The sequence below is a fragment of the Glycine soja genome, chromosome 5, assembly GCF_004193775.1.
Source record: "Glycine soja cultivar W05 chromosome 5, ASM419377v2, whole genome shotgun sequence".
In the NCBI taxonomy this organism is placed as follows: Eukaryota; Viridiplantae; Streptophyta; class Magnoliopsida; order Fabales; family Fabaceae; genus Glycine; species Glycine soja.
In genome coordinates, this window is record NC_041006.1 from 35,182,532 (window position 1) to 35,254,620 (window position 72,089).

General features: G+C 31.4%; 6 protein-coding genes across 7 annotated transcripts; 4 read left to right on the top strand and 2 right to left on the bottom strand.

Annotated features, from left to right (window-relative positions):
• Positions 1–1,097: 1,097 nt before the first annotated feature.
• On the top strand, positions 1,098–3,023 carry LOC114412759 (NAD(P)H-quinone oxidoreductase subunit L, chloroplastic). Its single transcript, XM_028376787.1, has 5 exons — positions 1,098–1,314; positions 1,415–1,507; positions 2,078–2,185; positions 2,274–2,368; positions 2,665–3,023. The coding sequence occupies exons 1-5, from the start codon at positions 1,177–1,179 to the stop codon at positions 2,816–2,818; spliced, it is 588 nt and encodes a 195-aa protein (XP_028232588.1). The 5' UTR covers positions 1,098–1,176; the 3' UTR covers positions 2,819–3,023.
• A 498-nt stretch (positions 3,024–3,521) lies between these two features.
• On the bottom strand, positions 3,522–8,902 carry LOC114412758. Its single transcript, XM_028376786.1, has 10 exons — positions 8,277–8,902; positions 8,023–8,160; positions 7,177–7,365; positions 5,787–5,924; positions 5,540–5,658; positions 5,328–5,460; positions 5,107–5,236; positions 4,931–5,010; positions 4,277–4,411; positions 3,522–4,124 (listed from the first exon to the last, which is right to left on the bottom strand). The coding sequence occupies exons 1-10, from the start codon at positions 8,775–8,777 to the stop codon at positions 3,894–3,896; spliced, it is 1,794 nt and encodes a 597-aa protein (XP_028232587.1). The 5' UTR covers positions 8,778–8,902; the 3' UTR covers positions 3,522–3,893.
• An 8,544-nt stretch (positions 8,903–17,446) lies between these two features.
• LOC114411344 (agamous-like MADS-box protein AGL82) lies at positions 17,447–18,388 on the top strand. The gene has a single exon (XM_028375051.1). It carries the CDS (start codon positions 17,447–17,449, stop codon positions 18,386–18,388), a length of 942 nt encoding a protein of 313 aa, XP_028230852.1.
• Positions 18,389–22,103: 3,715 nt separating this feature from the next.
• On the top strand, positions 22,104–23,874 carry LOC114411345. Its single transcript, XM_028375052.1, has 2 exons — positions 22,104–22,572; positions 23,255–23,874. The coding sequence occupies exons 1-2, from the start codon at positions 22,104–22,106 to the stop codon at positions 23,872–23,874; spliced, it is 1,089 nt and encodes a 362-aa protein (XP_028230853.1).
• Positions 23,875–40,237: 16,363 nt separating this feature from the next.
• LOC114412760 (putative ubiquitin-conjugating enzyme E2 38) lies at positions 40,238–45,984 on the top strand. Of its 2 annotated transcripts, XM_028376789.1 has the most exons (7): positions 40,238–40,402; positions 41,688–42,191; positions 42,303–42,366; positions 42,661–42,800; positions 42,880–43,191; positions 44,207–44,287; positions 45,280–45,405. In XM_028376789.1, the coding sequence occupies exons 1-6, from the start codon at positions 40,346–40,348 to the stop codon at positions 44,249–44,251; spliced, it is 1,122 nt and encodes a 373-aa protein (XP_028232590.1). In that variant the 5' UTR covers positions 40,238–40,345; the 3' UTR covers positions 44,252–44,287; positions 45,280–45,405. The 2 variants fall into 2 exon arrangements, with proteins under 2 accessions (XP_028232590.1, XP_028232589.1); XM_028376788.1 differs by lacking the exon at positions 44,207–44,287 and having other exon boundaries at positions 45,280–45,984.
• A 3,698-nt stretch (positions 45,985–49,682) lies between these two features.
• LOC114412761 lies at positions 49,683–58,636 on the bottom strand. Its single transcript, XM_028376790.1, has 4 exons — positions 58,463–58,636; positions 55,302–55,395; positions 50,798–50,858; positions 49,683–49,981 (listed from the first exon to the last, which is right to left on the bottom strand). The coding sequence occupies exons 2-4, from the start codon at positions 55,384–55,386 to the stop codon at positions 49,969–49,971; spliced, it is 159 nt and encodes a 52-aa protein (XP_028232591.1). The 5' UTR covers positions 55,387–55,395; positions 58,463–58,636; the 3' UTR covers positions 49,683–49,968.
• Between the last annotated feature and the right edge of the window lie 13,453 nt (positions 58,637–72,089).

Sequence of the window (72,089 nt, forward strand, 5' to 3'; positions counted from 1 at the left end):
AATCATATAAATGGGGTTGAATCTTTTTTTTCATCTTTTATAATTATTCAAATGTCTAACTTTTTAATAAATAATAATTTAAAAAATTATTGTTTTTACACATAAAATTAAAATTAATTTTTATATTAAATGATAATAATCTTAATTGTTATAATAATAATAACAAACAAATAATTAATTTTTTTATCTCTTCTTTGATAGATCCTATCGTACCATATCAATTTAAAAAACTTTTAACAAATTTTACCACAACAATTTAACTCTTTAAGAAATTAAAATAGGTCCAATAATAGTGAACTAAGTTATGAACAATTCCTAAATTTAGGAAACAACCTAACAGCTACCGCTAAAGATACTCTCGATAAAATATAAAGTTATTTACACGTCGTATGAGTCAATATACTCAATAATATACTATAACTAAGATTCATTGGTATAATCTGACTCTTTCAAGAACTGTAGCATCACCTCAAATTTAAAATGATTGAGGAAAGTTGTGACGTCCTCCATTTATAAGGCAACAATGCTTCTTCAACTTTGAAAATGCCTAAAATGGGAAGGGCGTCACGTTTGGAAAACTTTGTTGATGAAATATTAATATTTTTTCATTTCATGAAAAGAAAAATGTATCATGTGGATGAGAATTGAACTATAAGATGTTCACGATTCTTTGAAGGAGAAATTAAAGCCATATTAATTTTCTCTCCGTTGGAACTTCTGATTCCCACACTCTACTTCTATCTTTTAAAACCCAGTGATTGAATTCTTGCCAGCCTTCTCACATTAAAACCGTAGTCTCAATGTACCAACAAGAATTACAATTTTTTAATTCACAAATATTAAAAAAATAAACAAATTAATGTATAAAAAATATTAGAAGTAAAAATCCATGTTCTATTTTAGTTCAACTGTTCTGTAGTTTTATTTTTGTTGCCAAACTCAGTACATTTATGTTGACCACAAATTATAAAAAAGTTGGGAGAATTTGTGTTACCCTCATCAAAACTTTGAATGGACAAGAAAAAGTGGAGGTGGATGAGTCTTATGTCCACGTGTCATCTCAATCAACATTTAATTTTGTCATTTTTTTTTCCTCTGAAGACTATTCACTCGTTGCCATGAAACTGAAGTGAGAAAAAGGATAAGGAGCCAAACTGTGAGAGCTCTAAACCAAAAATGAGCTTCACATTCAACCTCCATGTTCCCAAAGCTCTGCCTCCTCTTCCCTCTTCATCACGTGGAACAACTTCTCTCTTCTTTTCTTCCAAGCACAAATCATACCACAACAACACTAGTCCTAGCCAATCACTACGTGTACTTTTCTTTTCTTTTGCCAACTTATTCTCTAGTAATTCTAGTTTACCTCATTTCATTGAAAAACTTGTCTAACTTGAACTCATGAGTTCAATTGCAGATAACATGCAGCAGCCAGAAATCAAATCATGATGATGATGGCAGCCTAAAGTATACAAGTTTGGCACTGCAAATAGGAGTACTCTTGGCCTTGGTGAGATTCGTGTACATAGAAATTCAGTTTTTTTGTTACCCTTCCAGCAAACAAGTAACCTAAGCTCCTAAAAGATCCTAGTTAAATAGTAACCAATCAATAGATAGCTTTTATTGAAAATTATGATAAGAGTGTATTGGTGGTGACTTTAAATTACACTTTTCTAAGAACAAAGGGGTTTGGTTCAGTTGAGTAATGTGCGTATGTTATTATAAATTTCCTTAATACTTGTCTTTGATTTTATGGGTAAAAAAAAAACTTACACTTCTAAAAAGGATCATGCTAATTAATGTCTTAAAGAATCGATAAGTAGAAAGTCTTAAGTTGAGATTGTATTGGAAATTGCAGTGAAATGTACTGTTACACTTTTCAATGAAGTAAAAAATAAAAAAACACTTTTGATTCTTTAATCAGTATCATTGAATTTGATTAGCATTATGCTTTCAAAAAACAACTTTATAAAGTTTCCTTAAACAGGTATCTTTGAGCACAGGTTACAGTGGTTGGCATTATTCTTCATTGTTTTTGTTTTTTTTTACATACAAAAGTTGAGTGTGGCTATTTGAACAGGCTGAGCAGCCAGTATTGGCTGTGACTGGAGAGAATAACCGGCCAGAACTCCTCTGGGTTTTGACACAATGGGGGGTTGTTCTCTTTGGATATTTCCTTGTCGTGCCAGTAAGTTATTTTCTTTCACAACTTTTGAAGTTTGCTCTTATGTACTTAACAAGATGTGGCTGAGCATAACATAGTGAGTGAATTGCAGCCAATAATCATGTACTGGCTTTGGAAAAGATGGTACAGAAGAAACTTGCTGGAGATGTATTTACAATTCATGTGTGTCTTCATTTTCTTCCCAGGGTGAGCAACTCTTCCTCTAAAAGCAAAATATATGTATTGTTGTTGTCTAACTTTGTCAAGAGACTACTCATTCAAAATTTTGCATGACTACAGTGTAAATCCTCTGAGTTCAGGTTTCAATTAGGAACATTTTTCATGTTATAATATAAGGATAAAGCGACTAGTATAATTGTGCGCAGTGATAACAAATCTACAAATTAAGTTGGTTGCATGACTTTTGAAATTATTGGTTTCAAGAATTGGCAGCATATTTCTAAAAGCTAGCACACTAATGTGTGAAATGTGATTTCTTGCAGGGTTATTCTTTGGGCACCATTTTTAAACTTCAGGAAATTCCCACGGGACCCTTCCTTGCAGTACCCTTGGTCTGTACCTGAAGATCCTTCAAAAATTAGAAGTTCATACGCAAAGTACCCATATGCCGAACCTGAAGATTATGATAATCTATGAGATCAAGACCAAAACACAACAAATCAGATGTTCTATAAATGTGCGGTTCCCCAAAACTACATTGTTGTGAATGTAGGGTTATACCTGTTTTTCTGCTTTTGATTACAAAATGAATATATTGAGTGGGATTCAGTTGCAAAATTTACAGGTAACCCTTCAAAATGGCACTTTCTATGTGGAATAATATGGTTTGAAATCCGTAAAATAATTCAACAATTTTGTTCACTAACCTAATAAAACTGATCTTGATGTATAATATCAAGTTATTCAAATTAATGAGCGAGGCGCTGAGGTTGAAATTAATGGGCATTAATGTAATGTAACAAGTTTAACAAAAAATTCATTGAATCGAGATAAGTAGTTATGATATCGATCATGCATTGCAAACTTCAGAAAATTTGATCAAAATACGTGGTTTGACAATTATAAAAAAGTGTCTCTGAAATAGAAAAAGATTGTACTTGGCATCATCATGCTACTGTGTCGAGAACCTTAAAATGCAAGAAGCGCTTATTCACTCGAAATTATCCACTTCTCCCTTTCTCACACTAAAAAAATAACACATTCTTGATTTTATATCGATCATCTGATAAGCTCAATAATGTTCAATTAAAGGAAAAACAAAGCATCGAGACCAGGGAAAAGGCAACAGAAAAGGGCACAATCATCCACCCATGATAACAGAGCAAAAGGTAGAGAAAAATTTCGCAATGTACCACCAAAATTCCTTTGATTAAAAACTAACTTCAGGATACAGCTGTTACCTCATTGGCATTTTGCCAGCATAAGTTAATGTAAAGGCATAGTAACTAAAATTAAAACTCAACAGAAACAAGAACAACAAATAGATTATAAAATGGTCAAACTAAAGTAAACCTCAAAGCATTGTTGACCTCAACTACTCTCTGTCATCCGAACAGGATTTGAACTACGTGTACAATCTCCGCATTAAGCACTTTATTATGAGGCTATTGGTTTACTGTACCCATTGTGATTTGTGAATGAGATGGGCTGAAAAGAAAATTGCCGTTTGGAAGCAACCAACTGCGGTAATGCGGAATATTCTCCAGAGTACTCAGTGCTGAACGTTGAAAAGTTCAGAGAGCTTCTTAAAATCCAAAGATTCCAAATTGGGGGACAAGGAAACAGCAGCACCCACAGCCAAAGCAAGAACTGTAAAGGTTAAACAAGTCATGCACCCATGGCTTCGCGAAACTCTTCCTAAGATTATCTTGCAATATTTATCGGCGTCCTTGAAGTGTGCATGACGAGCAGCATCAGTCTCAGAGTCCAATACTTTCTCATTCTGCAGTAAAAAAAAGTTAATCCATTATTTACTTCAAACATTCTGTTACTTCAGTACAATAAAACACAATTCAACCAGTCCATCCTGGGAGGTTGGAGAGCAATCCCAGATGCAATAAACTGAAAGTCTAGCACTTTTGCCTGTAAAACTACCTTTTGCTTCAAGTTCTTTATGGTATCCCTCAGTGGATCATGAGGAGACAATTTTGTTGATAACTCCTTCCAATCATCAGAAAGCTTCTCCAGAACTGAAACACTTGCTTCAATGTTGTCCTGATAAACTTTTTCCTGTCCATATACAATAAGGAATAAGACCAAATAAGTAAAATCTAGTTTTATGATTGTGTTAGGTAATAAGCCCAATGGGCTGGTTTGTTAGTTGAGGGAGTTAAGAGTTTGAGTGTTGGTAAGAATTCTATCAGAATTTGGCAGAGATAGGCGGCAATATAGAGATAGGCAGAGATGATTGGAGGTTTTGTTGGATTTAGTTAGAGATAGGTTTGGGGGAGAAATCTCACACTGATTGGCTCTAGAAATCCTGAGGAACAATTTGAATTTATTCTTTCTCCTCCTAACACGGGTTCATCACTTATCCAGGGCCATATGGGAGATCTCATATCATCGACAAAATCCTATCTTTTATTTGATTCTTTCTCAAATACTCAGAACCATCATCTATCAAATTGTCATATATATTTAAAAAATGCAAAGAAATTTTTTCATTAAACAAATTTTCTTGCTCTATCCAAAAAAATCAATCAGTTGCATAAACTCGAAAAGGTAAGCTTCTAGACAAAAAATACTCACCCATTGCTTGTAGCATTCAGTGTTTTGACTCAAACACCAAATAAAAATACCAGCTGCTTCTTTTGATAACTCAGGATTATCTGAAAATATAGTATGTTTCAGAATACCCTCAAACATTTATTTCATCAAATAAGAAAAGAAGCACAACTGTAATAAAAAAAATCAGGTTTGCATACTTTCTCCAGCTGCTTTGATAGCAAAACTGAATATCTGCAGTGCAACTTGTTTCATTGCTTTACTTCCAGCAGAACCTCCAAGAGCCACCTCTTTCAGAGTGGGATATATGGCCTCAAATCTTTCAGTAGCCTATACAAAAGCAACATATTGACATAAATTTTGAAGATTCAGAGCTATGATACTCTAAAATACAAACATACAAAACCAGCCGAACATATACCTTTACTCTAGTTGAAGATGGAGGGAAAGTAACCCGGACCAAAATTTCAAACGCGGAAGAAGGAATTAATCGTTCCCCTTTTCTCACAGCACTGTTTACTAAAACAGGTCGGGCTTTGGGGGTAGACAAAATTCTGACAGCAAATCACAGAAAACACAATGGTGATGACAATAGCAATAATGAGATAAAAGAAAGTAGCTATATTTACATACTTTTCCACTAGCTGCAAAACCAAATCCCTGGATTGGGGGTTACCACTTTTGCCAATAACTATGGGTAGGAGATTCCGTGCCCAAGCATACAAACCTACTGAGAGATCTCCTACAGCAGCCTACTCAGAAAATATTAAGCATTAATAAAATGAAGGGAAAAAGAAATGCTACACAGAAAAAGTCAAGCAACTTATTTTTTGGGGATTTCTTATAAGATCTCTTAGTTATTTTGGCTTTTACCCCTCACCTGAGCTATCATCCATACAATGACTGGAAGCTTATCTAGCCCTTGATACTTTGTACTCTCCCTCAATGTGGGCAATACAGATATAAGAGCATCAGGCTTCCGACGCAATACCATTGCTAAAACAACGAACATTGCAACCTGCAGTTGTGAACAAAATGTCAGTCTACAGCAGAAAAGATAAAAAACGACAAGTATATCTGCATTTGGATACCTATAAATAGTCATGTAAAGGTTGAATGTGATTTACAAACCAAAATTACAAAAAGAAATTTCAAGTCAAATTTAACAATAAAAAAATCACAAAAACAAACTAATAAAATCAGAAGATACACAAGCTACAATGAACAAACATAACCTAATGGAGATTCAAATGGAAGAATTTTTTTTCTTTTTTTCCATTTTCAGGTGCATTTAATTTCTAGAGAGAAAAAAAAAAACACAAGTACTGAATAATGAAAGCTAACTCATTTTTCCATTCATGGCACAACCAAAAATGGCAACGGAAATCTAAAAACATGGATATTTGACCTCCTAAGTAATTGAATGCCCACTCCCCAAAAGAAAAAAAAGGAAAAAGGAAATTTGATGCATGTGTGTGTGTGTGAGAGAGAGGAGGGATTAACTTACACCAAGAGTAACTCTTTGGGAGTTACTCCTCATCCTCACCATTCATTTTCTGATGTTTGTCAGTCATGCATGGAGGGCACCTGTGAATTTACTGCTTATCTCAAGAGCACGTACTTGTGTTATCTATCTTGACATTGACTATTCATTCGTATTGAGTGTACAGATCAAAGAAGATCAAAATGGACAAATAAAAAATAGAACTAAAAATAAAATTTAGCAACACTGCCTCCTACATGTTCTTAATTTATGGCAACCCCAGTCATTGGAACAATTAAAGCAGAGATAATCATGTCAAAACTAACAACTTATCACAAACATATTAATTAATATATCAAAGCGCACTAAGGCATATAATATAGAATTTCAAAGTCATGCATTGCAGTCATGCACTGATCAAGCATCCCTATTGCATTCGTTTAAAAGAGAATATTTGGAAAGGAAGGTATCCTTTGCTAATTAATCATGCTTTGGGACAAGATTGTTTAATTGACATCTCTTAGCTGTTCAGCACATGGGTTCTTCAAGAGAGTCCCCTTGATGGATTTGCAGAGTGAACAGCTATTCTCTATTTGTATTTTCTTTTTAGCTTAGCTTTGGTTCAATTTGGTGAGTGGCCTTGCTATTAGTTTTCAAGAGTGTTTCGTTTTCCTTCTTCTCTCTAACAAATCTTATCTTCTAATACAAGTTATTTCTGTTATCCAATAATAATCAGAAGGGGGAAAAACACTAGTTCTTGACAGAGAAGAGTATATAGTATAAGTACCTGAGATTTTGAGGACACTTGTTGCACGGCCTTTTTGGAACCCTTGGCCACATTTTGCTGGCTACCCAAGTCAGCAAGAATGCTATCTAAAGACCAAATCAGAAAGGTACTAAGTGCCTCAGGAGAACGTTGGTTAATCCAGTCCATTGATGTTTTATATACAGCATCAGATATGTGAGAAAGTGGTGTCTAGCAAAAAGGAAATTCATTAATAAACATCACAGGTGAAGATTAGAAACTAGAACAAGATTCTAATAAATACCAAAGATAGAATATGAATCAAATACTCTTCAAAATCAATTTATCCATAAAACAACAAGAACAAGACACAGACAGTACTATGATTCTGAAGCTGATGAATGGATCAATAACAAGACACAGTACTATTTATCATGGTAGAAAAAGACAACAGGTTTAGGGAAAGTCTTCTTTAACTAACCGTATTAAATTACCAATTTTAAAATAGAGAATACAGTAAATGGTATCATCACGTAAACCAATATCACAACAGATTTAGTAAAGCATCAATATGCATCTCAATTAAATTTCACTTCACCAAAGACACTAACGGCTTCTATACCGCAAATGTACTTATCAGACTTGAATAATTTAAATGCAAATAAGTAAATGATTTGCTGCTATGAAACTTTTGAAATAATTTCTTTACGAGCTATTAATTAGAGAATAATGTGACTGAACTTCACAAAAATGTAATGTGGTGGCAACCCATCTTTGAATTGAAGAACTAATGTGGCGACATAAACATCTTGGGAGGATCAAATTGAAAATCTTTTTCTAATATTTACAATGAAGAACAAAAAAAAAAACAAGATATTCGAGACTCACATCGGTGATCTTAGCCACAGTTGACTCCCTGAACAATTTCACCCAGGGAAACTGAGATGCGGTCACAGCAGAAAAAGCACGCCCAAAGTAATCAGTGAATCGCATCATCAATATATCCTGCTGCTCCTCGAACGATCCCTGTTGTGAAAACAAACAAATCAAACGAATCGCATCACATCATCTTCTTGATCCAAGTAGATCAAACCAAAAAACACAAAACCTAAACATGCACGATTCAATTCACAATGCCCTACCGATATCTCCACGAGGAAAGCGCCCAGATCAGCGGCGTCGATCTTCGCCGCCGCCTCCGCCACCGTCACCTTAGGCTTCTTCGGCTTCTTCTGCTTCACCTTCTTCGCCTCCTCGGCCTTCCCGTTCTCCGCAGAACGGTCCACATTCTCGTCATCGTAGTCGTATTCGTCGTCGTCGTGGTGCCGCTGCTTCGATCTGAGCGGCGCGTCTTCGTCGTCGTACGCGGCATCGGCCAGCTTCTTCGCCTCCACAATTTTCCGGCGCCGGTCCTCCGACTGCAGCTCGAGCGACCGGAAAACGCCATCGTTGCCGGACAGCGTGCCGTTCGGAACGAGCTTGTTGGAATTCGCACGGGAATCGGCGCTGTTGGCGGCGTTAACGGTCTTCTTCTTCTGCTTCTTAGCGTAGGTCACCTTCTGCCAACCGTGGTCGGCGCCGTGAGAGACGCCGTTGGATTCGGCGTGTGCAGATTCATTGGCTGCTGCGTGCTTTTCCTCCATTGCCGTGACGTGATTTTCTTCGATGTCTCTTCCGAGGGGAAAATTGCGAAGGGGAAACGAGAGAAAGTGATGGAAAGTGAAAGGAAAATGGTAGAAGGAGGAGAGGAAGAAGAAATTCGAAAAGGGGAATTTTCGATTTTTCAAAGAGTTGACTTCCTGAAATTGACCTCGTTCTCGCCCCGGAATTACGGAAATGCCATGGGGTAGTTCTGGGTTGAAAGAAGCACGTGTTTTGTCGAATAGGCTCTTAACACGTGTATAGTCCCATTCGTACACACGACGTGTATCGTTCCATTATTACGAGTTAAGAGGATATCTTAAAATACCTTATCTCAAATCCAAATATTGATATATTTTCTTATAAAAAAAATATATTGACATATTTTTAAATTGGAGTTGTTTATGGAAAAACCACAAAATATTAAATGTGTTTTATTATTAAATATTTTTAAAAAGTGAAAAAAAAGCATTTTTAAAAGTAAATGTTTAATATTAATCCTAAAATACATCCATCATCAGATCGACCATCACCTTATCTCAAATCTCAAATATTTACATATTTTTAAATCAGATTTTTTTATGGAAAAAACACAAAATATTACGTTCAATTATCAAAAAATTCAACACAAAAAAACATTTTCAGAAAATAAATGTTTACTACTTTTGATTTAATAAAAATTTTCTTTGAAATATTTTTTTATCATGTATAATAATTTATTTTAATTTTTTGGTTTACTGAATGCATTCTCTTTCTGAAAAAAAAAATCTTATTCAAGACACTAATTGAGTTCTATATGGGCATCTCTCCTAAGTCCCAAAAAAGAAGATTCAAACCTTAAATAACTAAAAAAAAGAAAATGTCCATATGTGTTTCACTTTTTGTCCTTTTAAATTTTTTTCTGTTCCTATTATATTATTTTTATTTGATTATGGTTTGTTCGTCAAATCTAACAAAAAAAATTATAAGGACAAAAACAAAAATAAAAAATGAGAAATTATAAAAACTAGAAATTGAGAGGAAAAAAAATAAAAATAACCAAAAATTAAAGGGTCAATACAAACAACCTTATATTATAATGATTAAACTGTTATTCAAGCAAAAATTATAAAATTAAACCTCCAAACGCTACAAATAGAAAAACAGGATGAAGATGCTCATGTACAACGTTTAGACATGTTAGGGTTTGAGTTGGGCGATGATGTGCATGGTGCTGCTAATTAAGGTGTTGATGTTGTGCGGGGTGTTGATGTGTTAGGTGTAGTGTAGTGTGCTGGTACGATATGCCGGTTGGTTATGTGAAAGTGTTACATTGTTATGAAAACTTTTTAAGTTTGGAGTTCATTTTCTATGAATATTATTTTGACGAGAAAAAATTACTAATAAGGTGAAAAAAGTATAAAGGGTTAAGTCTTTTCATTAAAAAGGTGTCATTTCGATAAATGAACTTTAATGTTATTATGTGTACTCAAAAGATGTTATTTCTAGGAAGTAGGGGTGGATAAACGGACCCAAGTCTATGGATTGGCCTACAGAATCAACGGTCCGCGCGGGTTATGAACCTATTTTTTTAAACGGTCCATGATTATGTTATATTTTTGGGCCCGTCCCGCTTAACCCGCAGACTATGCGGGTTTGGCCCGCAGATTTCACGGGTTGCCCGCAGCCCGTATTAGATTTGTTTTGTGTGACTCTGACCCAATTATATTACATTTGATTTTCTCTTTTTTACTTTAAACTTTTCTTTTAAAATAATAGATAAAGAAATATATATTAGATAAAAATAAAAGATTTAAATTAAAAGATGATAAAGATAAAAAAGATAAGATAAGAAAAATAAAAGATTAATATAAAAAAAGATAAGTAATAAATAATAAAAATCTTCCTTTTTGATATTTTTTCAATCTTTTTCTCTTTTAATCTATACTTTTCATATCTGCAAGTCATAAATAATAAAAATTTTAATTCTTATCATTTAAGTTAAAAATAATTGTTAAATAAATATTTTTAAAGATATTTCAATATATTTTTATTATAAAAAAGATAAGTGATAAAAAAATCTTCCTTTTTGATATTTTTTCCATCTTTTTCTCTTTTAATCTATCATTTTCATATCTCCAAGTCATAAATAATAACAATATCAATTTTTATCATTTAAGCCAAAAATAATTGTTAAATAAATATTTTTAAATATATTTCAATATATTTTTATTATAAAAAATAGCTCATATCATATTTAGTAGTTATCATTGTAGCATACTAAGAACACTTTTTCTCCTCACGGTTTTTCTCCAGCACATAGTCACGCACACTCGCATGTCATACGACTATTTCCCTTACAAAGAAGACAAAACGCGACTAACACTCACGCAGTCACGCGACACACCACAGCGGCACAGCCTCGGCCCACCACCGCGCCACCACGCAAAGTACGTCTCTTCTTTCTCTAGAATTTGTTTTTATCCTATTTTTGTTGGGGTTGATTCATTGTTGTTAAACTCTTAAATTCTATGCCTCTTTTCTCAATTCTGTCGCAGAGATACTTTTGTTTTCACAAACTTACTACACCCATCACACTTCACTTGTCTATTATTATATGATAAAATCATGGGGTAAGGGAATGAACCACGAAACTCTTGATCTACAAGTTATAAACATGATTAATTGAGTTTTTGTATGATTTATTTATTTTATTGATGTAATTGACTAATTATTGAGATTTTATTTACATTTGTATTGAACTTAATTTGATTATATTATATTTTTATTAAAATTGAAATTCTTTTAAAGTTAGGCCCGTGGGCCGGCCCGTTTGACCCGCGGGGTCCGTGGGACGATGGCAGACCAATTTATTTGGTCCGTGTAAGAAGCGGGGGCGGATTGGCCCGGTCCGTTGCCAATGCGGACTTATGCGGGCGGGCCTTACGTGGGGCGGGCCGGCCCGCTTACCCACCCCTACTAGGAAGATAATTTTGATAATATTGTGATACATGTAAAAAAAAATGTTGAAACGAAAGGATAAATCCATATTCAAAAGAAAAAGTTGTAACAGTTCGTTCTCAAAGAAACACAAGATGAGTAGTTAGTATTAGAAGCCTATAAATAAAATTTCTAACAATCATTTTCGATGGATTGAATCACTACTACTTAAATTTTCATACATAGTTCACAAGAAATGGTTATTGATTTAAATGTTGTTCTGAATGTATTCATTCAACTTTTAATAAAATTTGTTTTCTTTTACCTTTTTTCATCTCTCTCAATCCTTAGTTTCTTTTCAATTCTCATTTTTTCTTAAAATATTTACTTTTATTAATATTCATTTTTTCTCTAAATTATACTTTTATCCAATCTCCATTATTTATTATTATCAAGATTATTACTATAACTGTTATAACATGTATTACTGAATTTATCATTAACATTATTATTAAAAATATTTTTCTATCGAAATTATCATAAATTAAATTATTATCAAAATTATTTTTACAAAAATTGTTACAATGGATATTACTGTTGGAATAATTATTACTATCTTCATTAATACTTAGACAATTATTTTAAGTTAAAAATCATAGTTGTTTGTTTGATTAAAAAAAACTTATCGAAAATTAATTCTATATCACACAGTTAAAAACATTAATTTATTAATATAATTATTAGTGAAAATTATTACTTCACAGATATAAATTCTTTGCGAAAACTATTACAATTTTTTTTTATTAGTGGTGGTGTTATTGTTTAGGGGACCTTTATCTCGCCTAACTAGGCTAATATTGATAGCATTAAAGACGGATATGCTTGTGAATTAACAGGGAGCGACGATTCTAATTATGAAACACATAGGTAAAATATGAAAGGTTGAGGAAATATGTTTATGAAAGGATTTTGAATTTAAGTTAGTATTTTTTATGCATAAAAATAGAAGATAATATTAAGAATTTATAAAACGCTCACAATGTTCAATCAACTTATATCGGTAATTCACTTTGATTCTCTATTAATCAATAGCCATGGGTAATTAAGTGAAGAATTAAGTTTGGGTTATTAGAGAATCTAACAACTTGAATAAATCATGCCAGAATGTGAGGAATTTAAATATTTTATAATTAAGAATAATTTAAAAGAATTAATTGATATTATATCAATAAGTTATTTCTATTTTATTTTTTTTATTTTTCCCTTGTTTTCATCTTCAATTTTCATCATTGATAAATTTTGTCTTTAATCTTTACCGTTGATGTCTAATTTTTATCTTTCTATAATCATCTAAAGATCAATTTTTGATACTGAAATGGAAAAATGATGGTGTTACCAATTTGTTAAGAGAGATAATATTTCGCCATTCATATAAAAAAAAGATCATGCTTCTATGGAGAGATACATCATGTTTCTTAGTTTAACAAAAAAAATCACGTTCTTTATTTCCTAAAACATCTTTGAATAAAATATGAATTTTTGATGTGTTTATGATTATGATTGTGTTTTATAAAAAGTATTTTTTAATGAGATTTTAATTTAATTACTATCATATATAATCAATCTTATTTATTTTTCACATTAATTAAAGCGTGGACAACTAATTCGAGTATGGAGATTGAATTACTAAACAAAGAAAGACACGAAGTTACTACCCACACAAATATAAGAATTTATTTAAAGTACAAGTAAAAAAATAGGTACTGTAGTACCTTACCCACAACTCTACACATTTGCCATTCTTAATTTATGTTCTCAATTTCATATATTGATATCATGAAAATAAAATAAATCTTAAAAAATTCTCAATTTAAATTTACTATAAATATGAATTAAAATTTACATTAGTGTTTTCTAGTAATTTAAATCAAAATATATAATTGTATTATCAATTAACATGTCTAAATCATGTTTGATTACTGTAATTAGATATGCCATAATTAAACAAATTATATTATTCGTTATTTTCATTACTTTGTAATCTATTACCATAAATTATAAAAAAATTTAATAAAATCAAAATTTATGTAAGATTTACTAGTTTAATTCTCATTTATTTAGAATATATACTCATAGTAATACTCTTAATTATTATAGATGTTTTAAGAATTAAAAATAAAATAAAATATTTCATCAAAATTAAAGTGAAAAGAGGAATGGATACGGAGTTATCAGGTGAAATATGCATATGTGGTGAAATTTGCTTTTATAACAATAATAATATAATTAATAAGAAAATTATTTCATAAAAACTAATAGATTTAGATATATTTTTAATTCTTTAAATTCAAGGAAAGTTTGTATAACTGTATTTGATCTCTCAAATTAAAAATTGATGTTTTTAGTCCTTCTAATATGAAAAAAGTTTATTTCAGTTCCGTTAAGGATTTTGCTTAGGATTATAAGTCACTTACATGACAACCTATTTTGATTTTACATTTTTATTATCGAACACCCTACTACATGTATATTTTTTTTGCTCAAAGTATTCATTCTGACGGTATTTGGGCAGAGGGCACTTGGACATAGGACAAACATTTTTTTTAATCAAATTATAGGATTAAAAATAAATCAATTTTAATTTTGGAGGATAAAAAATGAAAGAAAATGATTATATCTCTAGTTTCTTTTTTTAAAAAAATATACAAGAGGACTAAAATATCTAAAAAATTGTTAAGATGGTATAACTCAATTAATTGAACAAGATATATATAAGGTATTGTAAATTTATGACACTATTTTTTATTGATATGAATAAAAAAAATATCCTCTAAAAAGTACAAAATATATATGAGTTGAATCAGCTCTCAAAGAACTGTAAATCCAAGAAGAGGCAAATTCAAAAACTTGATAGCAACTGCAAAGTAGCAACCAACTAGCAAAGGAAATCTTGATTTGATGTTCCATCGCTGATTAGAGACGGAATCGAGAAGGCTTGTTATTTCCTAATCAACAAATTTTTCATAGTGTTCTTGAAAACATAATTCCATGTATATCGTCTGCATTCTCATGCACATCATGAATCTCTTAGACAAGTTAAAAGCAAGAATGGATTCTAGCTACTACAACTACCCGTCAAAAGCATGATCCTATCTCGAGTTTTTAATATAATAAGAGATTGTTGGATCAAACCTGTCGTCAAACTTTAATTTTTGCACACAAAAAAATCAAAATTGTTTCTTTCCATAATTCCATCAACTACACAAAGTCATTTAAGTTTTGGTTGTGACAGTGTTGGGTTGAAGATAGAACAATAGAAGGGTCCAATAATCATCATTTTAATTATTATAATTATGTATCTTTAAGAATTAAAAAATAAAATAAGATATTTCAGCATATATTTCATTGAAAAAGGAATCGATATGGTGTTGTCACATGAAATTTGCATATGTGGCGAAATCTTATTTAATAATATATAAACAATGATTAATATAATTATTTTAAAATGTTAATTCCATAAAATTTAATAAATTTGATGATCGTATTATATAAAATCAAAATATAAATAAGACTTAATAGTTTATTTGGCTGATTTAATTTGAATATATGCTTGTATTAATCTTAATTAACTTATGGGTTATGTTAGGAATCGTTTTAAATCTGCATATGGCAAAAGAGAGTGCTGGTGAAAGTTCAAGGAGCATGGGAAGCATTGCGGGAACAAGTGCTTGTCTCAGAGGTCAGCCATCCATATGCATTAGCTGCAGAATACTCTCCATTGCGAGAATGACACCAAACCCATATCCATTTATCAGAATATTGTTACCTTGGTAACAATTTAATAAAATTAACTTTGTTCAAAAACAAAACAAAAAGGGAATCATTTTAAATCTTCTTACAAATCTTCCTACATACTAAATAAAGAAAGCCTTAATTGTTTATAAAATTTTAAGATATTAAATATTTTTAATTTTTTATTTGTCCCTTTTTCATTAAATACTAAAAAAAAATTAACAAAATTTGTAGAAAAATATGTCCGAAGAATTCTATAATGGGCTAGATTTTTCGAATTAATTAAGGATAATCTAAGTCACATTAAAGAAAGATAAAAAGGAAACAATCCCAGGAATATATCATCACAAATTAGGGCAATTTCAGCACTAATTATGATCTGTAGGAGGCGAAGGAAATCAGATGGCGGAAGAGCCAAGAAAAGATTCATATAAATTAGAACAACATCCACCATAAAATGTCATCGCACAAAACGGGAAAACGAAGGTCAGGGAATAAAGCCAAAGAGGTGCGTTCCCTTTTGAAGTAAACACTAGTTTTATATTTTTATAATAGTGATAGTGATATGTTGATGAATTAATGTCATTTGTTGTTGTATGTGGTTTTGGTTTCATTGGACCCTTCGTCCATTGTTGTATCACCCTACAGAGCATGAATGACTGACTGTGTTGTTGATAATATTAATGAAATATAACTAACACTAAGCAGATCTCTCGGTCCTAGTCAAGAAACACTTTTGATATTATTTTTTTTTGCAAAAATATAATGTGCTAATGAGATGTTTATATCTTCTTGATGTCTAAAAATCAAGAGTCTTTTTTTTTTTTTGGAATGGATACACAAGTATGTTTGTTTTCATCTTTCTTCATTTTTTGATTTTTGGATAAAACATGATTTTTTTTGGACAAGACATTTGTTTTTGGTGAATTTTTGGATAAGACATTAAGTTTAATATAATATACCTTTTTTATTATATATTAATGTTATGTTAGTTTTAGTTTATTAAATTTATGTCTTTTATCCGCATTTTAGTTTCTTTAGGGGTTAAGTAATAAGAAATTAACTTGAAATTTATATTGGTTTGCATATATAGATGAAACGTAAAGATGTTAAGGAGCAAGGAAGTCCAGCAAATGTATGTGTAGAAAAATCTGTTTTTTTTTTTTTTTAAAAGCAAAACAAAGATCAAGAATAATATAAATATTATATACAAAAAAAAAAAAATGATGCAAAGCATGTTTTTAGAGCAGTGTCGTTATCATGGACCCCGTGAATGTCAGTCTCTAGTCTAATGTTATAATAATTAGTGAGTTTAAATTGAAGAAACAAATTCTATGTGCTGTAAAGAATATCAGTTTGTATCTTGATCTAGAATCAAATCAAAGTTTGGATCTTAATCTAATATTTGTAATTTTCTGTGGTAACAGATCATCACTGTAATTGATATATAGAATCTATTGGATCAATCATCCAATCATAGAAAGTTATTCTCTAACCAGCTACCTCTGTGACCTCCTTCACACATACTTGCCAAATCCCTCCACCAAAGGGATCCTTTACTAATTGATTCTCCCTCAAACACCCTTTGATTTCACCATATCTAGCTTCCCTTCTCTCTCCAAACTCTCCAATTGTTATAAATAGTGGTAGAGGCAAGGGGTTTGACTGGGAGTAGTAATGGTGACTCCCAATTTTTTAAAAAACTATGTTTAAATTATTATAAAAATAACTTTATGGTGCCTCTAAAATATATAAAAAAATATATTGAAAAATGATGTATAAACATCACTATGTTAGTTGACACTTTTAGCGAGATAAAAAAAACTAATTAATTAGAGAAGATAATACAATAGATATAATACGCTTATTTTGAATAAAAATTCTGGTGCCTATCTAAATTTGTCTAGATTTATGCACTGAATGTTGCCAATTGTTGTATATACTATATACCATGCAGAAAATGGGTCGTGGAAGAATACCTATGGAACTCATCCAGAAGGAGAAAGCCCGTAAGAAAACTTTTGACAAGAGAAAGAAAGGATTATTGAAGAAAGCCTATGAAATTTCCACTCTTTGTGCGGTTGATGTTGGCATAGTTATCTATGCTCCCAAGTTTCTCAATGAACCCGAAACATGGCCCCAAGACCAAGATTCAAGAGAGGTCAAACGTATCATTCAAAAATATCAAAACACCACTAGTGACAGGTATTCTAAGATGTATAATGTGCAAGAGTATTTTAACGATAGAATGAAAAAGATTGAAGGTGAGATTTCCAAAGTGCACAAAGAGAAGATCAAGCTCATGTACCCAACTTGGGATGACTCTTACAATACTCTTGGAGAGGAACAATTGCGGATGTTTGTTAGCATTTTGGATGTTAAACTTGATGCTTGTAATCAAAGGATGAATATGTTAAAGCGGGATTCAAAGGGAAAAAGAATAACTAAATCAGACAAAACTCAGACACTTACTCCCTGCATGACCTCAAATTTCATGTCTCAAACACAACAACTTTTTCCATCTAGTGATAACAACCAAGTAGCATTTTACCCATGTCAGCTTAGCCAAAGTTCTCAACCTTCCATGTTCCATTTTGGTCAAAGTTGCATGCAATTCATGGAAAAAAATGCAATGGTGGATTGGGCTAATCAAGTTGGTGTCGGTGCTTGTGATCCTAAAATGGGTGTATTAAAGGAGGATGGATCTGACAAAAATCAAAACTCCTCACCATGCTACAACGGAAATATGCAAACTCTTCCTTCTCAATTGCAGTACGATGCAACTTTTCAGACCCTACCAAATCAACTAGAACAACCATCAGGGGTTGAACTTAATGGTTTTTACGATTCAAATATGCTTCAATTATCTCAATTTTTTAACTACATGCATGGAAGGAAGTAGGGTCGTCCCATTACTTCAAACATATATGCTTTTTTATTGGATTGTCAGTTAAGGTTTTAATTTTCTTAGGTTTCAAGCATTGCCTATGTTTAATTTAAAGACTTGTTGAATTTCTTTTCTTGATTATGGATTTGAACATTATTTAGACATACAATGGTCTTCACAACTTGGCAAATAACCTGTTATTGTTATGTAGCACCTGCATGTTAATAGCTTGTGTTCAACATGTGTTGCACAATGACACGTGTACGACACTCACATAATCACATAACTTTGAATAAAAGAATAATTTTTTCTGATGACTCGTTCAAGACAAAGGTTCAGATACGACACTAAAATCGTTGTTTTTATTTTTTCTGGTGAATAAATTTTTTTAATTACCATTTTTTCGATTTGTGCGTGTATCTAGGGGTGGATAAGCGGGCCGATCCGTCCCACGTAAAGTCCGCCCGTATAAGCCTGCATTGGCAGCGGACCGAGCCAGTCCATCCCGCTTCTTATATGGACCAAATAAATTGGTCCGTCCCCGTCCCGCGGGTCAAACGGATCGGTCCGCGAGTCTAATTTTAAAAGAATTTCAAATTTAATAAAAATATAATACAATCAAATTAAGTTCAATACAGATGTAAATAAAATCTCAATAATTAGTTAATTAATCAATAAAATAATATCTTAACAAAAGAAAATTCAAGCAATAAATCTAAAATATGAAATTTAAACATCTCTAACAACAAATGATTTCATATTTGAAGTAGTTTGAGCTTTCTCTATCTCGACATTTAAGAGTACAATAACAATGAATCCGCCCCAACAAAAATAGGATAAAAGAGAGAAGAGATGAAATTTGCGTGTTGGCGCGGTGGTGGGCCGAGGCTGTGTCGCTGTGGTGTGTCGTGTGACTGCGTGAGTGTGAGTCGCGTTTGTTTTTTGTCTGCTACAACTACAATGATAACTGCTAAATATGATGTGAGTTATTTTTTATAATAAAAATATATTCAAATATCTTTAAAAATATTTATTTAACAATTATTTTTAGCTTAAATGATAAGAATTGATATTTTTATTATTTATGGCTTGTAAATATGAAAATGATAGATTCAAAGAAAAAAGATTGAGAAAATATTAAAAAAAATAAGATTTTTAGCATGTTATCACTTATATTTTTTTATCTTAATCTTTTATTTCTGTTATCTTTTATTTTTTTCATCTTATCCTTTTTTATCTTTATCATCTTTTAATTTAAATCTTTTATTTTTATCTTTAAATATTTATCTTATCTAATATATTTCTTTATCTGTTATTTTAAAAGAAAAGTTTAAAGTGAAAAAGAAAAAATCAAACATAATATAATTGGATCAGGGTCACACAAATCAAACGGGTGCGAGCAACCCGCGGATCCTGCGGGCCAAACCCGCATAATCCGCGGATTAAGCGGGACGGACCCAAAAATATGATATAACCATGAACTGTTTAAAAAAATTAGTCTGTAACGTGCGCGGACCGTGAACCCCGCAGATCAGTCGATGGACCTAGGCCCGTTTATAGTGATCTTGATCTTCTCTCTATATATCTTTAAATACGAACAGCATTTATAAAAGTTAATGTTCATGTTAATGTATCAACTCTACAACTCGCGTTTAATATGCAAGTTTTATATACGCAGCAGTCTGTCCACATTTTTTTTATAGTTAAGATGCTAAATTTAATTTTTAAACTTTGGGTACATAATGGAAATGTTCTGCCTGTTGTGTGCCACAATGCCAGTTGTATGCGTGTGAAGCACATGGTGCATAATGTGATTGGACGAAGATCAAACATTATTACATGAATTAAGCAGAAACAGAGGCTATATATGGTGCTTGCATTGCCTCTATTACACAATTTTTTTATTAATAAATATTAATTGTTAATTTATTATTTTTTACTTTTATCTGTTTTCTAGTGTGTTCTGCAAGTTGGCTGTTGCTACCATTTACCATTTCTAGGGTGAGGGATAATAGAGGTATTATATTGGATCCATCACCATCCACAATACAATTGTATCTAGCTTCATTTTAGTAATTGCAAAATAACCACTACCATATATATGTAACCGCAATTTAAAAGTGTTATCTGTATTTTATACGCAACCCAAGCTCTAATACTTTAAATCCTAAGAGAGAGATACAATTTTTATATTATTTTCCTCAATAAGTTTAGCATGACATTGTCTTATTAATTGATTTCAACTACCAATTTACGCTTTAAAATTATAATAATCCAAATTGGTCCCTAATTTTTTTTACTGCCATACCTGAAATTTTTAAAATAGCAAAGTGATTTTTAAAATTATAAATTATCAATCAATTTAATTCTTAAAATTATAATTAATGGAAGTTAATATTAATCACTAAAATAAAATAATGACAAAATGATTGATACTGCAAATAATCAATTAATTTAATCCCTCGTCCGTAACTATATAGAGTCATCTAACAATGTTAAAAAGCTCAATTGGTAAGTTAAGTGCATGAGTAGAAGCTAACTCAGCATGCATACATAGTTGTCACGTTATAAGAATGAAAATGATCGAAATATTAATGGAATAAGAATTAATTGGGCCTTTTCTTACATATTTGTCCTTCTTTCTTTGTGCATTTGTTTTACATTAGTCTTTTGATCTACCATTGAGAAAATGTCACCACAATAACTCTTAAAATCAAATTCTATTTATCCATATACAAATAATTATTTAATGGGCAGATAAGATGATAAAATCAAATGTGAATAATGTGGTGTCATTATAAGGAAGAATAAAGATTTTGAAAAGAAAAAAAAATTATAGTGTAAAATAATTTTAATTATTATTCAATTATAAATTATTATTAGTGTGATTTTTAAAATAATTATTAATTATAAAAGTTAACAAATTTATCATATATTATAATATATTAGATGATAATATAAACTTTTTTATATTATTAATGCATAATCTTTTTTTTGTTTTAATATAGTTAATTAAATATAATTTATTTTTCTAAATATTATAATGCAATTTTGAATATACAATATAATAAAAAAATAAAGTTTCATTTTTTCTCCTTATTAAAAATAATTTCAAATATATTTATTTGTTTTTATGAAGGCGAGCCCTGGTGCAGCGATAAAGTTGTGCCTTGGTGACTCCTTTAGGCAAATTGAACTAAAGTAGTTGAAAAAATTACACCATAAATCACCATTTGTTTTTCGAAAATGTATAATGCTATCACATTAATTCCTAGAATTAATTTTTCCCCAAATAATTACGAAAATCCCTAAAATAAAATTACCACTCATATCAATTTATGACAATTGTAAAATCTCTTTACACTATCCATGCATGAAGTATTTTCTCTAAAAAAATATCTTTCATTCCATGTATTAATTTATATTTCTTTTAATTATATATATATATATATATATTTTCAAATAAAAGAAAATCTTTACTGTTTAAATAATAAATAAATGAGAAGTTTGAAATTATTTGTATTTTTTCATAGAAAGCTGGCACCGTTTACAAACTTTGCACTCCATGAATTTCCTCCCATTTGTGAATGATCCAACAAAGAAAACAATCTACAATTGAAAAAAATAACGATTTGGTTTCCTTGATTGTTCACTTGCCTTAACAATTGGAATAGATAAAAACGTTGGGAATGAATTTTTTACAAATCACAAAGAAAAGAAATCAAGAGAAATGTCAGAGGTTTGGCATCTTCTGAAGAAATCACTTCGTTGCAAACCTCATGCATTAGAAGTTCATGATCCGAAGGCATATAGCAGTACTCAGAGAAAACCACAAGGCAAGATTAGCACGCAGAGACACTCACTAGAGGACCATGTTAGCCATGAAATTTTCCTTGATAGATCAAGCGGTGAGATTATGCTTTGTCCATGTTGTCCTTGTTCTCATGAAGGCAGTGAAGATGGAAAAGGTGTACAAGAAGAGCCTCATCCTCCTAGATCAACCAAGCGAATTATACCTTCATCAAAAACACATTATGTTGATTGTGATGAATGTAATTTTTTCTCAAAGAAAAAGGTGCCACTGAAGAAAGATTCTAATGATGATCTCCCAATATCAACTCGTCATCATGAATGTGATGAGAAACTAAAATCTACTGACACTGTTGAAGAACATGATCATAATATCCCTGAACATTCAGGTAAGGGATAAGTACTTTTTCTAGTTGAATTAGCATGAATGAGTTTGAAGTGCTTATATATGGTTTATGAGCCAATTGTTCTATGCTTAATTTTTTTATATCATACTAGGGGAAAACAGACATTTCATACCAATTTTTTTTCATGTTTTTTTTATAAAAAAGATAATAAAAGTTAATGGGTGATTTGTGAATGTAATTATAGAAATAAAATAATAATTTATGAATATAATTATAAGAATAAAATAAACATAAAAATCTATACACCAAAACATCTTATTCGTTTTATATATAATTATAGATTATAGATGATATAATGTCTGTGTGATAACATCAGTTTTGTTTGTGTTGTGGTGGTCCTGTATCATAGTATAATTTCTCCCCTTAGAGAGGAACTCAGTAGTATACTTTGAGAAAGGGATTGAGAATAAAAAAAAGTGACCCTCAACTCGACACTATATTAAATTTGACCAATTACGATCGAACAATTTTGATTTTGACACTAGTATGACAAATTAATTATATAGATTTATGTCAATGTTGAAACATTGGAAAGAATATTCATGTGATTTTTGGCAGAAAAATCTATTTTATTTCTTTTCCTATATTTAAATTACAGATATAATTTCACTTAAAAAAGTGCTTTTACTGAAATTATGGAACATCTACATGTACATTTTTGCAGTGGTCCAACTTGAGAGAGACGGTTCATCTTGCAAGATCATCCAACAAATATGCAAAGATAACTTGATCGAAAGCAAGGCATCACAGATTGAATGTGTCTTGAGAGTTCAGAACAAACAAGAAACGTTTGCATGCTTTGAGGAAAGTAGGGGTATGGTAAGGACTAAAGCTGAAAGGTTACAAAATGAGCACCCAAGATGCATGGTCGATGGAAATGAGCTATTGAGATTTCATGGTACAACAATTGCATGCTCCCTTGGTTTAAATGGCTCTTCTACCCTTTGCACTTTAGAGCAATGTGGTGTGTGTCAAATTCTGAGGCATGGTTTCTCCGCCAATAAAGAATTTCATGGTGCACTTGGGGTTTACACCACTTCTACTAGTGAAAAAGCCATTGATTCTATTTGCTCATCCAATAAATCTGTCCGTAGAATGTGTGTTATGTTGTGCAGAGTAATAGCTGGGAGAATCCATAATCCTCTACAAGAGATCAAGGAAATGGTTGAGCCAGAGTTTGATTCTTTGGTAAAGAAAATGAGTGACCAATCAGAGATTGAAGAACTTATTGTTTTGAATCCTAGAGCTGTACTCCCTTGCTTTTTGGTAATGTACAATTTCTGAAAGTTAGATTCAACTAAAGCTTAGGCATATGCTTTGATTTATATATTTATAAGATTTGGATTATAGTTTTCATTTAGACAGGAATATGTATTTGTTCCGAATTAAGGTTGGAGCTTCAATGATAATTTTTCTGGGGGAAGGTGAATGATTATTTACTGCTTCACAAACTTGACAACAATGGATGTGTGAAGACGCTAACAAATCGTTAATTTCTAAGCGACAAAGCGTCAGCGTTAACGTTTTCCCGACAATAGAATATAGAAATAATGAATTTCTTTATAAGTTGAAGTTATCGTGTTTTTAGTTGTTATTCACTTATTCTTCAAAGATAATACTTTTTGAGAGTTTTTTGACTTCTCTTTAACGAGACCTTTTAACTTTTTATCAATGGCGTGGGCTTCCAACATGCGTGTCAACTTGTGAAATCCCTCGAAGGCCAAATCATGGCCTGTTACATCTCTCTCTTCTACGCCAACAAAGCGTCACTCTCCGAACCCTACCCCAACCTCTTCTCTCAATCCTAATCTATTTATATTTCACCTTTGAACTAACTAATCTGCGTCTTGTTCAAGGGAGCTGTCCAAGAAGATTTATCCGACGAGGATTTCGACGTGTTTTCCAATTCAGCATTTTGAACCAGTGAAATTAATTCTTGTTTTAGGGAGTTAAAAAAAAGCAGATTTTTCATTTTTCGATCCCAAACATAATGATTTTCCAGGAGCCAAGACCTTGCTGCAAACCTACCTTGACGACCAGGAATGGGATTTGACTGCCTTTGTAGACTTGATTGAAGATGACGACGATGAAGGACTCTTCGCTCTTGTTACTGCTCTTAATTTATATAGATACAGGGTTAAGGATTTTCTCCTCCATAAGTGTCGTGGGCCACGGAAGATGAGGTTAGATGTTACCACGTGTTTCTGTTTGACTGCTAGGAAGGGTTTTTGTCTATTTAGAGCTTAAATTGTTGTGTTGCGTTTCACAGCCGACGGAAGAGCTCCGGTGGTATGTATGCTCTGTATTGAAGCTGAATTTGGGGATTATATGGCACAGTGCTAGTGTTTATTCTAGTCCTATAATTCTAATGAAGAAAGAGGACTCCATATGGCAAATGTGTATTGATTATTGTGCCCTTAATCAGGTGAAGGAAAAGCTGAATTTGGGGATTATATGGCACAGTGCTAGTGTTTATTCTAGTCCTATAATTCTAATGAAGAAAGAGGACTCCATATGGCAAATGTGTATTGATTATTGTGCCCTTAATCAGGTGAAGGAAAAGCTGAATTTGGGGATTATATGGCACAGTGCTAGTGTTTATTCTAGTCCTATAATTCTAATGAAGAAAGAGGACTCCATATGGCAAATGTGTATTGATTATTGTGCCCTTAATCAGGTGAAGGAAAAGCTGAATTTGGGGATTATATGGCACAGTGCTAGTGTTTATTCTAGTCCTGTAATTCTAGTGAAGAAAGAGGACTCCATATGGCAAATGTGTATTGATTATTGTGTCCTTAATCGGGTAACTATCAAGTTTCCAATTCCTATGGTTGATGAATTGCTTGATGAGTTGTACAGGGCTTGTTTCTTTTCCATGCTTGATTTCATGAGTTGCATGTGAATTTATCTTGATATGAACAGAATTGTCAAATATAGTGAACACAAAACCTGTAAAGAAGCTCCATCTAGTTCAATATTCTAGTAGTTTCTTGACGCTCTTGTCCCAAGTTTCCAAGTGTGTCCCCTATAATTTACTTTATCATTGACACTAATAACTTCACAGTTCACACTCTCTAACGAAATCAATACTAAATTAAAAGATAAAATCTGAAAAATATTTTTTCCTAATACTTAAGTGACACTAGTAATAAGTCACACTGTTTTATAATTTCTATGATAGGATTGTGTGTTGTGAATTCTCCTTGTTCTACGTCTGATCATGTCTGTTTCAAGAAAATTTCTATCACTGATAGTGGGCAGCCTTGTTTATTTGGGCCACCTAGGCACACTGTTCTTTTTAATTTCTTTACTTCTCAGAAGCATTCCTTATCCTCCCTTATATGTACTTTCGCTTCTATATTCCTTTCTATTCATTCTTCTTTTATGACAGAAAAGTAAAGTGCAATTGAATACAAATGATGGACACAATGGGATAGGGGGAAGTAGCAAATAGTTTTCCCCATCCATCTTTTTTTAATTCCTCGTGTCGTGGGTAGCAGCAAATAGTTTTCTTTTCTTTTTTTATTTTGGGGAGGGGGCTTCTGTCAGAGATTGACACATCGGATAGCTCGTTGTATATGAAGTTTGTTTCTTGTGCTTTTCTTTGGTTGTTTTGAGGATCTTAGACAAGCTTTGATGTTAAGGGAAAGAGTAGTGTTATTAGTTGCCATCTAAATTGTAGTGCCTTTGTTTAAAGGTCAACAAAGCAATCATATCACACAGAAATTAATTTTCAGTACCACTGGAAATGATTGATTGGCTCATTTCTCTCCACTTCCATATAATAACACATGATTTAAACTTTAATTTGCTTCTAGTTTAAACGAATAAGGCTCTTCATTACATTTAAACAATTGTTTTTAATTCATTTTTAAGTTGTAATGTAATAATTCTGAATTTTCTTTCCATTAGAGTTTCTTGTTAAAATTTAATATTGTAGAAAGGAAAAATTATAAATTTGATCTCTCATTTTATCTTCAATCTTATATTTTATCTCTTTAATAAAATTATTCACAAACTTTATAATTACTTAATATTGGTCTTCTTGTCCATAATTGGATGTTACAAAATAATGTTGACGGTCATGTGTCACGTCTTTATTGGATTATCACTGTTACGTGTTATATTCTGATCGATCAATGAAAACAATAATGCATTTCATCTTTAATGGAATTGATATTCAATCACATAACACGTCACAATAATCATATAACAGTCAACGTTCAATTATAGTTTGGGGATCTGATTTAATATAAGGACAATTTGATTAAATATAAATATAAAATTTGTAAATAATTTTCCTGGAGGACAAAATCTAAAGATGGAGAGACAATGGAAGACCAAAATACAATTTTGCCGTAGGAATGGATAAGAGTCTCGTTATGAAGGATTCTAAACAATCTAGTTTTGTTTCTGCCTGTTACAGCCGAGGAATTACAGGCCAACGGGATCAATCATAGCTGTTGAAGCAGACAAAATCCCAACATTTCGTCAAGAATTAGCTTCTCTAATAAATGAAACATGAAGGCTCCTGGATAATTTATTATTTATCATGTGATATGATCTTAATACTTTTCTGAACGTGCATTTTGAACGCAGAGACTGAATTCTTTTTGAAAGGGTTTGAGCTGCCAAATTTTGAAATTTTGTTTTTCAATTTTCTATGGCCCCTTTTGTTCGGCAATGATTCTTGGCAAGATATTGAAGACAACTTTCCCCCTTTCTATTTTAGTCCGAATGGTATGCCTTTCTCTTTTTGGGTTTCTCACTTAGAGCATCTTGTGCAATAGATATTGAGTTCAAGATATGGCCTTCAATAGATCTATCACTAGAGAGGGAGCCAGAGAGTCAGGATTTTCATGCTGGAGGATAGGCTCTTCCACAAGATCCTTCAAGATCTGCACCCTTTTCAAGAAAAATCATTTTTTTACTCTCTTTCTTTCCCTAACATCTGGAGGGAACCAACGAACAAATAAACAGAGAGGAGGAAGAAGGAGTCAAATCAACAGAAGAACCAACCAAGAACAACAATAGATACACACCCACGACAACAACAGATCCAAACAACTACAACGGAAAAAAATGAAATACATTTAAAAACACAGATCTGTCAAAGGAGGGTTGTGCGTGACACTGTCGAGGTAGGCATAGTGGCCCTTGTCGGCGATGGCTCCATCAGCAAGATCTAGTCTCCTTGAGTATATATGAAGCATAGTGGATGGCGAAGAGGAAAGGAAAAGGGAGGGTGGAAACGGAGAGGGAGAGGTTACGAAGGAGGTTGGGGGCGGAAGAGGAGGGTGGCAGCGGATGATGGTGATGATAGCAAAAACGTGGAGGGACTTCTCAATCTTTAGGAAGAAAAAAAAAATAAAGAAAGGGAAAAAGGGGAGGGGAAAGAGAAAAGAGAGGTAGGGGGTGGGAGTGTGAAATGTTTAAAATTTAATTTAATTTAAAAGTAATTCATAAAATATGTTTAGGTGAAATTCATTATGGACCGTAAAAAATATCTTTAAGATCCCAAATTGGATCTACTATTAAAGCAAAAAAGAGGAAAAATGTCTTTAATTATCATTTATGTGTAAACAATAAATAAATAATAAATATAAGAAGATTTGTGAACAAATAAAAGGAATTGGATTCATTAATCAAAATAAATAAACGTACAAAAACAGAGAGAAAGAGAAGTTCGCCCCTTGTTTGGTTATCATGTGTAGATGCAATTGGCTTTGATGTTTTGATGATGATCATGATGATGTGTTGCAATTGATGCAAATGGGCTTTTCAAGATTAAAATTCAAGACAATACTTCAAGATTACAAGTCACAACATCAAGATGATCACTAGAATATTAGGAAGGGAATTCCTAATTGAATTAGCAAAGGTTTGGCTAAGTGATTTAAATTAAAAAGTGTTTCTCAAAGGTTTTACTCTCTGGTAATCGATTACCAGAGGATGTAATCGATTACCAGTGGCCAAATACGTTTTATAACAGCTACAAAAATTTGAATTCGAAATTTTAGACTGTGTAATCGATTACACAATTTTGGTAATCGATTACCAGCAGTTAGTAAACGTTTTAATTCAAATTTTAAAAGCTGTAATCGATTACACAATTACTGTAATCGATTACCAGACAGGATTTTCAGAAAAATAATTTCAAGAGTCACAACTTTTCAAAGGCTTTACTCATGACCACCAATGGTCTATATATATGTGACTTAAACACGAAATTGCTGAGAGATTTTCAGAACAAAAAAGTGTTTATCCTCTCAAAGAGCAAATTCATTTTATCCTCTTAAGAATTCCTTGGCCAATTCAATTGCAATTCATTAAGGAATTATTTGAGTGCTCAATCTGTAAAATCCATCTCTTTCTAGAGAGATTTGTTCTTCTTCTTCTTCTCATTCTCTAAGGGATTAAGAGACTGTGAGTCTCTTGTTGTAAAGGATCTCTAAACACAAAGGAAGGATTGTCCTTGTGTGTTTAGAACTTGTAAAAGGAATTTACAAGATAGTGGAACTCTCAAGCGGGTTGCTTGGGGACTGGACGTAGGCACAAGGGTGTGGCCGAACCAGTATAAAACTGAGTTTGCATTTTCTCTTCCCTTAAACTTCTTTTATTTATTGCTATTTATCTTTTGCCTTTAAAGAAGTTTATTCTGAATTATCTTTTGAGTAATTCATGTTAAGGGTGCATTGTTAATCTAAAAAGAGAGAGCGAAATTTTAAATTGGGGAATAGTTCTTGTTATCTTAATTCAACCCCCCCTTCTTAAGATAACTGAGGCCATTTGTCTAACAAGTGGTATCAGAGCTTCATTCTTGTATAAAGTTTAGAAGCTTCAAGAAAAAGATGGCCTCAGCAAATTCTTTATTTCCGGAAGGGAATTCTATCAATAGACCTCCAATCTTTAATGGAGAGGGTTACCACTACTGGAAAACCCGAATGCAAATTTTTATCGAGGCAATAGATCTAAATATCTGGGAAGCCATAGAAATAGGGTCTTATATACCCACCACAGTAGAAAGAGTTTCAATAGATGGTAGTTCATCAAGTGAAAGCATAACCATAGAAAAACCTAGAGATAGATGGTCTGAAGAGGATAGAAAACGAGTACAATACAACCTAAAAGCCAAAAACATAATAACATCTGCCCTAGGAATGGATGAATATTTCAGGGTTTCAAATTGTAAGAGTGCTAAGGAAATGTGGGACACTCTTCGATTAACACATGAAGGAACTACAGATGTTAAAAGATCTAGGATAAATGCACTAACTCATGAGTATGAATTATTTAGAATGAATGCAAATGAAAATATTCAGAGTATGCAAAAGAGATTTACACATATAGTAAATCATCTAGCAGCCTTAGGCAAAGAATTTCAAAATGAAGATCTTATAAACAAGGTGCTAAGATGTTTAAGTAGAGAATGGCAACCCAAAGTAACGGCTATTTCTGAATCAAGAGATTTGTCTAACATGTCTCTTGCCACTTTATTTGGTAAGTTGCAGGAACACGAGATGGAACTATTGAGATTGCACCAAAATGAAGAAAATGACAAGAAAAAGAAAGGAATTGCTCTTAAAGCATCATCCTCAATTCAAGAAGAAAGTGATCAGGATAATGATCCAGATGATGATGATGATCTAAGTCTCTTTGTAAAAAGATTCAACAAGTTTCTTAAAGTAAGAGGAAATCAGAGGCGACCAAATTTCAAATCAAAGAGAAGGACAGAAAATTCATCCTCTACTCTAAAATGCTTTGAATGCAATCAACTTGGACATCTGAGGGTTGATTGTCCCATCTTCAAGAAAAAGATGGAAAAATCTGAAAAGAAAAATCATAGTGAGAAGAAACTAAAGAAAGCATACATCACATGGGATGAAAATGATTTGGAATCCTCTGAAGATTCTGAAAATGAAGAGATAAATCTTTGCCTTATGGCCAAAAGTTACGAAAGTGATGAAGAGGTATCTTTGAGAAAGAAGTGGTACATAGATAGCGGATGCTCAAAACATATGACTGGAGATGCATCAAATTTTACACATATATCTCCAAAGAAAAGCGGGCATGTAACGTATGGTGACAACAACAAAGGTAGAATTCTTGGAGTGGGTAAAATAGGTACAAATTCTTCAAACTCCATTGAAAATGTTCTACTTGTTGAAGGCCTTAAGCACAGCCTGCTTAGCGTTAGTCAACTATGTGACAAAGGCTATCTAGTATCATTTGATTCTCAGAAATGTCTTATAGAACATAAGCATGACATTAATATAAAGCATGTAGGACATAGAGTCAATAATGTTTACATGATAGACTTAAGCATAAAACAAGAAAACAATCATTGCTTTCTTAGTAAAGATGATGATCCATGGTTATGGCATAAAAGAATTGCTCACATAAACATGGATCACTTAAATAAATTAATTTCAAAAGATTTAGTAGTTGGTTTGCCTAAATTGAAATTTGAAAAAGATAAACTATGCGATGCATGTCAAAAGGGCAAACAAACAAGAGTCTCATTCAAATCTAAAAATGTTGTTTCAACCACTCGACCATTACAGTTATTGCATATGGATCTATTTGGTCCATCTAGAACCATGAGTTTTGGAGGAAATTACTATGCTTTAGTTATAGTTGATGATTTCTCTAGATATACTTGGACATTATTTATTACACATAAAAGTGATTCATTCCAAGCATTTAGGAAACTTGCTAAAGTCATACAAAACAAGAAAAATCTCAAGATTGCATCCATTAGAAATGATCATGGGGGTGAATTTGAAAATAAAGATTTTGAATTATTTTGTGATGAACATGGTATTGAACATAATTTTTCTGCACCAAGAACCCCTCAACAAAATGGAGTTGTTGAGAGGAAAAATAGGTCATTGGAAGAAATTGCAAGAACTTTATTAAATGATACTTCTCTTCCAAAGTATTTTTGGGCTGAAGCTGTCAATACTGCATGTTACATCATGAATAGAGCCTTGATAAGACCTATTTTAAAGAAAACCCCATATGAGTTATTTAATGGTAGAAAACCTAATATTTCTCATCTACATGTTTTTGGTTGCAAGTGCTTTGTACTTAATAATGGTAAAGATAATCTAGGAAAATTCGATGCAAAATCTGATGAAGGCATTTTTCTTGGATATTCATTACAAAGCAAAGCATATAGAATATATAATAAGAGAACTATGAATATAGAGGAATCCATTCATGTTACCTTTGATGAATCTAATGCTATATTGTCAAGAAAGAATATGCTAGATGACATTGCAGATTCTTTAGAACATATGAACATTCATGAACAAGATTCCAAAGGAAATGACAAAGGAAACAATGAAGATCCTCCAGAAGAAGGCAAATCCAATGATGCACTCCCAAGAGAATGGAAAACTTCAAGAGATCATCCCCTCGACAACATTATTGGTGATATCTCAAAAGGGGTAACAACTAGACACTCTCTTAAAGATTTATGCAATAATATGGCTTTTGTATCCATGATTGAACCTAAAAATATAAAAGAAGCCATAATAGATGATAATTGGATCATTGCCATGCAAGAAGAATTAAACCAATTTGAAAGAAATAATGTGTGGAAATTAGTAGAAAAACCTGAAAATTATCCTATCATAGGTACAAAATGGGTTTTTAGAAATAAATTAGATGAACATGGTATAATTATTAGAAATAAAGCCAGGTTAGTAGCAAAAGGGTATAATCAAGAAGAAGGAATAGACTATGAAGAAACATATGCTCCTGTTGCAAGATTAGAAGGAATAGACTATGAAGAAACAAATGAATTTTAAACTTTATCAAATGGATGTTAAGAGTGCCTTTCTAAATGGCTTAATTCAAGAAGAGGTATATGTTGAACAACCCCCTGGTTTTGAAATTCCTGATAAACCAAACCATGTTTATAAATTACAAAAGGCTCTTTATGGTTTGAAACAAGCCCCTAGGGCATGGTATGAACGATTAAGCAATTTTCTTCTAGAAAAAGATTTCTCCAGAGGTAAAGTGGATACCACATTGTTCATAAAGAGAAAGCATAATGATATTTTGTTGGTTCAAATATATGTTGATGATATAATTTTTGGATCCACTAATGATTCATTGTGCAAGGAGTTTTCCCTTGATATGCAAAGTGAATTTGAAATGTCAATGATGGGAGAACTAAAGTACTTTCTGGGATTACAAATCAAGCAAACTCAAGAAGGTATATTCATCAATCAATCCAAATACTGCAAGGAATTGATCAAGAGATTTGGGATGGATAGTGCAAAACACATGTCTACACCGATGAGCACTAATTGTTACTTAGATAAAGATGAATCTGGTCAGTCTATAGACATAAAACAATATCGAGGTATGATCGGATCTCTTCTTTATTTATCTGCTAGTAGACCTGATATTATGTTTAGTGTATGCATGTGTGCTAGGTTTCAATCCAACCCCAAACAATCACATTTAAGTGCAGTAAAGAGAATCATGAGATATCTATTAGGAACAATCAATTTAGGATTATGGTATCCTAAGAATTCAACATGTAACTTAATAGGATATTCTGATTCTGATTTTGCCGGATCTAAAACTGATAGAAAAAGTACAAGTGGAACTTGTCAATTTATTGGATCGGCCCTTGTCTCATGGCATAGTAAGAAACAAAACAGTGTTGCTTTATCTACTGCTGAAGCGGAGTATATCTCTGCCGGTAGTTGTTGTGCACAGATTTTATGGATGAAGCAACAATTATCTGACTATGACATCATTCTTGATCACATACCTATTAAGTGTGATAATACTAGTGCCATAAATCTATCCAAAAACCCAGTTCAACATTCAAGAACTAAACATATAGATATTAGACACCACTTTCTTAGAGATCATGTCCTAAAGGGAGATTGTGTATTAGAATTTGTTGATACTAAGAATCAACTTGCTGATATTTTCACTAAACCTCTCCCCAAGGAAGTGTTCTTCTCTATTAGAAGAGAATTAGGTCTCTTAGATGTAAGAGATTTAGAAAAATAGGAATTGATTGGTTGATTTACTTTTACCTTTTGATTGTAGATTATTTTGTTTGATCTTGTTTGAATTCTTGTTTTTATGATAGAATTTATGATTTCTTGTGTATATAATAATTGAATGATTGAATTTAGTGTATTAGTAGTGAAAATTAGTCATATAGGATGTATTTGAGCATAAATATAGATATTCTCTTAAGAAACTAGCCTAGGATAGGCTCTGGTAATCGATTACCATCCAGTGTAATCGATTACACATGAACAGGCAGCCTGTAATCGATTACAACATCCTGTAATCGATTACCAGAAGGCTTATTGGGCCTGTAATCGATTACCAATACCTGTAATCGATTACAATGCGTCATCTTCTATATATACTCACGAAATCAGAGCTGTTGCGCAGCCAAAGCATCCTCCACGTTTTCCTCCATACCTAGAACTTCAAACCTTCGATTCTCACTCAATTCTTCACCAAATCACGTCCCGTAAAGCCCAATCTTCCTCTTTTTCACTCCTCTTTCACTTCCACCGATCAAAATCCAGAAAAACTTCATCAAATGGCAGAGCCATCAAAGAAGAGAAAGGGATCATCCTCCACCGCTACCGCTGCTGCCCATCGCCGTCACGGCCCATCCGGAGCACCCACAGCACCTATTCCTCCTTCTTTGTCATCTCCAAGATCATCAACATTGTTTTCATCCGATGATCAACGTCTACGGTACCTTTCTCAGTTTTCTTCTAGAATAATCTTAGACCCTAAGTACCTAGACGTAGAGTTCTTTAATGATGAAATGTTTGATTGCTATCAAGTGTTTCAAAATTCTGGTCTTGTTGATTTCATGTCATTAAAATTGCCATATTATCCTGAACTTGTAAAGGTCTTCTACTGCAATTTAAAAATTCAGGATGATATTATTATGTCTGAGGTGCATGGTACTTCTATGGTCATTGATCAGTCACTTTTCTTTTCTTTGACTCATTTACCCAGTCAAGGTGCACCTTTTGAGAGCACCATTGTTGATGACTGGAAATTCGATTATTCAAGTCATGATGCTCGTCGCATGGTCTGCAATGATCAAGCTGAAATGACCGGTATATTGCTGGCCGGGTCATTAACTTTTGATAATCGCATCATGCATTATATCATTGTTAGAATTTTGCTTCCTCGGTCTTCAAATTTAGCACAAGCCTCTGAGGAGGATTTGATTCTTATGTGGGCTTTTCTTACCGGTCGTCAGATCGACTGGGCCCATTTGGTTCGGTACCGAATGCATAAGGCATTACGGGCCAATGCACCTCTTCCTTATTCACATTTGATTACTCTGTTTTTGCGTCATTTTCAAATTCCGCTTGATGATGAACCCTTTGTTCAAGTCAAGCGTTCTTTTGCAATTGGTGCTGGTGCAGTGACCTCCTTTGGGTATCGTAAAGATCGGAATGGACAATGGCTGAAGAAGGATGCACTCCCTCCTCAAGATGAACGTACTCCTTCACCTCCCCCTCAACGTGAAGATTCCGCACTCATGAATGAAGTCCTCTCCGAATTACGGGGTCTTCGTTCTTATGTTGGTGACCGCTTCGACTCGTTAGATTCACGCTTTGCCGGTATGGACATTCGCCTTACACAGCTTGAAGAGGATGTCGGATACATTCATCAGAGTTTCGATCTTCCACCACCACCTCCGTCTTCTTAGATTTTAGGTTCTGATTATTTATCTTTTATAAGCCGTGTATTTTGGCTTTTAGTTTCTTAGAATTTACATTATTATGCTAAGTACTTTGCTTATTTATCTTGTGGTTTTAAATTTCAGTCTTGGATGTTTTGTGGTTGTTGACATTTTATGTTATTTGAATTCTGGTTTGGCTTATTGTATTTAATACTCTGATACTTATATCTTGCTACTCCATTGTTATATCTGTGTTGATTTCCGAGTTCTTTGGCTTTTTGATGTTGCCAAAGGGGGAGAAAAGGTTGCTTAACCAACTTAGAAATCAGGTGATCATATATTCCGAAATATAGGGGGAGTAAACACATGCACATTTTATCTATATACAATTGTTTGTTGCTTGCTTGAATCTTGATTTCAGGTATTGTATTGTCATCATCAAAAAGGGGGAGATTGTAGATGCAATTGGCTTTGATGTTTTGATGATGATCATGATGATGTGTTGCAATTGATGCAAATGGGCTTTTCAAGATTAAAATTCAAGACAATACTTCAAGATTACAAGTCACAACATCAAGATGATCACTAGAATATTAGGAAGGGAATTCCTAATTGAATTAGCAAAGGTTTGGCCAAGTGATTTAAATTAAAAAGTATTTCTCAAAGGTTTTACTCTCTGGTAATCGATTACCAGAGGATGTAATCGATTACCAGTGGCCAAATACGTTTTATAACAGCTACAAAAATTTGAATTCGAAATTTTAGACTGTGTAATCGATTACACAATTTTGGTAATCGATTACCAGCAGTTAGTAAACATTTTAATTCAAATTTTAAAAGCTGTAATCGATTACACAATTACTGTAATCGATTACCAGACAGGATTTTCAGAAAAATAATTTCAAGAGTCACAACTTTTCAAAGGCTTTACTCATGACCACCAATGGTCTATATATATGTGACTTAAACACGAAATTGCTGAGAGATTTTCAGAACAAAAAAGTGTTTATCCTCTCAAAGAGCAAATTCATTTTATCCTCTTAAGAATTCCTTGGCCAATTCAATTGCAATTTATTAAGGAATTATTTGAGTGCTCAATCTGTAAAATCCATCTCTTTCTAGAGAGATTTGTTCTTCTTCTTCTCATTCTCTAAGGGATTAAGAGACTGTGAGTCTCTTGTTGTAAAGGATCTCTAAACACAAAGGAAGGATTGTCCTTGTGTGTTTAGAACTTGTAAAAGGAATTTACAAGATAGTGGAACTCTCAAGCGGGTTGCTTGGGGACTGGATTTAGGCACAAGGGTGTGGCCGAACCAGTATAAAACTGAGTTTGCATTTTCTCTTCCCTTAAACTTCTTTTATTTATTGCTATTTATCTTTTGCCTTTAAAGAAGTTTATTCTGAATTATCTTTTGAGTAATTCATGTTAAGGGTGCATTGTTAATCTAAAAAGAGAGAGCGAAATTTTAAATTGGGGAATAGTTCTTGTTATCTTAATTCAACCCCCCCTTCTTAAGATAACTGAGACCATTTGTCTAACATCATGGTCATATAATTTTGCAACTTGGGTTATTATATTATACCCTAAAGTAATCAGTCAGTTTTTTTTTACTTATTTAAAGATAAAATAATAAATTACTGAAAACTTGTTTTGCTTAAATAATTTTATAAATACTATTTACATGTATTATTAATTAAGTTATTATTTTTTTTTAAATTATAAAATTTTATAAATTAAATTAAAATATATAATATTTAATTTTACATGTATATTTTATTGTACTTTTTTTAAAAATACATAAAATAATATATAGATTATTGTTAAAAAAACATTTTATGTAATTTATAGAAATTGTGTAAATTAAAAATAATATTTAAATAATGTCAAAATTAAAATTTATTATTTTTTATAATTAAATTAAAAATTTGTATTATTTATATATAAAAATAAATTTACATAAAATAATTTATATAAGTGGTTTACAATTAATTTATGTAATTTTCTTCATTTATATACTTTGTATTTAAAAATTATTTACTAAATAACCTTTTTATAGTCAAAACTAAAATATTAACATGTAAGTTTCCTAAAAAATAAATATTAAATTTTATTAATTTATATAATTACAATAGAAATAATTTACATATTAAAAAAATTGGTAATTTGTATAATTTATATTAATTGATGCAATTATGTTGATTTATATAATTAGAGAAAAAATAATTTATATATTAAAATTAATTTACAAAATAATATATGTGAATAATTTATATATTCATTTATCAATTTTTATTATAAATTGATAAAATAGAAATGAAAATATATAAATATTCAAAATAAAATATATAAAATAAAATAAAATAAAAATATTTATATATTAAATATTTTCTCAGTTTATAAATTTTTATAATTAAAAAAAATTAATAACTTTGATACCTATAAAATTAATTAGTGATTTATTATTATCTTATTTTTAAAGTAAATGCCATGAATTCAATTAAACCAGAATAATTAAAGATTAAAATTTTTTATTTTAAAAAATAAAGAGACTAAATGTTTTAAATTTTAGGTTTAATTACTTATTTAATTTTTATAGTTTTTAAATTTATCTCTTTTAATCTCTATACTTAATAAGTAATTTTTTTAGCTCCTGAAAATTAATGAATAAATTTTTTAATCCTTAAAATTTATATTTTAATTTTCAAAAGGTTTCACCTTAAACAAATTTAACATTATTAGTTAAGATTTTTTAATGAGAAATCATTTGAGAATTAAAATATAAATTTTAGGGACTAAAAAATTTACTTATTAATTATAACAATTAAAATGAATAAGTTTAAAAACTAATAACTAAACCTAAATTTTAAATAAGGAATGAATTAGAGATTTAAAATTACATGAAACCAATTTACAATTTAGAAAAAAATACTATACGGCAGTATATTTTGCTTAAATGCTAGGTTGTAGCATTTGATTGGTTATCTAGACTAAGCACATGTGCTTATGGTGTGCGTCAGTGTGGTTGATTGCTGTCGTCTGGTGTTGACTGCAAAGTCTCGCAGTACCACAAATACGATGTGTATAGATATATTTTTTATATGTATATGATGTGTATATTACTGTTGTTTAGTGAAATTTCTTATTCGTATGTGAGAGTGAGCACTGAATTTTCATTAAGCGTGCGACACAAGGAATGTTTTTCATTTTATAAACTTCTTTTGTTTGATCTAGGTGTCATTCACAAACATACCACATTTTCACACATAGCTTGTAAGAATAAGATTTTTTTATTATATATTTTATCATTTTTACACAATTATTATTATCAGCATTTTTATTCCTAAATATTATTATCAGTATGCTATTATTTCAAATTCCATTTTAAATTAAACCTTATTTAATTTTAAATTATAGTAACTACTATTAGTCTTAAAAGGATAACACATGTTTTTTTTTTCTCCATCTATGCTTAAAAAGGGAAATAAGAAATATATATATATATATATATATATATATATGCGCCCGCGTAACTTTAAAAGAGATAAATATAATTAAAAAACCATTAATTTTAATTAACATAATCTAAGAAGAAATTAAATAAAAATGTTAAATTGTTTTTAATACATTTTGACCAATAAAATTATAAAAATATATAATTAACTTTAGTATGTTCTTTTACTTTTTATTTTTTATGTTCATTTTCAAACTTTGCTTAACATAGCATTCTAGTGTAATTTTAATTTCTTTTACTTGTTTGGTAAAAGGAAATATTAACAATATCTATATTCCCTCTAAGTTTGCCGGCCCCCATAGTTTTCATTATCCTTCAAGTTGTATCTTTGCCATTATTATGATGGAATGAGTTAATCTTGTTGCAGTCAAAACATATATTTTTTCCATAATTATATATATTATGATTTTATATTTTAATAAATATAAAAAATTATTTTAAAAATCTCAAATGCAATCTTATATATATTTTTTCCTTTCTCGTAAACTAGAAATACTTTTTATTTTTAAAATATTTTCCCTTTTGCGTTATTCACCTTTTTTTTTAAATGATTGTTATCTAATAAAAATAAATTTTTTATTTAAGTTATTATTAGATTAAGTTAATTAAGATATTTTTTATTATATTTATCTCTTTTCAACGTCTAAAAAATCTAAAAAACAATATTGTAACAATGTCATATATATACATTTTTATTTGCAGAAAATATTCTTCCAAAACAAATCTAAATCAATACAAAAACAGAATGATACAATTGCATAAATGGAGGAAAGAATTATGGCTTTCCTCTTTTTTTTATATGTTAGTTTCTTTTTATTATTTTTTTATGATACCATGTTGGATTTGTGCTTCTCTAACTACAATTATAAAAATCAATATCCTGTCAATTTATTTTATAAAATTTAAATATAATAAAAAATTTCAAATTTAAAAAAAGTATTTATTATTTTTAAAAAAATTATTACATGAATTTTTTGAACTAATATGAGTATGATTTGATAGATATGGTAGATGATAGATAATAGAAGTAGATATATTAATTGATATTTTTTTCCATTGAAAATTTAGATAAATTGAGTCTCGAATCTTTAAAAATTCACCATGATTAAGACTATCTTATAAAGTATTTATATGTTATCCACCGATAATAATAAATATGTTTGCTATTAATTTGATTAACCTGGTTGACAATTAATAAATACTTTGTATATATAATATGTAAATAAAATGATAATATTTTAGAAAAGTAATTAATAACTAAAAAATATTATAAATTTAATAAATTTTATTTATTTTTAATTCTAAAATGAAATTTAAAGATTTAATTTTATTATTACTTAAAAATTATTTTTTTTCTCTTCCTAAGAAAAAAACATTTATTCTTTATATTATCAACACTAGTAATATATTAGTAGGTATTTTTTTGACCCCGTTTTGGAGTGTAGGAGTGGCTCTTGGTTTGCACTTGGGTGGTACCTTTCTCTCTACTACTTGTGTTGTGTTGTGTTGTGTGTGTGGGGGTTCAGTTCAGCCTTTGATTCCGATGGATCTTCACGGAAACCCCCACAATTCTGGGATGAAGAAACGAAAGCCGGAGCAGGTACCCCTTTCCACCAATTCTCCGTAAAAATATTCCCTTTTTTTCTTCTTCATTTTTCGTTTCTAGTATCACTCATGTTTTTCGTACTTATATTATGGGTAAAGGTTGTTGCTTATGTTATCGTTCTTCTTCATGTTCGTCTTCTGTGCTCTTTTGGATTTTGACGTTCACCCCTAATCGTCTGAATTTTGCAAAATCACGTTTTTTTTTTCTTTTTTCTTTTTTAATTTTTTTCCTTTGTTCTTTTGGCCCTCTTCTTTTCTGATGAAATGATTTTGATCTTCCATGTTTTGGCTCATAATTTTGGAACAATTGAAACGTCGCCATTGATAATTTTTCAGCGATACTTGCTAATGTGGGTGGCAACAATGCGTAAAATGCCATAAAACTTGCTCGTTTTTTCCAAGAACTCATCACCTTTGAAAATAGCCAAAAGACAGGCTTTGAAAACGTGTTTGTGTTTGTTAGTGCATTTGATTTGGGAGTATGGAAATATCTTCTAAGCTTTTATTAAATTTCTATTGTTGCTGTAAAAAAAAAAAAAAAACGAAACTGGACGTTTGTTTTGAGTGCCAGTTACATGGCCTGCAAATTCTGGGTATGATCCTATACTGAATAAGTAGTTGGTACATGTTAAATTCATGGATAAGGGATTGCCTTTTTCCCCTACCCCTACCCCTTAAAAATTAATAATTTTGATATGCACCCAAGTACTTAGAGAACCCTCCCTTAAAAACTAGGCTCTTAAGAACTTCACTGTGCATCCTATACTACCCGATGTGAGACTTAGGCACCCCATAGTACCCAAGTCCCTATCAGAGTTGACTTCATAGCCTACCGATGCCTGTAGCTGAATCTCATTACTTCTGAACAGTGATATGATGTGGTTGGCATGTTCTTCGTGTTCATGATACATCATGCCTACAGTTTAGTAATAGAGAGTGTTCCAAAATCACCCAAGCTTAGTTGGAAAGTCAAAAACCTGTTGACATGGGGGCTTACTGCTGGACTTACTAATCTGCACATTGCAGCAAAGTCACTTCCTGTGTCAATCCTGCGTATTATGTTATTTTTGACATAATTGAGGTTGAAAGAAAGAACAATTTCTTGGGGGAAAATATGGGGTGTGTGCATTACAGGGGGGGGGGGGGGAGTATAATGAAAAAGTTGCACTAGGTGGCAGTGGAAAACTATTTAATTTTTTGTTTAGCTTGGGGATGAACCCACGTGCTTAGCATGACCTTTAGCTCTATGTGTTTATTTTTTGGTTTATCTTCTTTTGCAGGATTCTTTGATCAGTGATCATGGAAATTCTGTGAGTGTGGGAGAGTCATCTGGGAGTGGTGATCTCTGCAAGAGTTCTACCTCAGGATCACTGAATTCAAACAATCAAAATGGTTCCAATTCTGATATTTCATGTCATGATGATGAGGATATGATTGATGATGATGCAGATATGATTGACGATGACGGAGATGAAGATGCTGATTATGCTTTTGATTACAATGATGATGATATCTATGAAGATGATTATTCAAGTATGCAGGACCAATTTGACAATGTGGATTTGCCCCCTGGGGTGGAGGCATCACTGCCTTGGTTGAAGGACATTTCTTCTAGTGAATGCAAGCAGGCTATTGCTTTTTCCCGTACAGAATCTAGTTCCAAGGCAAAAGTGGATGAAACTGATGATATAGTCATGCAAAAGTTTCAACAATTTAAGCAATTTGATACTGTTGACTCTTTTCCTGATCATCACTATGATAAAGAGGGAACTAAAGATGCACAGGTGATAAATATTGGGAAACTGTTTTTGGCTAATAGGTTGCATTTTGCCAACATGTATTTTTAAATTTTAAGCTACTAATTGAATAGAATCTGGCTTTTTTAAATGTTACAGAAGCCTAAAAATTGGGCCAAAAAGATCCAGGAGGAATGGAAAATTTTAGAGGAAAATCTGCCAGGTAAAGTCTTTCTCTCTCTAGAAAAGATATTCATTATCCTTTATCTACAAGATGATATTCATTGCTGTTGTGGCCTTTCCTAGAGACGTATTGTTTGAAGTGTCTCTCTATTGCATTTTTTTTAATCTTGTTTTCTAATAACAATTGTCATCTTTAAAATCTTTTTTGGGAGAATGGTAAATCATTGTCCAACTTCTTTTTACCATCCAACCTTTTATCGTTGTGGTGAAACACTCAACCTTTATGAAAATTTCCTTTCATTTTCAATCATTGCACGTGGACTTACTTTTACAGAGACAATCTTTGTGAGAGTTTGTGAATCAAGGATGGAGCTTCTAAGGGCTGTTATCATTGGACCTCAAGGCACCCCATACCATGATGGTCTTTTCTTTTTCGATTGCCTCTTTCCTTCTACCTACCCTGCAGGTCCACCGGTATGCATCATCCATATTCCACGTGTTTTAAGTTGTCTCGTGCTGTGTGTATAATATTAACTTGTACTATCTTTTGCAGAAAGTTCACTACCACTCAGGTGGCCTGAGGCTAAATCCAAATTTATATCAATGTGGAAAAGTCTGCCTTAGTCTTTTGGGCACTTGGCATGGTAGAAATAGTGAAAACTGGATTCCAGAAAAATCAACCATGCTACAAGTGTTGGTTTCAATACAAGCTCTAATTCTAAATGAGAAGCCTTTTTTCAATGAGCCTGGATATCCATCAACATATCCTGGTTCTGAGGGGCAAAGAAGATCTAAGGAATACAATGAGAGTACATTTATTTTATCCTTGAAGACAATGATGTATACTCTGCGTAAACCCCCAAAGGTATGTAGACTAGAACAATACATGAATCTGTAATCTTTGTGTATACTCTTGTCTTTGATAGTTTCGATATCTTAGTGGCTGTTTAAAACTTCGTACCCCATTGCCCAGAGGCTCTTCGCTATGCGAAGGTATGGGGAAGGGATGTTGTACGCAGCCTTACCCTTGCATATGCAAAGAGGCTGTTTCCGGATTCGAACCCATGACTAACAAGTCACCAAGGCACAACTTTACCGCTGCACCAGGGCAGTGGCTGTTTGATTTGAGAAAAATGTTTTCTATTTTCATTTTTAATTACTAAAACTGCCACCTTTTTTTCATCTTGTTAATTGTTTTCTAATTTTGTTTGTATAAGAAATAGTGAAAACAAAACAATAAAAAGTTGTATTTACTGTTTCATATACAAAGTACAAACATATAAAAGCAGCATACAAGGTAAAAACAAGATGGTATTTTGGTAATTAAAAGTGAAATCAGAAAATGAGAATAGAAAACATTATTTCAAACCAAATGGTCACTTATTTTTCCAGTAATTGTTGTGATTCTGAGCTGAATTTCATACATGGGTGATAGATGGATTTGGCTGCCTTTTTTATGATACTGTGTCTGCTCAATAAATTGGATCAGTACAACTAAATATCTGTTTCAAGATTTTAGATGTCATATCATATAATATATATATATATATATATATATATATATATATATATATTATTTATAATATTAAAGTTTGACTAGATATTAAAAATCAATAGATGAGAAGAGGATTATGAAGTCACTAAACAGGCTACAGATTTTAGGAGCTGAATAATGCATCCTGATATTGAGTCAACTGTACTCCTGAATCATGAGCTCAGATAACTTTTATAGTTAAACAACTTAGCTGCATGTGAGCAGTAGGATTACCTCCTTTTTACCCGCCTTCAAAAGAAATTCAAATAATTGATTAAAGTTATGCAAAGCTTTCTCTAGGAAACATTCTATGATCTTTCTCTTAACCTTGTACATAATTGTATAGAGCAAAGAAGCACTGATGTGGATATTGGATACAACACAGGAATGATACAGGGATGTCCCTTTTAAAAATTTTATGATACAGGTATGTGTGTGTTTTATGTGAAAAACTTGCAAAACTTTTAAAATCAAATAAAAACTATTAATGAAAAACAAAATCTTATAATTATTCTTTTAAAGGCCAACTGTAAGAAACACAAACCATAAATTTATCTTTCTATTAAAAAATAAAAGAAAAAAGAAAAAGTTAAAATGGGACTAGGAAAGAAAGTGTGGCAGAATATCAACAGTGAAAATGCATTCATATGATCTCCAGGAACAGTTGTGCTTATCAATAGAAAAAAATTATGTTATGGTTTAACTGATTGATTTATATTTACCAGGCTTCGGTCTTATTATACATTGATATAATTTTTATCTATCGGGTTATCTTTTGTGTATTAACTTTTTGGGCAATATTGGCTGATTGCTGGTTTTAACCAGATGTAGTCACTTGTAGTTTAGGTTTCTCCTGATGTATATTATTCAGGAGATTCATGCAGGAGTCATCTTTTATATAATGATTGAGAAAATGGAAAATTTATTTTGTCCAAGAATTTGTGAAGGTTCAAGTGTGTTGGATGATCACTTTCAGTGACTTTTGCCTATGGTATAAAAAATTTAAGATATTATTATGAATAAATTTTAATTTTTCATGTTTAAAACAGATAACTGACCCTTTCTCTATTAAGTAAAAAGAAAGAATTAATATGAAATCCGTTTTACTAATTATTATTTGATTTGAGACTTCTAGGATATTAGGAGTTTGCTACTTTGATGAATTAACAGGAAATGCTGAGTACTTGTGAATTATCATTCACCAACTTTTATTCCAATGCTGTGTAGCATAGGTCATTTATATGCTACTCTGTTATTTCATGAATATATGGATAGATAGCTGATATTGTGAGCTTAACTATTGGATCTAGGTTATATGGTTTTCTGATCATATAAACACACCTAAACCTGATGTGTGTGGAGCCTTAACTGAAGAACTGTCTAAATCACAATCTTGTGTAACATTTCTTTCGTGTGCAGCACTTTGAGGAGTTGGTTGCGGGACATTTCCGTACCCGAGCATTTGAAATACTGAGAGCTTGTAAATCATACACGGAGGGGGCTCCGGTTGGGTCAGTTGTACATAATCTAGCTCCAAGTAGTGGCAATAGTTCTACGGCTAACGCCCAGAAAGAATTCGAGTCAGCTGTGAGTAGGATGATGAATACTCTGATTGCTTTTTTCACCAAGAATGGCTCCACAGATTGTGATGAGTTTCGATCTCCTGAGATTTATAGTTTGTCTGCTGTGGCTACTTCAAACTTAGAGATTTACAAGATAGAGTCTGGTACAACAACAACAACAACATTGACCCAGGTGTGAAGGTCCTAGTTTGTTTATGCTGATGATGAGAACATTGTAGTGGGTGGTATATTTTTCTTATACTTTTTTGTGGTGATTTTTATGTCCCACATGACATGACAACCCTCGTTGCTGATTATATAACCCCTAGTTGAAAGATTTACATGCTAGTTCTAGCTCCTCGAAAGATGGTTACTGACTTCCTATAATTTGCATGTTTCTTTAATAAAATGTTAATAGTTTTATGAGATCATATTATCATGTAGATGCTAGTTTTCCCAAAATATCATTTTCCGTTGGACATCACAGAAAACTTCCTCTGTAAAGCATTGGATGATATATTTAGTTCTTTGATGAAATGTATGTAAATATACTATTTCTGCATTCCGCACGTTGTAGCACGTGTTTGACACAATTATGCTAGCTTAATCAGCACGTGTTTGACTCCATTGTGTTAGTTTTATCCATACCTATTGGTTATGTAAACCAAGAACTCTGTATTCATCATTGATTTTAATTTTAATAAAGTGTATTATGATTTTAACTAGTTAAAAGTTAGTGATAGAGATACAGTATTATTTCTTTATGTAAACAATAACATTTTTTTTTTATCAAAATATTGTTAGTTGTGTATATAAAGAAGTTTTTAGTTAAAATGTCTGAAAAAATAGGAAAAAGGTCGAAACAAAAAATTAAATACTTTTACACAAGATAAAAATATATCATTTAATAGTATTTTATAAAACTTATTTTTATAATTTATTCAATATGAACCGTATATTTTTTTAAGGATTGAACAGTGCATTTTAAAATGCTTTTTTATGAACAGTTAAACCTATAATATATTATAAAATTATTGATTTTTAAGGTTAATACACACACGAAGAGATTTTTAATTAAAATAAAATATTATATTATATTATGATTAAAATATTCTCATGTATTCTTCTTTTATTTTGTTTAGTATATTTTTTTTCAAATATTTATATTTTGTTAGGCACATCTCATGGCAGAAATTAAAGTTATTTTTTAATCTTTTAATCCATATTTTTATGAGTTTAATGACTTTTAGAGTGATTATCATACAATTTAATAAATAAATTTATCATATATGATGAAATTTATCATATATGATGAATTATGATTGAAAGACATGTAAATAAGACGGTGTAAATTTTTTTACATTGTTATAACACTTTTTCTTTTTTATATTTCATCTTAATTTTAAAATAAACATAAAGAACCAAATACTCACTAATGAAAGTACAAAGTTAACCACGTTTTTTTTACTTTGTATTTTAATTTTTTTGCACAATGGCACAAACAAAGTTTGAATTTAGGAACTTGTCTATATTACCCAAATTCCATTCCTAGACTGATTTTAGTAGGTTAATTTTTACTTGTTTAGACCTTTGCGGCTTTGCCTATGATTATTTTTAAACAGTATAAGATTTTAACATTTAAATATTTTTCTTAATAATTTCTTAATGGAAAACATTAAACTAGTGTGAAACATTGAATAATAATTATACCACCTGTAGTTTTATTTTGAAGGTAATATTTGCTATAGACAATCCAAGAACAGAACATTTAAATGTATTTTTCTTTTTTTACTTTGAAGGTAATATGAGTATTTAATACAAATATATATGTCCAAGACTCAATCTTAAAATTATTCATTAAGGAGAGTTGTTATTCTCAGTTCTCACTTCTATTTTCTTGCATTTTTCACCTCGCTTTTTCAGAAACAAACAAAAAGACACTCTTACACTCCTTTATTTTCCTGCACCACTTCCTCTTCCCTCACCCCTCACCTCCCAGCGCTATGCTTTCCCTATTTTATTCTCTTTCACCTCCACACTTTTCTCTCTTTCCTTTCTTCTTTAACTTTTAGATTCAATAAAATCATAATTTCATTTTGTATCTATAATGATGCACAACGATTCCTTTATGTATCTAGGCTTATATACATAATAAAATCATAATTTCATATTATATATATATATATATATATATATATATTATTTTTTAATTATTTAATTATAATATAAGTTACCTTTTTTAAAATAATTAAATTAATTATCATATAAGTTATCTTAATCACAACACACATTATCTTTTTTAATACTAATAAAATTATTTGTGATATAAATTAAATTTTCAATTAAAATTTGAATTAATGATAACAAATGTTATCTTTTTTAATTGTAATTAAATTAATTATGATATAAACAAATTTGTATCATAATAATTTAATTACTATTAATAAAGGTAATTCAATTGCTTTTGTAAATAATCTATATGATACTCACTATTATTAAAAAAGGTAAATTGTATCTTAATTATTTTAATTTATTAGTTTAATCACTTTACAAAAGTATAATATATTTCGTAATAGTTTAACATAACGAAAACTCATTTCTGTTGAGAAAACATACAATAGAATCACATTTTTTGTTATAATCATATTTTTGTTATATACTTGATCAACGAAAACGTGTTTATGTTTTGGCAGGAGATTAGTGATTACTTCAAATCACCTTATCCACTATTGATTAGCTATAATCACGAATATTATTATGACATCAGTTACGGCACAATCAACTTCACAAATGCTACGACTTGGGAATGCATGATATGCACATCTTCAGTTTATTACTCTCGTTGAGTGCTCTAAATTCTAAAGTAAGGAATCTTTCGTCTCAATCAGGTCTTTGGGAGATTTTATCCGAACAGTTTGTAAATAGCATTACTCTTCTTAATTTTGAGTGCCTAGTCCGTTGGTGGTGAGTTTTAATTGACGAAGTTGGTGTTTAGCAAAACAGAAACAAGCATTTTGTTTATCCTTTAATTGCTTGTTTTGTCTTTTTTATTTACAGAAAAAAAGACACACAAAAAAGCAATCAAGTTTAAAGGATAAACAAGCATCTTGGTTAGGAACTTAGAAGCATCATTTGAATATATACACGAGTAACCACCGAGACAATCACTTAATAATCGTCAACTGTTTGAGTTAAAATTTTAGGTACAATTTGGTCATCCTTGAAAGATAGAAGTTAAAAATTCTGAGGAAATTTCTCTATTATTTTTTATCAGTATTTCTCTAAATAAAATATGATATATGATTAAAAATGAAGATAGGACAAGTATGACAACAGCGAACTCCAGTTTAATGCCAAGCATCAAAACAACATCAAACCAATTTCTTGATTCCTAGGAATTGAAGACAAGTATAAGAGAATTTAAACAACTCACACATCTACAATTTGTTACAACTACTTAATAGTCTAAAACCAAGTTGTATGCATGTGAACCATGAAGGGTCAATTTTTTTCATTGAGAAAAAAGGTAAAGATAAATAGTGATCGTGGAGAGTACAAGCACACTAAAATGACATAAGGGATAAAATCAAAGGGGGGTCGACATTGAAGCTAGTCTATTAAACATAGAAACCCAAATCAAGCATGATAAGAGAGCATGCACTCTCTATTTGGAGAACCTGGTAAACGATTACACTCATCTCTTCCTACGTACCCACATTTAGACAATATGCTCGAAATACCATGTCCGCAAGAACGAATTTATATTGTACATTCATCCATCCATGACTATTTAGATGATATTTAAAAATTGAATACAAAAATTTATTCAATTCCCATCTAAATTTTTCTTACTATGCTCTTCAATTTAGAAAAAAAGGACGATAATTTCACTCCCTTCATCTCATTATAATTGTAAAAAACAATTCTCAAAATAATTGTCATTTCGATTTTTATTGGAACATTAATTATTTGTTTCCACTTATATTCTTAATAATATTAATAGTGAACAACAAAATTTATAAATAAAATAATAATGATATAAAATTAATTTTAAAAAATTACTACTTTCTTTTATTTATTTATTATTTTTTCTTAGTTTGTATAAAATAACCTAAGACTACAATCATTTTGGGACGGAGGTAGTAACTAGCTTTAGTCATTATCTCGAAATGTGATTTTTTTTTTTAATTACACTTCCCCTTTTTTATGAAGAAACTCAAGAAACCTTTGATGGCATTCGGAGGAGTTCACACTTACCACTATTCAAATGTCAAAAAACGCTTAGTATTGAACATTCCCAACAATTATTACAATGTAAAGAATGCTAATTGGCATCCTATACAAGCTTATAAGATGTTTAAATAAGATTCATGACGGTGTATATTTGGCATCAAAAGGGCAATTTCTGGGTAGCTTAAAGAAATTCCAAGTCAGGCTATATCAAGATATTCCCTAGTCATCTATACCAAATACACCGGCTGCAAGTAATATTAACCCCCAAGTAACAATCTACATTTGCTTCTTCCCGTGACAATGGTTTTGCTTCTTACCAAACATACCTGAAATTAAAAAAAATATAAAAAGTTCATGCACAGATATTCTCTTGCAATTGCAGGAAGAAATTAGGTCGAATTTCCAAGCAGATCTAGTGCAAAAATTGCAATATAAGTGGCTTCAGCAATAGATTAATTGAAGATTTTGAACACTATTATTTTTTATTCAAAGGCTGTGGAAGTATTGTGTACAAAGAATCTACAATTCTACATTTACTTGCATATTCAGAATTGGGAATGGGAACTAAATCGGATGCTAAGATATAAAGGGCTCTCAGAATGGCATATTGCTGCACTACAAAGGATTTTTACATCAATTGGATGCCAAGAATTAAATATATAATCCTTATTTTGGCTTCGATCTCTAATTTACAATGTCTGCAGTGAAAGAAAAAGTCTCAACTTTGAGTTTTGACCAATGGTTATCATCAGATCATTGTAGAAGTCCGTAAAGATGTTACATATAGATCTGAGTTTTCTAAAATTTGCATATAGTCTAATAGCCTATAGTATGGTCTATAGAGACAAATGTAGGAGATTAGTGACGTAAAAAAGTATTTTGTTAAGAGTTTGCATAGGTGGAGAATAGGTGAAGATTGGAGAAATGTCAGAGTGTGCTGTTTACTACATGCATGTTAAATATTCTTTGCAGACTGCAGTGATATGCATTCCTAATTAACAAGAATAAGTGCAGTAAAAACTAGCAGACTTAATAACCATATATAATTATATATCATTATAATCCAGTAAACTACCTGCATGTTAAGAATTGGACGAATTCAATTTATGTCACTAATTAAAAAGATGGAGGAGATGCACTACCTCTTGAAGAACTGAGTAACATATCGTAGAACGAAACACATTAATACAATCACCACAATATCTGCAAAAGTTTAGGAACTCCAACAAGCAGAACCACAATAGACAAGACAGCATATGAATTTAAGAAATTCCTTAACTTCTTTGTCATAATTCTCTAACATAGTTTAAGTTGTCTTTCTAACCAAAGGACACCAAAACCACTATTGGACAGACTAACTTATAAGTATGTGACAAACAAATTTCCATCAATTGATGAATCTTTTTAAAGAAACTGTTAGGCTACCTATTAAGCAAGTATATGAAGGAAGGACCCATGGCAAGTATAAGAGGAAGCCAGAGCAGCAGCCAGAACCAAGGTTAGGTAGCTGACTAAGATCAGTTACAATTTAGTAGTAAGTCTTGTAACTGTTTAGGTCAGTTAAAGGCAATTAGTTAGTTAGGCGTTAGCAACAAATAGAGACTGACTGCCTGGAATTATGGAGGGGGAGTAATTACGGTGGTTGGTTAGGGAGGCTAGGCTCTAGTCCCTAGATGTTCTATCACTGCTATCAGAGAAAAATTTTGATCCTGTGATGTGAAGCTATTCATGGTTTCAATGTGAGGAAACATGGATGCGTGTATGGCATTTCTAGAACGAGGTTTTGAAGGCAAGATCAACACGTGTGAGGACGTTGCAAGTCTGAAGATGAACGCATCGAGCGAGCGGAGCTGAAGGCACAAATGGCAGAGCTAATGGTGGCAGTTCGGAACTTGTCGAGCACCGATCATGGAAGCGGCAATCGTGACCATGCAGAACACCAGAATCGCGATTGAGAGGTAAAGTGGCAGAAACTTGAGATTCCAATTTTTGACGGAGATGATGCGTTTGGCTGGACGAATAAGGTGGAACGTTATTTCGAGATTAAAGGGGTAGAGGAAGAAGATCGAATCCAGGCAGCCATGGTCGCAATGGAAGGGAAGGCACTAACCTGGTACCAGTGGTGGGAATTTTGTGCAAAAAGCCCTAATTGGACCGATTTCAAGCAAGCTGTGATTCAGCAATTTCAGCCTTCGATGAACCAAAGCCCTTACGAGTTACTACTCAGTCTGAAACATGAAGGAACAGTAGCAGAATATCGTGAGAAGTTCGAATTGTATGCAGGTCCGCTAAGAGGAACAGAACCTGAGTATTTGAAAGGGATATTTCAGAATGGGCTGAAAGAGGTGGCGAGGGCAGAGCTGAAGTTGCATCCAATAAACTCTCTCCCGGAACTGATGGACTATGTGCAATGGATAGATGAGAAAAACTCACTAATAGAAAAAGATAATGTTGGAGGAAACAGAGGCGGTCCAACTAGAAGTTACAGTTCCTCAAGAACTGTAACATGGGAGCCAAGAAACAAAGGCACCACGACAAAAACAAGAGAGACGAGTTTGAGCTTGGAACCAAATAGTGTGAAGTCCACCAGAGCATACAGAGGTAGGCCTTTTAGGAGGATTTCAGATGCTGAATTCCAGGAGAGGGCAGAAAAAGGACTTTGTTATCCTGGTGATGGGAAATTTGGCCCTAGTCATACATGTCCCAATAAACAATTCCGAGTCCTTATTATGGGAAAAGGACAAGAGGAAGAAGACGAAAAAGAAGAGGAGGCAAGACATGAGAAACAACTGCAGAGTATTCAGCTGTCCCTGTACATCATGTCAGGATTGACTTCAAAAAAATCCATCAGACTGTGGGACAATATTGCTGAAAACAGAGTCATTGTTTTGGTGGATTGTGGTGCCTCTCATAATTTCATTTCTATTGCTGTAGTGGAACAACAACAAATACCAATCACACCTACTAAACCATATATTGTGGAAGTAGGGGATGGAAGAAAACTCAGGTGTGAAGGAGTCTGCAAGAATATCAAATTGCAGATACAAGGAATGAAAATCCAGCAAGACTTATTTGTCTTTGAAATGGCAGGAGTGGAAGTGGTATTAGGGATGGAATGGTTGGCATCTCTGGGTGAGATAAGGGCAAATTTCAGAGTTAACTCTGAAGATACCTACAATGAAGGGTCATTCACATTAAAGGGAGAACCTGCAATGGCCAGATCTGCTGCTTCGCTGAGATCCTTTGTCAAGGTCCTGGGGAATGAAGGAGAGGAATTCCTGTTGTGCTGTCAGGATCTACAAGCTGTACAGGAAGCAAACCTGATACCTACATGGAAGGAAGGTATTCTTGAGGAATATAATGAGGTCTTTCAGGACCCTAGTGGTCTCCCTCCTTCAAGGAGACAGGACCATAGCATTGAGTTAAAAAATGGAGCTGAAATTCCCAGCATAAGGCCCTACAGGTACCCTCATTACCAGAAAAATGAAATTGAGAAGCTAGTTGATGACATGCTGAAGTTAGGGATTATTAGACCCAATATCATCCCTTATGCAAGCCCTATTATCCTAGTGAAAAAGTAAGATGGAGGATGGAGATTTTGTGTGGATTGTAGGGCTCTCAATAAAATAACAGTCTCCAATAAATTTTCGATACATATTATAGATGAACTCCTAGATGAATTAGGGGGTGCAATAATCTTTACTAAATTGGATCTTAAATCCGGTTATCATCAAATAGCTTATGAAGGTAGAAGATATCCCAAAAACTGCATTTAGAACCCATGAGGGCCATTATGAGTTTGTAGTAATGCCTTTTGGTCTTACGAATGCCCCTTCCACATTCCAAGCATTAATGAATGAAGTCTTGCGGCCCTACTTAAGGAAGTTTGCCTTGGTATTTTTTGACGATATCCGCATCTATAGCAAAAGTAAAGAGGATCATAGGACTCACTGAGAGTTGTCCTATCCCAATTGGTTGAGAATAAATTGTTGGTCAACAAGAAAAAGTGCAGTTTCGGGCAGAGTCAATTGGAGTATTTGGGGCACATAGTTTCTGGGGAAGGTGTAGCTGCAGATCCTCAAAAACCAGAGGTCATGAGAAGCTGGCCTACTCCTAGTGATGTGAAAACCTTAAGGGGATTTCTGGGTCTCACGAGGTATTACAGACGTTTTGTTTAGAATTATGGTAGGATTACAAGGCCTTTGTATAACTTGGTGAAGAAGGATGGTTTTAAATGGAATGAGGAAGCTACCAGAAAATTGAAGAATGCAATGGCAGAAATTCCTGTTCTCACCGTACCTGATTTTACTCAACCCTTCACGGTGAAGACTAACGCGTCTAATAAAGGATTAGGGGCAGGGGAGACCATTGGCTTTTCTAAGCCAAACTCTCACCGAAAAGGCTCAGAAAAAGTCAGTTTATGAGAGAGAACTCATGGCTATTGTGTTGGTAGTACAAAAATGGAGACACTGCTTAATGGGCCGCAAATTCACTATATTAACAAATCAGAAAAGTCTGAAGTTTTTAACTGATCAGAGATTACTTGAATAACAAAAGCGCTGGCCTTCGTGCTTGAGTTGGGCAGAATTTTGGTCTAAGTTCACTCCTTTCAGGGCTCTCTGTGGCAGAGATCCACCTCAATTGCTTAAAGGCAACCACTATTCCTTCAGCAATGGAGGAGGCAACAGGCTGACCCAAGATAGGGACTCTTTGTTGGACCAACTCAGAACTAATTTGCTTAGGGCTCAAGATCAGTTGCAAGCCTATGCCAATAAGCACCGTAGGGATGTTAACTTGGCTGTGGATGATTGGGTTTACCTGAAATTACAACCATATCTGTTGAAATCTTTGGCTAAAAAGTTGAATGAGAAATTAAGCCCTCGATTTTATGAACCATATCAGATTTCTAAGGCCATTGGTAAAGTAGCTAACCAGCTCAACTTGCCACCCAAGAGTAAAGTTCATCCAGTCTTTCATGTGTCTCTATTAAAGAAAGTCATTGCTCCTGCGGTGAAACCCCAACCCTTGCCTCCTATGCTGATTGATGAGCTGGAACTAAGGGTAGAGCCTTTAGCTGTAGAGGCTATCAGAAACCACTCTGTAGGCACAACTGAAGTGCTTATCCAATGGAAAGATTTACCTGACTTTGAAGCAACAATTTCTTGCATTTCACCTTTAGGACAAGGTGGCTCTCTTGGGCGGGGGGAGTATTGTTAGGCTACCTATTAAGCAAGTATATGAAGGAATGACCCATGGCAAGTATAAGAGGAAGCCAGAGCAACAGCCAAAGCAGCCATAACCAAGGTTAGGTAGCTGACTAAGATCAGTTACAGTTTAGTAGTTAGCCTTGTAACTGTTTAGGTCAGTTAATGGCAGTTAGTTAGTTAGGTGTTAGCTATAAATAGAGACCGACTGCCTGAATTATGGATTGGGGAGTAATCACAGTGGTTGGTTTGGGAGGCTAGGCTTTAATCCCTAGATGTACATTTGTATCACAAGAGTAATAAAACGAGAGATTGAGCCTGTTCTATCAGAAACCCCCCACATAAATATCTAGAAATGATCAAAATTTTGCATTCCAAGAGAATTACAAAGGAAAAACACATAAATGAGTTAAAATAGACTATAGAGTGGAATAAAGGATACTGAAGGTACAACGCTCCCACCAGTCCAACATATACAGCCCAAAAGTCACATTGTAAAGGTAGATCTTGCGCTGTATCCAATTCATCTCTTCCAGCTGCAAAAACAAATTTCCATTTTTGGGTCAGCCAGGATCAAGTCAAATAACTAACATTTTTTCATATAAAATCTTTGAAAGTGTTTTCATCAGACTTAGTGCATTTTTGGTTTCACATTATATTCTCTAGAATTACGTTGAAATATCACTTAATGCAATTTTAGGTAAATTTTCACATGTTTGATTCCACATTAATGAATATAATATTAAAAAACACTCAGTTTTAGCACAAGTAGTGCCCAAAACAAAGACAGAAACACTATACATCATAGTTCAAAATACCTCTAGCTAACACCCAGAGTATAAATCCAACATAGATGAATAGAAAAAAACTTTAAATACCAACTATATTTCTCGGCCCACTTCATGCTGCAGCATATTACCAATCTGTAAACCTGCATAATTTGAAGCGACCAAAGGACCAAAAGCGCATCACCGATTCTGATCATAACAGGATCAATCTTTATTAATTTCCTGCAACACATCTGAAAGCTTCCCTTTTATTGTTTTAACTGCCTGTATCTGTTTAAAATTGGACCATCTACATCTAAATTATGTACGTAGCAGATCCAGAACCACGTGCCCACCATGCATTCGATCCATATCCCCAACTGATACCTGAGAATTATTTCATAACTTTGACCACTTCCATAAGTCTCCAAACTTGAACATAATAATATCCACCGACTCATTCGCCCAGTTTGGTCCTTCACCTTAACTATCCCATGCCGTTGCGCCACATCTCACATGAAAATTCTTTATTCAGCAACTGCCAATTCCAACATCCACCAGCCAACCTTATACAACTGATTTTCAATCTCCAACATTCTGCATCATTATTAAAAAATTATTGAACTTTCTCCAAGACACTGTCTGGGATTTGATATCCATGATGTCAAAGAATAAGTAAAACCTTTCCTCCTTGCCCTCAACCATCTCCAAGAATGAATTTTAACATCCTCAACTATAACTTGTATATTAATCAATTTCTGCCTGAACAACGTATGGTTTCTATTGATCCAAATTTCCCTTAACACTTGCAAACCAAATAACATTCCATTCCTCCACTTTTATACCAGTCCTCCCTTTACGCCCCTGAAACTGCTGAAAATGCATATTCGGAAACCACTTGTACAAGCATGCGGGCACACTCTCACTGGTCCAAATTCTTCGAACTTTGGAGGAAAAAATCTTCGATGCACTTAGGGTCCCTCCCTCCTCTTAGTATCCCCAAGATACCAAAGTGGAAAAGCAAAAGCAGCAGAGAAACCAAGTTCTAAGTAAGCTATACAATTTCAGGTCTTCTTGGGTCACTTTCAGCCTCTCTGAACTCAGAAATGCAACCAACAATTTTAGCAATGGTCTGAAATCTCACCCTAACTATGCCACATTTTGATTCTAATGCTCTTTTTTACCCTTAGAGGGGATCAGTTTGACTAGGTTGATTTTCATCGTTCCTTTTAAATGTAGAAAATATAATTGGAAGAGGTGGTTTGGCTGAGGTTTACAAGGGGTGTCTCCAAGATGGGCAATTAATAACTGTGAAAATATTGACTAAAGGGACCACAGATGAAAAAACCGCAGGCTTTCTACGTGAGCTAGGTGTAATTGCTCATGTTGACCATCCTAATACTGCCAAGCTAGTTGGATGTCGTGTAGAAGCCAGAAGGAGAAATGCAACTTGTCTTTGAACTATCTACACTCGGAAGTTTAGGATCTCTTCTTCATGGTTTGTACTTTAGTCTGCAGTGCAGATTCCTCATATGAGAAAACTTGACGTTAATGTATTTAGTATTTATTGTTTATTCTTTCATGGTGTGTATTCCAGGTTCAGATAAAAACAAATTAGAATGGAGTAAAAGGTATAAAATTGCGCTGGGAATAGCTGATGGTCTCCTCTATCTGCATGAGTGGTCACAGGCGAATCATTCATAGAGATACTACGGCAGAGAATATTCAGGTCATGGAGAATTTTGAATTTATTACTTTGATACATGAAACTTAGGCTCCATGAATGTATTCTGAATTTTTGTGGTTGTGTAGGAGCATTAACTTCGTCATTAGTTTCAGGTGTAACGATTTTATATTATTATGCTGTTATCAACTGATATGTTCCAATATTCTAAGATAAGCTAAACTTAACCTCTATTGTTGTAATGAGCTCCTCATGTATAAATATCTCTGCCATATCATCATTAATTAAGCAATAGAATACTATTTTCTAATATTATTCTTATCCTCTGAAAAAAATTCAACTTTTGCCAAGAGATAATACATGAACTGAGCTTTCATGTCATGTTTTGTGCTAATGGCTAAACGTTGCTAATTCATGTTCTGCTTGTAAATTAGATTAGTAGCAGGCCATGTCTCTTAAGGCTCTGTTGTACTCCCTGTTTGTTTGACGCAATCTTTCTGATATATCACTCCCTTATTAATTGATTGAGATTTTTTCCAGATATGTGATTTTGGGCTTGCAAAGTGGTTACCAGAACAATAGCCTCACCATAATGTATCAAAATTTGAAGGCACATTTTTTACGCAAATAAAAAAATTACTAATGCTAAAGTTTAGTAGGTTCTCGTGATTGAATATATTCACCTAATTACTTGATTGGCAGCTATTGTGCTCCTGAATATTTCATTTCATGCATGGAATTGTAGATGAGAAAACTGATGTTTTTTCATTTGGGGTCCTACTTTTGGAGATCATAACTGGGCGTCCAGCGGTGGATCATTTGCAGCAGAGTGTTCTAAACCAAACGCACTTATTTCAACCCAGAAAGCATGCAATTTCAATTTTTTTTAGAAAAGCCAAATATTAATATATAGGAATGAGAATTGACTAATTACAAGCCGTAATTAGACCAACCCCACAAAAGTACCTGAATAAAGAAGAAGACTTTACAACCAGAATATATCCCTATGAGCGTGCAAGTGCAACAACCAAAACAAAAGAAAAAGCCATAGGCTTCCACGAAGAGAATCTAAGAATCTAAGCATCAAAATCATTACGAAGATTAACATGCAAATCGAACAGAACAATAGATTTTGGAATCGGTGATTGTTACCTTGAGGTTAGGGATCGAGACACGAAATTCGAAGGGATTGCGGTTGTTTTGCGCTTCGGATCGCCGAGAATGGCGACAGAAAGAGGACGAGCACGACCAACAACGAATGAGAACACTACGTAGGAAACTCACAAATCACAAATGGTAACAATTTCTATGTTTTTTTGTTTTTTTACAACGTATTCGCTTTTTCTAATTTGTATTTCTCGCTTTCTTTTTTTTTTTTTTTTGTTTTTCCTTTTACAAATCTCTCGCTGGTTTTTAAAAGTAGCATGCAAACATTTCCCATTTACACTTGTATAACTGCACCTTTTTCTCTTTTACAGTACTTTTTAATTATTTTTTCTTATAGTTAAATACTAAAACAGTAAATTATTTCTCAATTTTATCATCTATTACATAATTTTTTTAAAACAAATATTTTTTTTATATTACAAAAATAAATATAACATTCTCTCAAATAATTTTTTTTTCATTAGAACTCAATTGATATTAAATGTACTCCCTGCATCCCCGTTTACAAGAGATAATTGATAAATATTTTTGTCAAAAAAGACTTTATTTCATTTTTCTAATACTTTAATTTTTTTTACTAAAATATTTTAAATTATCTCTTTCTTTCTCCCATAAAAATTGGAGAAGGTCAATAGACTTTCAATAAAATTAAGAATAAAATTAGAAAAATATTATAAATTCAATATTAATAACTAAATTAACTAACTTTCTTAATTACTATAAATTAGTCCATTATATTTTATAATTAGAGACAAAGATCACATTAAATTAACGAATACATTTTTTTATGTAAACTAAATCATCAAACAAAATAATAATATTTTTTTTCTAAATCAAGTCAATGTACTATGAGTATAATCTAATTATTATAAAAATGTTATATTAATATAATATTAAAAATAAAATCAGTATCAAAATAGTTTTTGAAAATATATTTTCATGATATAATAAAAAAAACATGTTTGATGTAACGTATTATAAAATATATTACTAAGTTAATAGTCAAAAAAATATTTTATTATTATAATATATTTGCAAAAGTCAATAAATTTAATATATATATATATATATATATATATATATATATATATATATATATATATATATATATATACACACTGCTTGTTTAACTCCTTGTTTTTTTTAAATCACTTAGAGAACTAGTTCATAATATATTGAACTGTTGAAAATGGTCAGCTAGATGTTATACGTTTAACTCGTTAATGATCTTTCTTTCAGCTTTTATTTTATCATCAGACTAAAATTTCGCTTGCGTCATTACTTTGGGGAATAAAATTTAAAAAATATGATATTTTATAATTTTTTACACACAAAAAAAAATGTCTAATGTCAATTTCGAAAGGATCTTTTTGAAGAAATGCACTTTTGTATATTATCATTTTAACTCAAGTGAGAAATTTGATATATTTTATTTCCTTTTTAAGAGACTTATTTTAATTATTTTTTCTCAAATACAAGCCGGTTTATAGTCAATTGTTATTCCAAGTGGTTCCACTCTTGGGTCAAGATTATGGATCAGCCGACAACATGGGCTTCTCCATGTTTTTCAAAAGCCTTTGTCCAAGCCCAAGGTGCTCTCTATCTCGTATATTTCTTTGGGATATTCTTTCTATACCAAATATTTTTCTTCCACGTCCAACAAATAATGTGAAATATCAAATTTATCCTTCACTTAAAAGCTAAAATACACCATCTCTCCGCTATTGTGCACTCATGTTTATTTGCACGCCTTTTCTTCTTCGTGAGTCTCTCCTCCTTCTCGTGTTGTATTCAATTTGTGCTTTTTCCGCAAGTGTCTTCTTCTCCGCCGTTCTGCGTAATGTTGTGTCATCGATGATGAATCTACTTTTTTTTCCTCTGTTTAATATGTACGAATTGACAATCCATATGGAATATGCAGAATGACAATCTGTATGACCATACAAATTGACAATTCGTATGGAACATGCAAAATGATAATTTGTACGACCATATGGATTTATGGTCAATCGGTATCATCCATATGGAATGCCAATTCATATAACCTGTACAAATTGTCAATCTGTATGACTCATACAGATGGATCATACAGATTGACAATCTATATGGATGATACGAATTGTCAATTCATATGATTCATCCGTAGGATGATACGAATTGCTAATTTGTATGGATGATACAGATTATTAATCTGTATGATCCGTATGAATTGTCAATCCGTATGACCCATACAGATTGACAATTCGTATCATCCATATAGATTATCAATCTGTATCATTCATACGGATTGTCAATCCGTATAAGTTATACTTTTATATATTTTAATTATTTTATAAATAATCATTTTAATACTTTTATAGATTTAAAAATCAGTGTATAAATTAATTTTGGTATTTAATTATTTTATAAATAACATATTTGTTATATCTTGTAGGTTGCACACTATTTGTTAACAAGAGTGTCCCACATGTCATTGTGGTATTTTTGAATGTATTTCATGACATTAATCAGTCTGGAGGATTTTCATACGGAGCGACTGCACTAGTCAATATGTATGAGAAATTGAATTATGCATCTAAGCATAAGGCTAAAAATCTTGCAAGATATATCACTCTCTTGGAGGTAATTATATTGATTTTTATCATTGTTATTTTTTTTAACTCGATATGTACTATTAACATTTTCTTATTCATTTTTGTTATTTAACTAATTTTTTTTAAAAAAATACATTATAAAATTTTATAATTTTTTACAAGTTATATGGATGGACAATCCGTAAAGTCCATACATATTGTAAATCCTTACAACTTATACGGATTGTCCAATTCGTATAGTCGCCTATACGGATAGATAGTTTACACATGTTAAAAACTAATCTTTGTCATTGTCATCACAACATCCACTATGACAACAACGATGAACTCAATGCAACAATAACCAACCATCGCAATAATACCCGGCGAAACCAATCACCACGACCCAATCGAAGGAGGAGCTCAACAAACAATAAAGTAAATGGCGTAAGAAGAAAATAAAATTGGAAGGAAGGAAGGAGAATAAGAAGTTAAAAAGGGTAATGTTAAAATTATAAAAAATTTGATCGATATAAAAGAAAAATGACTTGTGGTGCAGGAAGAAGATTTCTCTTTCTTTTTAGATGCTCTATCTTATATCTTATGGCTACCAAAAATGCTGGATGATTATTTTATTTTTTTGGGTACAGTAGCCGTTTTTTTTTGGTACAGGCTGGAAGACTAAAATGCAGACGAGGAGTAGCTACGGAGATCTAAATTTTATTTAATTTGTGAGTTCAACAATATTTACATTTTAAAAAATAGTTCACAGAACATAAATAAAGTTATAGTCTTATAAACCTATAAACGCAATAAGTATATACTGAGCTCATATAAGTATATCAAAACTAACCGTACCATCCAAATAGAAAAATACAGCCATAATCAAAGCCTACAATTACGCGCGCAATTAACAATAAGAAGTCGACAGATATGTTTTAATCATAAAAAATGTCCAAACCTAAAAAATCCAAGCAAAGCAACTAAATTTATATCAAGAAAGAGTGAAAGACACTTGAAACTTGATTAATGACCAACGAGGAATCATTCTCAACTGATAGATAGTGATTAGTGATAATTACATCAAGGTTTGGGAAAGAATGTCAGGAACCAAAACTAGCATTTTTCTCAGAATTTTTTTTCTACAAAAAATCGCATTTGTTCTGGCTTATCTTAAAATACTTATGAATATTTTAAAATAAATGTATACAATTAGTTTGCTTTATTAAGATTAACTAACCAATCTCATAAATTTAAAGAATTTCAAAACAAACATTAAACAGGGAAAGATAATTAAATAACTAAATTATTGATGTTTACCATAATTAACTTAAATGCCTAACATCATTTATGAAATTATGATTGATTGAGTACGCAAGGTTTTTTCTACATGGTGGGTGAATAAATTTTAAATTCTAACTTTAGAGAAAATAATATATATACTATGTAAAAACTTTTTATACTATTAACTAATAAAAAATTATTATTTATGATTATCTAGTTAACTTTTAAAATAAAAGAAAATATATTATTCATCGTATAAAATAATTTTATATTATTATTTAATAATAAATAAATTAATATATATGATAAATTTATGATTTTTATATTAAGAGCGCGCGGTTGCTCCAAGTGGTTAAGGATTCAACTCATTAAGTATTTGGTCAGCGATTCGAATTTTAACTTATATGTATGAAAAATCAATGTTAAGAGGAGATAATCTACCCATGTGCGGCAGCAAATTCTGTGAAGGAATTTAAAAAGTTTGATGATTAATAGAGATATTCATTCATTTGCAATCATATGTGCCAAAAAAAATTGGATTTTTTTGAAATGGTTTTAGTTGATTGATAATATAATTTTTTATATATAATAGGTGTGTGTATATATTAAACTCTTATAAAATTAACTTGTTTCTAACATCATTTATGATCGGTTGAATGTTCAAAACTGCTTTACACTTCCTTTTTTTTTTTACTGGAAATTGCTTTACACCTGTGCATAGATTTTAAGCTCATAATTTTATTAGTAACAATAATAAACAATATTATTTCTATAAGAGTTAAGTGGAAGCTGAAGCAGAAAAGGGATCAGCCTCAAATTCGTAGTTTCGTACGCGTCGAATGCAGATGTGGGGACAGTCTTCAAACCTATCCATACACAATGGAGCTAATTCAGTACTACTTGCTACTAGGCGTGAGATTCCCCACCATCCAATTTGTGACTTTGAAAATGCAAATCAAAACGTTCTTCACAAAACAAGTAAGCACTATTATGACATTTAGATAGACTTTTACCAATAATAGACAAAAATTGTGTTCCTTGACTAAATAATCTAGAGTTTGAGTGATGCTTATCTTTAAATATAAAATAAATCGTCGGAGAGGAATATATTTTTTGAGTCACTAATATGTTTATTTATAATTTAGTCTCTTAGGTGTCTGTTTGTGCAATTTATATGTATTTTAACCTATTAAAATTCGTCTAAATTTCATTATACGGTGACTAAATTGAAGCTCATTTTAATTGTAGTGGAAATTAGATTATGAAATTAATTTTATATTTTATTATCAACAAAATATAATATTTTTGTAATATAATTTTAAATTTACTTTCTTTCCTTCATATTTCTTACAGACAATAATACATTGATGCAATGCTCCAAATTCCGCAACTACGTTGACAAGAAAAAATAAATCGAACGCCTGTTACAAAAAATATGCAATACAATAATCAATGATTCACGATCTCTTTTGTTACTTATGCTAGATTATTTAAAAAATCTCTTTTGTTACTTATGCTAGATTATGGCTACTTGCTTTTATAAAATTCTATAGTGCAAGACAACTATAACAAACGTTACTTTTTGTGGTAATTATTGTGCCTTTTAGTGACAATTTAAATAACTGCTAAAACATTCGCTAACAATTAGATTATGGTTAGTGTATTCAGGATGATAAAAGTATTACTGACAATTTTAGTGAGTGCACGTAAATAATCATTTTATTGTAAAAAAAAGAAAACCATTTTATTAACTTTTGCCTATTCATGCTATAAATTAAACTTTTACATACTAATGCTTATTTACCACAAATTATAATCTAAAAGAGTATTTTACTAGCCATTAGTTTTTTTCTAAGTACCAACCATTAGTTTATATCACAATATAATTGTTTCAAAATAAATTTTGTTGCAGTGCAAGTTAACATGCACATATTTTTCCTACCAATATGTTATTGATTTGAGTAGAATTGAATTTAAATCTCTTAAATAAAGTTTCAGCTCAAATCTTATAAATTAAAAAATATAATTGAGAATAAAAACCTACTAAAAATGATCTAACATATTTTTCAAAAAAAATAGTCATAAGCAAAGAAACATACATTCTCTTGGTGCTTTTATATATATAGAGAGAGAGAGAGAAATGGATCTATTCTCGAATTTTAGCCCTTAATCTAGAGAAAATTTCAAGTAAACAGTAGCCACCTGCCATAGTCACACACTAGACATTGGCAATCTTGTGTTGGTCTCATATTATACTAAAAAGTCCCTACACATATCAACTGATCCTAGCTATAACCGTTGCTTATTCAAGAATTTCCCCTCCATCAACAAAGACATGAGTTGATGAGGCTGCGTGATTAAAACTAAAAGGCACACATCAGCACCAGAAGGAGAAGTGAAAAATTCACTTTCATTAGCAGTCTAGGACGGGCCACGGATTGTGGAAAACCAAACATCACATGCACATGATCATATGAGCAGGGTTGGGATTGGTGAAGCAAAGTAGCAGTTGATCCCACTTTGGTTTAGGCCAAGGGTGAAAGTAAAACATGGCATGCCCTCTTAAAGGCATTCATTTTTTTATTTTATGATTTCATTTCATGTGCATCTAAATTGAAACCCGGGACCCCAAAAGCAATACACAGCAAACACTCCCCTAAGGTGCAAACGAGTTTTCACTTTCTGAGCCTCTGAGATGGGATTGGTGGGAAGCTACACACTAAGGTGCAGGAACCAAGCTAGATTACTAGGATGGACCTTGATGCACATGGCAGGGGGTTAAATCTCGCTATCTTGTGGCCCCAATTAGATACCAATGTATGGTTCTCTCCCCCCTCTCTCAGTGCAAATGCATGAACCCAACCAACACTTGGACCCAAAACGAAATTAATATGGGAAGAATCTTTGAAAGGTTCAATCATATATGCCTCTGAACATGAAATGGTCCAACATGTTATGTTGTCTTACTGATTTTTCTTGATATTTTCATTTCCATATGTATTTTAAGTAACTTTTACAAAGTTTTGCTTGCACATATGCCTAGAATTCGATGATTAGGTTCGAGATACTCTAACTTTAAACAATAAGATTCTCTATATAAGATAGTTATTTTTTTAAGTAGAGTGGTAAAAAAATAACTGTTCACAAATGTTCATTATATTTGGATGGTATTAAAATTAAAATATTGGATAAATAATTATTTTTGTCCTTAAATGTGTAATTTACTGACAAATGCATCTTTAAAGGATGAAAATACAAAATTTAGTCCTCAAAAGTGTAAAAAGTGTGATAAATATATCCGGTCGTTAACTTCCGTCCATCACCGTTAATAAAATAGTCTACGTGACACAGAAGAACAAATTTGTCAGTGAAATGATTATAACATGATCATCTTTAATTGTCACCATAGGGACATATTTGTCATATAATATTTTTTTGACTTTTTGCCTTCCCACACAAATGCATCCATGGAAGATGAAAATACAAAATTTAGTTTCCAAAAGTGTAAAAAACACGAAAAATATATCAAAACGTTAATAATATATTGTAACTAATTATTATAATTTGAAAAAATGTATAATGATTGCAACAATTTTTTTTAACAAACTCCTAAATTAAATTGAGTTTAAAAGAAAAAAGAATACTTGTTTTATAAACTATAAATAATTTTTTTATACTCTAATGCTTAATGAAAGGTTCAAGTAAAAAAATTCTTATTGTAAAACATTATAGTTAAATTAGATCCATGAATAATTTTTAGGAAAAATTGTAATTGCAATGACCCTTTTAATTTGTAAAAAACACTCACCTCCTTTGGAATGATATTTTTTAAGGTTAGGATTTTTTAAATGATCAGTCAATAAAAAATAATTGTGTATGATTTTAAAAAAAATAAAAAATCAACAAACTTTTATTATAATTTGTAATTTGATATCATTGCATATACTAATAGACATTCATATTTTATTATGAAAATTTATAAAAAATAATAATTAAATAAATAGTGTTTGATTAAACAGAAACAATGATTTTCTTATCATTTTACAGTAAAATTTCTTTTTTTTCCTGTGTTGATAACATTTATTCAAGAGTTAACAATCAAATGATTGATTTTTTTTTTGTAGTAAAAAAAAAGTAAGAAGAATTCGCCAAATCAATAACAATTCACTTCCATTGATAATATTTTATGCATGTCTCAACCGTTAATAAAGCTTAAAAATTATATAACGGAAATAGAAATAGATAATTACCTGTATGGTATAGCTCTTCCAAAATTTTGTCTCAATAATTATAAATTTTTCAAAATTATAATAATTAGTCACAATCTATTATTAACGTCTAGATATATTTGTCGCGTTTTTTATACTTTCAAAAACTAAATTTTGCATTTTCATCTTTCAGGAACACATTTGTAAGCGGGGTGGAAAGGCGAAAGTCAAAATATATTATATGACAAATATGTCCTTATGCTGACAATTATATATGACCATGTTAACAATCATTTCAGTGACAAATTCATTCATTTGTGTCATATAGGCTATTTTATTAACGATAACGAACGGAAGTTAACAGTCAGATATATTTGTCGCACTTTTTACACTTTTAAGAACTAAATATTATATTTTCATCTTTTAGAGATGCATTTATCAACAAATTATATACTCAAAGATAAAAGTGATTATTTACCTAAAATATTTTAGTCAGACACACAAAATATTGTTGTAATTGGAAAATACTTAATAGGTGTTTACCTTTTAATTTAGTCATAAGTAGTTTGAAAAGATAGGAAATATTTATGTGTTTGATATAGGGCTTCTTATGGAGTTTGAGGTTGTTTACCCAAACTAATTTAATCATATTTTATCTTTTGTGATATCTCTTAACATAAAATATGATTAGAGCATATCATTTAAATTTTTGGGATAGAGAATAAAGTAAGTACGAGATTATGATATGTATGATATGTGGATTGGATTAGTCGATACTCTATCAATTGGGAAAAACTTTGATATGATGGTTGAAACAAAGGTGGATTTCTCCATTCTGTTTCAAATATATTCAGCTAGAGCATGATATAAAAAATAAATAAAAAAATCGTACTAGAAAATAAGAATGATCAAACAGTACATTTGCATTAGGTACCTCTTGTTATTAACATATATAGCTAAATAATTGACTAACCGGAAAGAGTCATATTACTCTCTTGTCCGACGTTCATAATTAAACAAAACCTAGTGATTTCTAATCCAGGGTTCTTTTACTAATTATGAAATATTGGACAGAAATCTTAATTTCATGGGACTCTTTATTTTCTTAACTGGATACAATTGTTTCAACCAAATTGTTCATTAATTGTTACTCTGTAGATTGGCTCATTAACTATTATTAACTACAGTTTGGTTTTATCCAGAGAATTGAAGAAAAAACCTAGTAAATAATGAATGTTGATAACGTCAAGGGTTATTATAAGTGCATAAACTTTTCGACTTTCTTGGAAAGCCTAAGTAACTTTCATAAGAAAATTATTGAATTTCAATGCCAAGTTGCTTTATTAGGTACATAAATATTTTTCACTTTCCTTTTGGAAAGTGAAACTCTTCTGCTCCTTATTAGCTAGCACTAGTAACATCGAAACAATTCTACTTCCAATTGCAAGATACTAGTATGATATGTGGGGGCCATTGAATTAAACATCGAGATATTACAACGTTAAGCTCTGACGCCGTTGATGCAGTGATTGAAAAATAGTTAAGCCGATCTGAATTAATTTGACTCGGAAATTAAAAAAAAAAATAGTTTTGATCAATTTTTAATTCAAGTTTTTGCTTTCCAGAAAGACAAACCCAATTTATGTCTGGCGAGTTTTGAGCTTTTTTTTAAAGACAAAACTGAATATTGCTATAAAAAAAAAAAACTGGTTTTTAACATAAGGAGTGTCTCAAACCAGAAAAGAAGTACAAAGAAATACTCCAAATGCTATTCGATAGATTTTACGATAACAGCAAACCCAAAACTTCACTGGTTGCATATGTGACATTTCATTTCTTTTCCTCTCTTAACCTGGCTGAGTTTCGTAACAGCTAACTTAAAACATCAACCTAGCTTGCAGGTTGCAGCATTAATCGAATATGTTTTGAGTTGAAAAATTATAAAACTAACAAAATTGATCCATTTGAATGTATAATTTAGTTTTAATTTGCTTTCATTTGCATATATGTCAGGATTTACAATAAATCTTACGCACCGTTGAATCAATGGAATTAGATCTCTTTAAAAAATTTCATATATACTACCTTCATTTCATATTAATTGTTTTTCAAAAAAAAAAATTCAAAATTATTGTTGATGTTTTACATTAATTACTTTTTATCTGTAGCTCTATTTAATAACTACTACAATAATATTTAATTACAAATAAAATGCTAAAATTAAATAAGAATATTTTAATTTAACTATATTATTTTATATTTATTAAATGCTATGTAATATGTTGACATCAACTTTAAATATTAAATATTCTTCAATATGTACTACTAATTAGGTCTTGAATAGGATCGAACTCTTCATTTTCTCTTCTAAGAAAATCAAAGAAAAGAAGTACAGTATAGTCCATCTTTGGGATTGGTCTTCTTTCTCCTATCAGGACGATTGCACATTGTCACCCGCAGACAAGAACTATTAAATATATTCAATGAAGTGCTCAATTGATTGGATGATATGAAAACATTAGTAAGAAATTGAGGTGGAGGAAATTTTGCATAATTAATTAAAATCTGTATTTGAACCCATCCATTACTAGTATATAGAGGGAAGAGGGTACCATGAAATGTTTCGTGAAAATAAATGCAGTCTATACATCATCAAAGCAAAAATATGATTTTCTTTCTCTCCTGAAAATCAGTTATATGATGTTAGAAGTATTTATAAATAAAAAAATATTAATATTAAAATCAAGTGATTAGATACAAATAATTAATATTTTCAAGTTAAAGTTAAATTATTTGAATAATATCCAAATGAAAATAATTTTTAATCAAGAATAAAAAAATGTTAATATCATTTTATTTAGCTAAAACCTCAAATACTCTTGAGTGGGCTGGACAAATTCTTATTTATGTGTTTTTTTACAGTATTTTTTTGTGAGTTTTTTTTTACAGTAATATAGCATATACTTGTGTGACCCTTATGTATTAAGATCAAGATCCTCGTGTAAATGTCTAACATGATAATGCCATATTGTGAGAGAAAAATTAAAAAAATTGAACTTAATAAGTCCTATACAAATAATGATGAAACTTATTAATTTTTTTTTCCTCAGAAAATGGCATTACTAGATATTAATACGCGAACATCCATATCATATGAATGATGTATATACCTCGTATACTAACCAAATTGGAATTGCCAAAAATATAATGTTATTTTTTCTATTTGACCGTGAAATTATACAAATATTGTTGTCGAATTAATTCAACTAGCATAACATTGGTTATTAATTACATGGTATTCTAAAAAATTATTTATTCCAAATGTTTACTTTGATGTGCTCCCCGAGTACGGAAATTTGTTTTTAACTCTGCAAGTGACGTTCAGTATATTAGAGCCTTAACTATACTCCTCATTTTCCTCCTATAAATGAGGATTGATAGTGATGCATGCTTTGCTAGTTCGCTCGTGCTGAGAACGATGAATCACCCATGACCCATCTATGATCTAGGGCACCCTTCTCCTTTTTATATGCCTAGCTATAATTAACACCCACTTGTATGCTTTGTCTGGTATAAAATAATGAAAGAAAAAAAAAAGGTGAAAGAAAAGAAAAATAGTAAATACTGAGATGATTTTTAGGTTGGTTGGTAGAAGTCAGAATGAAAATAAATAAAGGTTAAATTTTTATATCTCTTTATTTGTTGTGTAGAAAGTATAAATAAATAAAAATATGTATATAAAATCACGTAAATATCCTTAATAAAAAAAAAAGATATGTAAGCAAAAGGTTAATTTAATATTTTTATCATCTTTGACCAACTTTCTTCCATCTTTCTTTCCAAAATGGAGATATTTAGAAAATGTTGGGCCACTTTTTATTATTATTATTATTATTCAAACAAGAGAAGTAGCTTAATTTAACTCTTTTTTTTTCATTTTCTTTCAACTTCTTTATGTCCAACATATGGTGGTGTAATTTCATTGATAACACACTTTGAGTTAATAAGAAAAAAAATTAGATTTAATTTTCAAGTAATACATCCTTAAAGAGAAACGATCAACTTTGAGTATAATTAAATTCATACTGATGGTTAATTTTATACTTGACTTAAAGGATCAAAACTTTGGAAATACTTAGAAGTGTCACTAAAAAAATCAAAGAATCAAACTATAGTTATCCAAAAAAACTGTCCAACCAAATTATCACAAAGAGGTTATTTGCATCACCTAAATCAATAAAAATTGAATTGAAAATACTTCTTTTGTTTCAAATTCTATAACATTTTAGAGAAAAATATATTTCAAAATACATGTAGTTTTACAAAATCAAGGCCGCATTAAATATTTTTTTTCAAAATTATTCTTAATCAATACTTAGTAGGAATAACCTTAAACATCATATAATTTAAAAACAAAAAAAATATTTTAATACTCCCTCTATTTCAGAATATACGACGTTTAAAAAAAATATTTCAAAATATGTCATTTTACAAAACTAATGATATATATTAGATATTTTTTCCAAGAATACCTTTAATAAATAGTTAATGGAGTAGTGCATAGGATGAATAAATGAATCATTAATTAGAGAGATAAACGATATATTAAAAATTGTCTAATATTTTATTTAAAAATTAAAAAATTAATTACATTCTTTAATAGTTGTGAAAAATCTTAAATATCATATATTATGGAACGGCCGAAGTAACATGCACATTGATTTTGTTAGTGATTCACATAATGCTTGCTTTGCATAATTCTTTAATTAGAATTGACAAATTTAAATGTTTGGCTTAGGCCTACTAAATCAACAAATAAAATAAACTCATTTAAAGTAATTTTAAGTGTTTTAAATGTTACTTCAACTAATAATTTTTAAAATGATAATTATAATTTCTAATTTTGTACATTTTTCTTTATTTTTATTCTTAATACATTCATGTATTTTTTTATTAATTTTTTAAAATAAATCATTATTTTTTTTATTTGTTTATCATTTTATAATTTTTTAGTTATTTTTATTAAACATTTATAATTTAGTAAATTAATTTTTTAATTTTCAACTATCAATTTTTAAATATTAATTAACTTTTTAGTTTTTAAGTAACTCTTTAGTTCACTTTAACGATCATAACCAGGATTTGATTTTGAAATTAAGAATCATTACCACTGTTGAGTTGAGTAATTATTATATCTGGCTCAATTATATTTGTAGATGGATGAGCATGATCTTCTTTCTGTTTATAATAACATTAAATAACTAACTATAAAGGTTGCACGGACGGCAGTTTTCAATCGACTAAAATGTTTAAGGCTGGCATCAACGTCAAACACCATCAATAGATTAATTAATTACTTTTCCTTCACAAATCAAATATAGCAGTAGTTCAGCCATCATATATACAAAGTAGTATATTCCACCTCCAACAGCAGATTAAAAGTCATGTTAGTTTTTTTTATTTTATTTTTAAATATGATTAAGTGGTGTGGTTTGTCAGAGATATTGATTGATGTAGACATCATTAAAACAACTTCGTGATTAAATT

Bases quoted from the DNA above. Each gene is read 5' to 3' on its own strand.
- LOC114412759 (XM_028376787.1), top strand. From the start codon at position 1,177: ATGAGCTTCACATTCAACCTCCATGTTCCCAAAGCTCTGCCTCCTCTT. The intron at 1,315-1,414 runs GTACTTTTCTTT...GTTCAATTGCAG, and splicing joins GTCCTAGCCAATCACTACGT to ATAACATGCAGCAGCCAGAA. The intron at 1,508-2,077 runs GTGAGATTCGTG...CTATTTGAACAG, and splicing joins TAGGAGTACTCTTGGCCTTG to GCTGAGCAGCCAGTATTGGC.
- LOC114412758 (XM_028376786.1), bottom strand. From the start codon at position 8,777: ATGGAGGAAAAGCACGCAGCAGCCAATGAATCTGCACACGCCGAATCC. The intron at 5,925-7,176 runs GTACTTATACTA...TCACAACTGCAG, and splicing joins AAGTGTCCTCAAAATCTCAG to GTTGCAATGTTCGTTGTTTT. The intron at 5,011-5,106 runs GTATGCAAACCT...CTATATTTTCAG, and splicing joins TATCAAAGCAGCTGGAGAAA to ATAATCCTGAGTTATCAAAA.
- LOC114411344 (XM_028375051.1), top strand. From the start codon at position 17,447: ATGGGTCGTGGAAGAATACCTATGGAACTCATCCAGAAGGAGAAAGCC.
- LOC114411345 (XM_028375052.1), top strand. From the start codon at position 22,104: ATGTCAGAGGTTTGGCATCTTCTGAAGAAATCACTTCGTTGCAAACCT. The intron at 22,573-23,254 runs GTAAGGGATAAG...ACATTTTTGCAG, and splicing joins TAATATCCCTGAACATTCAG to TGGTCCAACTTGAGAGAGAC.
- LOC114412760 (XM_028376788.1), top strand. From the start codon at position 40,346: ATGGATCTTCACGGAAACCCCCACAATTCTGGGATGAAGAAACGAAAG. The intron at 40,403-41,687 runs GTACCCCTTTCC...CTTCTTTTGCAG, and splicing joins AGAAACGAAAGCCGGAGCAG to GATTCTTTGATCAGTGATCA. The intron at 42,192-42,302 runs GTGATAAATATT...TAAATGTTACAG, and splicing joins AGGGAACTAAAGATGCACAG to AAGCCTAAAAATTGGGCCAA.
- LOC114412761 (XM_028376790.1), bottom strand. From the start codon at position 55,386: ATGAATTGGATACAGCGCAAGATCTACCTTTACAATGTGACTTTTGGG. The intron at 50,859-55,301 runs GTATCCTTTATT...AAACTTTTGCAG, and splicing joins GTGGGAGCGTTGTACCTTCA to ATATTGTGGTGATTGTATTA.